The 72,089-nt window shown below is 36.3% G+C and overlaps 4 protein-coding genes and 1 long non-coding RNA gene across 7 annotated transcripts; 2 read left to right on the top strand and 3 right to left on the bottom strand.

Annotated features, from left to right (window-relative positions):
* Positions 1 to 1,745: 1,745 nt before the first annotated feature.
* Positions 1,746 to 8,835, bottom strand: LOC113077196 (uncharacterized). The gene is made up of 3 exons (XR_003281272.1): positions 8,699 to 8,835; positions 4,463 to 4,552; positions 1,746 to 1,841 (listed from the first exon to the last, which is right to left on the bottom strand). It is a non-coding gene; the product is annotated as an uncharacterized LOC113077196 (long non-coding RNA).
* On the top strand, positions 4,566 to 12,757 carry LOC113077194 (ADP-dependent glucokinase-like). 3 transcript variants are annotated; one of them, XM_026249651.1, is made up of 8 exons: positions 4,566 to 4,857; positions 6,237 to 6,472; positions 6,808 to 7,033; positions 7,721 to 7,783; positions 8,737 to 8,857; positions 9,004 to 9,200; positions 9,376 to 9,474; positions 10,033 to 12,757. In XM_026249651.1, exons 2-8 carry the CDS (start codon positions 6,240 to 6,242, stop codon positions 10,594 to 10,596), a joined length of 1,503 nt encoding a protein of 500 aa, XP_026105436.1. In that variant the 5' UTR covers positions 4,566 to 4,857; positions 6,237 to 6,239; the 3' UTR covers positions 10,597 to 12,757. The 3 variants fall into 3 exon arrangements, with proteins under 3 accessions (XP_026105436.1, XP_026105437.1, XP_026105435.1); XM_026249652.1 differs by having other exon boundaries at positions 4,570 to 4,857; positions 6,214 to 6,472; positions 10,036 to 12,757; XM_026249650.1 differs by having other exon boundaries at positions 4,570 to 4,857; positions 6,214 to 6,472.
* A 259-nt stretch (positions 12,758 to 13,016) lies between these two features.
* Positions 13,017 to 23,873, bottom strand: LOC113077193 (Bardet-Biedl syndrome 4 protein-like). Its single transcript, XM_026249649.1, has 16 exons — positions 23,792 to 23,873; positions 22,963 to 23,014; positions 22,138 to 22,217; positions 21,988 to 22,051; positions 20,953 to 21,064; positions 20,720 to 20,792; positions 19,055 to 19,108; positions 18,727 to 18,854; positions 16,146 to 16,200; positions 15,959 to 16,027; positions 15,715 to 15,867; positions 15,460 to 15,631; positions 14,485 to 14,554; positions 14,254 to 14,398; positions 13,462 to 13,669; positions 13,017 to 13,383 (listed from the first exon to the last, which is right to left on the bottom strand). Exons 1-16 carry the CDS (start codon positions 23,813 to 23,815, stop codon positions 13,238 to 13,240), a joined length of 1,605 nt encoding a protein of 534 aa, XP_026105434.1. The 5' UTR covers positions 23,816 to 23,873; the 3' UTR covers positions 13,017 to 13,237.
* A 4,291-nt stretch (positions 23,874 to 28,164) lies between these two features.
* On the bottom strand, positions 28,165 to 33,651 carry LOC113077192 (uncharacterized aarF domain-containing protein kinase 2-like). Its single transcript, XM_026249648.1, has 8 exons — positions 32,327 to 33,651; positions 31,704 to 31,850; positions 31,462 to 31,590; positions 31,276 to 31,371; positions 30,189 to 30,434; positions 29,819 to 29,947; positions 29,202 to 29,255; positions 28,165 to 28,782 (listed from the first exon to the last, which is right to left on the bottom strand). The coding sequence occupies exons 1-8, from the start codon at positions 33,161 to 33,163 to the stop codon at positions 28,651 to 28,653; spliced, it is 1,770 nt and encodes a 589-aa protein (XP_026105433.1). The 5' UTR covers positions 33,164 to 33,651; the 3' UTR covers positions 28,165 to 28,650.
* Positions 33,652 to 36,074: 2,423 nt separating this feature from the next.
* On the top strand, positions 36,075 to 71,337 carry LOC113077191 (DENN domain-containing protein 2A-like). The gene is made up of 20 exons (XM_026249647.1): positions 36,075 to 36,380; positions 49,576 to 49,662; positions 51,373 to 52,323; positions 53,249 to 53,376; positions 54,937 to 55,052; positions 57,006 to 57,203; positions 57,469 to 57,562; positions 58,277 to 58,327; positions 61,108 to 61,295; positions 62,261 to 62,370; positions 62,507 to 62,576; positions 62,898 to 62,975; positions 64,121 to 64,261; positions 64,360 to 64,508; positions 65,877 to 66,054; positions 67,461 to 67,502; positions 67,598 to 67,703; positions 68,733 to 69,008; positions 69,097 to 69,183; positions 70,654 to 71,337. Exons 2-20 carry the CDS (start codon positions 49,577 to 49,579, stop codon positions 70,689 to 70,691), a joined length of 3,087 nt encoding a protein of 1,028 aa, XP_026105432.1. The 5' UTR covers positions 36,075 to 36,380; position 49,576; the 3' UTR covers positions 70,692 to 71,337.
* Positions 71,338 to 72,089: the final 752 nt, after the last annotated feature.

The following is a 72,089-nucleotide window of genomic DNA, read 5'->3' as shown; positions in this document are numbered from 1 at the left end:
AAATGTATTATACTTTAAATGATCATTTAGTTCTGTGATGCAAAGCTGAATTTTTAGGATCATTATCACATGATCCTTTAGAAATCATTCTAATATGATGATTCATTATCAAAGTTGGAAAAAGTTCTGCTGCTTAATATTTTTTCAGAACATGTGATACTTTTTTAGGATACTTTGATCAATAAAAAAAAAAAAAAAAAAAAGAAGCTATGTCTTTAAAATATCAATATTTTGTAATAATAATATACACTACTAGTCAGTAATTTGGGGTCAGTAATTTTTTTTTATGTATAAAATCAATACTTTTATTCAGCAAGGGTGTGTTAAATTGATAAAAAGTGATAGTAAAGAAAATAAATTATTAGAATATATATTATTATAATTTCTTATTTATTTTGAATAAATGCAGTTCTTTTTAACCTTTTATTGATCAAATATATTCGACAGCAGAACTGTTTCCAACACTCATAATAAATCAGAATATTAGAATGATTTCTAAATGATCATGTGATCGACTGATGTAACATGTGACACTGAAGTCTAGAGTAATGATGCTGAAAATTCAGCTTTGCATCACAGGAATAAATTATTTTTTAAAGTATTTTCAAATAGAAAACTATTATTTTAAGTTGTAATAATATTTCACAATTTTACTGTTTTTTTTCTGTATTTTTGATCAAATAAATGCAGGCTTGATGAGCAGAAGAAACTTCTTTCAAAAACATTAAAAATAGTAATTTTTCCAAACTTTTGGTCTGTACTGTATACGCTGCAACAAAAATACAGTAAAAACAATAATATGACTATAAAAATATTTTAATATTCTTATTTTAAAATTCTGTGCTGCTTATTATTTTTGTGGAAACATAGATACAATAAAAAATAAAAAAATACTTTTATTAAGTAAGATGCATTCAATTGTTTAAAAGTGACAGTAAAGACATATATTTATTAAAACATATTATCTCAAGATAGAGCACCATTGTTGTTAGTTTTTTTTTTTTTCAATAAATTGTTTGCAATGAAGAAATAACTATTGAATGGTTCTATTTAAAATCCCTGTAAATCAGCATATTATTCTGATTTCTGCAGGATCACGTGACACTGAAGATTGGACTAATGATGCTGAAAATACAGCTTTGATCACAGGAATAAATTACATTTTACTTTATATTCAAACAGAAAATGGTTATTTTAAAATGGAAAATGATTTCACAATATTACTGTTTTTACTGCATTTAAGATCAAATAAATGCAGCAGACGAGACTCAAAACTCAGTAAATAAATAACGTATATGAATGTAAATGCAAAACACAGAAGTAGATGTATTTATTTTATAACAATCTTGACATGTTTTACTGTAGCTTGACATGGTAAACAGAAACTTTGAACAGTTTTCATTCATTTCTGTCTGAAACAATCCTTTAACGAGCCACTTATTTAGTGTGTTTAACACCACCAAACAGCAACTGACAGCATCTCTGTGATCATTATTTCCAGATTAATGGGCGTTTGAGCAGGTCCAGTGTTCGTAATCAAGGGCAAACACTGGAGGCCGATGATGAATTATTAATACGCTCATGCTGAGATGCCATCGTTTGTGTGTGTGAAAGAGTGAGTGAGTTTTAATCTCTGATTCTGTTCTAACTTGACTCCACTATGAAATCGGTTAAGCCGTCCATTTCCTCCCGCAGATTTGCTGCTAATCGTTTTCGCCAGGCCTCGTCCACTCTCTTTGATATACCTTTAATCTGCCGTAAGTTAAATTGTGAGGCAATTCTCACTCGTTCCCCCGCATTTTTCAGACCAGTATCAAAGGCATCCTACGACAGATCCAACCCTGAGAGAAAAATGTGTTGAGACGAAACTATTAGTGAGGAATATTTCAGGAAAGCACAGAGATCAAAGATGAGATGGTGAAAACACTTCTGCAGTAAAATACAAGCTCTTTGAGTCTCTGGGAAGTTGAAGTTCACTGAATTGGTGCTCTACGCTGGCGTCCCGTGTTTTAAGTGTTCAACTTTGATTGCCGAAGATTTAAAGGATTTCTAAGTTGTTAAACATCTAAGTGTAAACCTTGCTGTGATGTTTCTATTGAAGTTTCTCATCATGGGAAGTAAAAATAGACTGATAAGTCAGATGACAGTGAGAATATACAATTGTATTATACGAAAGGTTAAATTCATATTAAGATTAAAGTTGTGTTTGTTATTGAAGCTTGTTTCTGCCACAGGATTTAAATGAAAAAATAAAATAAAATAAAAAAAAACGGTCATTGCACCAATCTGACAATCTGGATATTTTTCCTTCCAAATTTGTTCATTAAAGTCAAAACTGAGATATTTAACTTGGAACTGCGAGAATGAAAGTCTGAATTTGTACAGTATCTTGCAATTTGTTTTAGACTAAACAGAATTGCGAGATATATACTTGGAATTGCGAGAAGAAGTTTTGAATTCTGAGTTTTTTTCTTGGAATTATTGCTACTGATTTTTCTCAGAATTAAAATAAAAAATCCAGAATTGTGAGATATAAGCTCGGCAGACAGAATTCTGACTTTATATCTTGTAATTCTGACTTTTTATCAGAATTGCGAGAAAAAGTCTAAATTGTGAAATATAAAATCAGAATTGCAAGGAATACAGTCAGAATTGCGAGATATAATCTCATATGAGAAAGTCAGAATTCTGAGTTTATATTTCGCAATCCTGACTTTTTTTAGCAGAATTGCGAGAAAAAGTCTAATTTGTGAGATATAATCTCATAGCTATGAAAAAAAAAAAGAATTTTGAGTTTATATTTCACAATCCTGACTTCTTAATCAGAATTGCAAGAAAAAGTCTAATTTGTGAGATATAATCTCATAGTTATGAAAAAAAAAAAGGAATTTTGAGTTTATATTTCGCAATCCTGAATTTTTCTTAGAATTGCGAGAAAAACAGTTCGGCCAAAACAGAATTGTGATAAATAAACTTGGAATCTTAAGGAAAAAATTTAGAATTGCAAGAAATTTTGAATCTGAGTTTATTTCTTAATTGGGACAAAAGAGGCTGTATTTTGAGATAAAAAGTCAAAATTATTTATTTTTTATTCCATTGCCAAATCCAAGCTTGGAATACTTGAAGGCCCATCATACCTGTGGGGCATTGACTAAGTTACTCCGATTTAGATAACTGCTTTGAAAATGCACAAGTATTCCACCACTAAACTGCTTGTTTACACGAGTTATTCTCAATGTCTTGCCTTCCCTGTTTGCAGAGAGCGCGAAGCCACTGTTAAAGGTGTTTTGCTCCATTGAGTCGCTTCATAAGTGCCTCTCAAATTCACTCCCTAAAGAGAACCTCTGACAAAATGTTTTAATCTAACTGTAGTCTAAACCAACAATCAGTTTATGACTTTTTACACCATTTTCTAAGGGATCATTTTCGTAGGAATTTTGTAGGTGAGTTTTGGCGCTCAATCTGTTCAAATTCACCTAACAAAACTGTCCGTAAAAATACTCGAGTCGACCTTGATTTTTTTTTTTTTTTATAAAACACTGTCGTTTTAATGATACACTTGTAATAAATAATATTTTGAGATGTGTACATTTATAAAAAAACGGTTCAAATTGTAGGAACCTTTGTTTTGTCAATGCAAAGATTTTATCGATCACTTGAATGATTTATTGGTAAAGATATTTATTACAACGCTGATATTATTATAGGAGGTCATCATACGTAGAGTTCTAGTTGTATAAATCTAATAATCCACTCCAAATGTATTTATGTCAGGAGCTGCTTTGATCTTTACTTCAATCACTAAAGGGAAAACACCGCCCCCTGCTGACCAACACGAGAACTCATTCCTGATGCTATTATCATATTTGTTGTTCAAACATTGTATAACCACAGTAAAATGTCCTGAAAATATGGCATTTCTGTAGTACTGTGTCTTAGGAAGAAATGCTGATGAACAGAATCCAGCACTAGTGAACTGCTCTGAGATAAACTGATGTAACACTGTTAGTATTTGCTGACTGTGTTCTTGTTTATTTTATAAACTGCTGCATTGCCATCCACACATCCAAAATCCATATCAAGTAAATGAGTTTGTGTCTCTGGGGTTCACAGTAAAATATATACATTTGGAAGCTGAAAAAAAAATAACCTGTCATGCTCTACTTGTAATTACGTATTGACAAAAGTTGCAGCAAGTTTAATTGCTACACAAACTCTGATTAGCCTCACTAAAGATAATGTTGTAAATCAGGTCAAGATGAAACAAACAATAAAAGCAGTTTATAGAGAGAGAGAGAGAGAGAGAGAGAGAGAGAGAGAGAGTTGCTTAAGCTGTATCCTTATATATATATATATATATATATATATATATATATATATATATATATATATATATATATATATATTAAAACTCGCTGTGCTCCAATAATTTAGACGTGGCGCCGGGTAAAGATGTTTTCACCTTGCGTCAGTGTATCCACTAAACGTAATGTTCCGGTTACGTCACTGATGCTCGGCGGAGCCTCTGATTGGTTCCTTTGGTTCGCTCTAGCTGCAGTTAGCCAAAAGCCAACAAACATTTACAACGTTAAACACTGACAATAGCAGGCATTTGGACTTTTTTTTGCATTTTGTAACATAAATTAGCTCTTCGTTTTAATTTAATTTGTAATTTTATCTCCGATCCCAATAAGATTTGTTTTGAACACTTACTAATCGATGGCGTGACATGTAAGAGTGGAGCGGCTAGTCACTAACTGAGAGACTTTCCTCAAGCGATATCTCAGAAGGGTGACACAACTCAACTTCACCACATACACACTCTCTTTCGTGTCGTCTGCGAGTATCTTTTGTCAGGTTAGTGATCTGCCCATCTGTTCGATGAGTGTTTCGATTATATTATCTTAAAGATAAAAGTGACTGTCCTGTTTATTGCTGTGTAAAGTGGTGGTTTATTGGCTATGGGGCTAGCTCATGTTAGCTCATTGATTTCACTCAAACCTGTAACTTACTAACCAGAAATGTTATTTTAGCTACTATACCATTTTGCACGAGGTAATCACGGTCTGATGTGTGAATTTATTTGTCGCGTTGATTTAAAGCCCCAAACATGAGCAGAAATGGGCTGTTAGCACTAGCCTGCTGCTGATGATACTGTGTTACGGATTTAAGTTGCATAATTATCAGCTTTCAGTCTAATGAACCTGTCAAACAGAGATGATATATATGGAGAGAGATCTGTGATCATGTACTGCTCACTCTAGTGTTATAAATAGATAAGCATTGATTTCAGTGGTACATATAAAGTCTACTTCCTGTGAAAGAGCACAACATAACATGGTATTACTATGGTACGTCCACTGTCATGAAAACACGATAGTGCCACAGTATGTCCAAAAAAAAAGTCTTATCATGATACATGTCCAGAAGTATGGTATTAATATTGTATCATGGAAATGTCATGTTTTTTGATTATGCATAAGTAAGGTGTCGGAAAACATGGTATGACCATGGTGTATGTCCAAAAACATACTACCATGATACATGTTGAAAAAACATGGTTTCACCATGTCACATGTCCACAAAACATGTTACATGCCCACAAAACATGTTACATGCCCACAAAAACATGATTTTACCATGCTGCATGTTCAAATACACGGGTTTACCATGTTACAGGTCCACAAAATCATGGGTTTACTATGTTATATGTCCTAAAAACATGGTTTTAGGATGTTATATGTCCAAAAAACATGGTTTTAGGATGTTAGATGTCCACAAAAACATGGTTTTATCATGTTGCAAAAACATGGCTTGACCATGATGCATGTTTACAAAAAACGTATTTACCATGATGCATGTTTAAAAACATGGGTTTACCATATTACATATAAAAAACATGGTTTTAGGATGTAACATGTCCACAAAACATGGTTTCACCATGTTACATGTCCACAAAAACATGATTTTACCATGCTACATGTTCAAATACATGGGTTTACCATGTTACATGTCCACAAAAGCATAAATTTATCATGGTACATGTCCAAAATAACATTGTATTGCAATGGTACATGCCAAAAAGTATGGAATAACCATGTTACATAAGTAAAAATAAGTTTTGCCACCATACATGTTACAATGCCGAAAAAGCCATTTAAATAGAGGCCCCAGTCAGAGCCCATGATGAAATGAGTGAGTGTGTGTTCACAGGCCGTGTGTGTGTGTGTGTCGAGGTCATGTGGAGGAAGGCCGTGCTGGTGGCGCTGCTGGCGTTGGGGATGGGGTATCTGTACCACACTGACCCGGAGCTGCCGGCCCGTGTGCTGAACTACGTCAGTGAATCTCTCCCGCAGATGGAGCCGAGTGACAGCTCCGAGCCCCGCCCCCCGACGCTGGAGGAGGCCATCGCACGCGCCTGGCAGACCCTCATCACGGCTCCGGCCCGACGCTGGGCGAGAGTGGCAGTGGGGTGAGTTACCCTGACAGAGCACACATTGTTCATTTGATCAGTCCTTTCCTTCGGATGATCGTTTGTTCATTTAGTATTATTTTTTTTACCCCATTCATTCTTCAGTTCCACTGTTGTTTCTGTCTGTCTGTTTGTGTTTTTATATTTTTTAGTTTTAGTAATTTCATATTAAGGCATTCATTTGTTTCTTCATTATGTTTTGATGCTTTCGTTAATTCATTCATCTGATCAGTGTTTTGTTCACATTCCGGTCACATATTACGCAGCAGGTCTGAACACGTGCGGGTGTGTTTGTTCTAGAGCCCTTCCCATCATGCCTTTGTTTCCTCTGTCAGGGTGAACGCTTGTGTGGATGTGGTGGTGTCCGGGGTGGGGCTCCTGCAGGCGCTCGCTCTCGAACCCGGATCCGGCAGAGACCACGGGGTGCTACACAGCAAAGAGGACCTGAAAGAGGCCTTCATCCACTACATGGGGAAGGGCGCTGCTGCAGAGCGCTTCTTCTCAGATAAGGAGGTTTTTCAAAGGATCGCACGGGCGGCTGCTGAATATCCCGGCGCTCAGGTGCGAGATGAAGTCTTTTATGACAGTAGGAGGGGGTTCTGTGGTCTGTACCACATTGTTTTCCCTCAGGGCATGAATAGAAGGTGACTGGACAGAGATTAGCTGGTCTCTGAGCAAACTAAATCCTGTCCAGCGAGTTTGACTGCTCTGATTCAGGCCTTAGTGTGGAGAAATCCAGACTCCCTCCATTCAGGCATCCATAGAGCACTGAGTCTGCATATGTCCTATAATATCTAGTTTAATTTTGGCATGTGCTGTAAATGGATCTGGCCCTTGAGATCCGACAGTTTCATCTGAATGCACACGAGAGGGTCCGGAGGGGAATTGAGTTTCTGTGTCAGATTTAATTTGGCATAATCAACGGTAATTAAAAGACAAAGTGGCTGGACCATGAGTCTTATGACAGGCTGTTTTCACGACAAATTATATGCATTATATCATACGCACGTTTTCATGAAAATGATATGCAATAATGTAACACAATTTTTTTTCTTATAACATTTTAGTAAATCTTTTTTTTTAAGTTCTTTCAATCGTAATTTGACAGAAAATCAGAAATTGAATTAAATCAGAAAAAGTCTTTTTAAAAATATAATGAGTCACATAACAGAATCGTTTGCTCCAAAATACACTTGTAATAAATCATTTTAATTTGAATAAAAACCGATTTTTTCTTGTCTCTTGCAGCTTTATGTTGGTGGAAATGCTGCTCTTATTGGCCAGAAACTGGCGTCTAACCCAGAACTTGTAGTAAGTATTTGTTACAAGCTTACATCTTGGCTTCACTAGACGCTTAAAAGAACAGTTCAGCCCAATGACAATTAAAATGTGCTGAACATGTACTCACCCTCAGGCCGTCCCATGTTGTAGATGAGTTTTTCTTCATCAAATTTGGAGAAATGTATCATTCCGTCACTTGCTCATTAATGGATGTGAATGGGTGCCGTCAGAATGAGAGTACAAACAGCTGATTAAAAACACCACAAGTAATCCATATGACTCCAGACCATCAATTAATGTACTTATGTGTGTGTGTTTGTAAGAAACAAATCCATCATTAAGGTGTTTTAACCTTAAACCATCACCAAACCATTGGCTTTTGGGCAAAATACGAGTCAACAATCCATAATAATGCTTCCTCCAGTGAAAATTTCCATCCCGTTGTCCTCTCACATCAAAAATCCACTTACAGATTTGTTTAGAGCTGTTTTGACTTGTAAACGGTGTTTGATCAGTGCATTTGTCTCTCTTACCAGATGACCTTTTCACTGGAAAAAGTAAAATTAGGATAGAGGTGGACTCATATTTTAGCAGGAAGCAATGGTTTGAAGTTAAAATGTCTTAATGATGGATTTGTTTCTTACAAACACACAGCTTTTTTCTTCTCAAGTCATTAATTGATGGACTGGAGTGTGGATTATTGTGATGTTCTTATCAGCTGTTTGGACTCTCTTTCTGATGGCACCCATTCACTTCCATTAGTAAGCAAATGATAGAATGCTACATATCTCCAAATCTGATGAAGAATCAAACTCCTCTACATCCTAGATCAGGGATGGGCAACTTCGGTCCTGGAAGGTCATGGTTTTATGTCAAAATGTCCGAAAATTCCTTCATATAAGAAGTTTGATCATTCTTTAGAAAGCAGAAGCAGCCCATTCATACCTGATTATAGTTTACTGAAGTGTGCTGTTTTCTCTCAGGTCCTCTTATGTGGTCCGGTGGGGCCGAAGCTTCATGAAATGCTGGATGAACAGATCATAGTGCCACCAGAATCTCTGCAGGAGATGGATGAGTTCCACCTGATCCTGGAGTACAAGTCAGGTGAGAGCGACCCACTCAAAACCACATCCACATATCACGTCATTTCTGTCACATGACACATTTGAAATGTGAGTATTATAAGATATACTCCATGGCACATTGGTACCGTTGGGTTTTTGTGTCTCTGAGCGGTTCCTCTCTGACAGGTGAACAGTGGGGTTCCTCGAGAGCTCCTCAGGCTAGCCGCTTCATCCTGTCCCATGACGTGTCCAACGGTGAAATGAGCACGCTGGAGACATTCGTGGCCAGTCTGGACGAGTTCCAGCCGGATCTGGTGGTTCTGTCCGGACTGCATATGATGGAAGGAATGGGCCGGGAACTTTGGGAGGAACGACTGAAAGAGGTGTGAGCCCAGACAACCCTTAAGTGCCTATCTGAGTCAGTGTAGTTACATATGAATTAAATGGATGGTTCTGAAACTTTTGACAGGTCGTATTATGCTGTTCTGACAGTGTAAAGGAGGTATTTTGAGGTTTGTTGGACACTGTTCTCAAGCACTGTGTTCTGACTTCCTGCAGGCGGTGGTGGCCATCTCAGACGTGAGGAACGAGGTGCCCATCCACCTGGAGCTGGCCAGTATGACGGACAGAGACTACATGAACCTGATCCTGCAGGAGGTAAATGTGTAGGTTTAATGAAGGAAGGATTGTTGTTGGTGGTATACAACAGTGTTGGCAAATGTTACTTATAAAAGTCACACCATATAGTTTTCCATTGCTAATGTTACTTTTATTTAAATGCTACTTTTTTTTAATACCAAGGTACTTTTTTGTGATCCTTTTACAATTACAGTTTTATTTGAGTGATTTGCAGTCCTGAAATATTATAGAATTGATTACATTCTTAAATAAATGAAGTATTTTTTTTATATAATTTAAGTTATAATACTATTTCACAATATTGCTGTTTTTACTGTATTTTTTAACCGTAAATGCAGCTTTGGTGAGCAGAACAGACTTGTTTCAAAATATTTAAAAGAATCTTAGACACAAAAATGTAACCTTTTGAGTGCCAGCTCTATAATCAAACAAATTACTTATTAATCCTTATCACAAACTACTGGAAAATTGCTCAAATCTTATGAGGTAGCCTTTGTATATATCAGTCAATTTAAGAAAATAAATTCTAGTGCAAATCAAAGCAGAACGACAAGGTATTCTGTGCTCTTCTGTTAGCAGGTCTTGCCCATCGTGAACTCCATCGGTCTGAACGAACAGGAGCTGCTGTTTTTGACTCAGTCCGGAGGTGGACCTCACGCTGACCTCACTTCCTGGGACGGCATCCCCGATGTGGGCCGCGTCAGTGACATCCTGCTCTGGGTCCTGGAGCAGCAGGGCCGGGCGGACCCAGAATCTGAAGCCGACCTGACTCGGATCCACTTCCACACGCTAGCGTACCACATCCTGGCTACGGTGGACGGCCACTGGGGAAACCAGGAGGCGGCGGTGGCCGCGGGCGCCCGTGTGGCCAGCAGTCAAGCCTGCGGTCTGCAAGCGGTAGATGTCACGAAGGTGGTCCTCAAGGCACCGCTGAGCTTCTACAGCTCCTTCTCAGAGCCGAGGAAGAGTCTAACGGTGGACCCGACCCGACCGGTCACCGTGTGGCGCAGAGGAAACGTTTCATTCCATCTCACACCGGTCCTGGTGTGCAAACAGCCTCTGAGGACTGTGGGATTGGGCGACGCCATTTCAGCTGAAGGCCTTCTGTTTTCAGAGGTCACGCCTCAGCCTGAGCTCTAAGAGACGCCTCTCATTCATCCTTTTGATGATATGTCCTCAACATTAGGTCTTAAAGCTGGGGAAACAGACTTAGGGGGAATCAAACGAAGGGATGTTTTTCAGAGCAAAACAAGTTTGAGGTGCAGGGCACTCTTTGTTTTTTTTTTTTGGTTGCTACTTTTGTCTAAAATCACATTGTGAAAGACGGCACTGAACGTGACGACGTGAGCCAGGTTCTTTAAACAAAGATGAACATTCTGTCATAATTTGCTCACCTTTAAACCTAAACGACCTTCTTTATTACATTAGAAATTGTCCAGAAGTCAAACTCCGTTTTCGGTGAGTAAATGATGACAGAACTTTTTTAAAACTATAATAAGAGGAGATCATACTCTGGTTAACAGGTGTACAAGACCTGCAGCTGCTATTGGGACGAATGAAAGCGAACGAGAGAATGATTTTAGAGTCTTAAACGTCCCAAATCTCCATTGTACTTCCAAACACTCCTTTATTTGGGTTATGAATGTTAATTAGTAGCAGAACCGGAAGCCCATCAGGTTTACCAGGTTTATCCAGTGATGCATTATTTTTCCCTTAAGCTAAGTAACATTAAGTTCTTATGGAAGCATATTACTGCCACTGAATAAAAACTAAAAAAGTAATTGCGACTTTTTTTCTCTGAATTGCGAGATAAAGACAGAATTTTGTGATATAAAATCGCAGTTTTGTGGAAAAAGTCAGGATTTGCAAGATATAAACTGCCAACTACGAAAAAAGTCAGAATTCCGAGATGTAAACACGGAATCGTGAAAAAAAAAAAGTCAGAATTCCGAGATGTAAACACGGAATCGTGAAAAAAAAAAGTCAGAATTCCGAGATGTAAACATGGAATTGTGAAAAAAGTCAAAATTCTGAGATGTAAACACTGAATTGTGAAAAAAAGTCAGAATTCCGAGATGTAAACACAGAATTTTGAAAAAAGTCAGAATTCCGAGATGTAAACACGGAATTTTGAAAAAAGTCAGAATTCCGAGATGTAAACACAGAATTTTGAAAAAAGTCAGAATTCCGAGATGTAAACACGGAATTTTGAAAAAAGTCAGAATTCCGAGATGTAAACACAGAATTGTGAAAAAAAGTCAGAATTCCGAGATGTAAACAGGCAATTACCTCTTTTCATTTTTTATTCACTGGCAGAAACACGCTTCCTTAAGTTCTCTTAACATAATGAAATTAAAAACAAATGATTCCTGGGTCAATCTAAAGTCAAAATAATTCCTTAATATTAGTTAATAGTTTAGATCATCAGTTTACCTCTCGGGATTGTGGCCATCATTTACTGCACATATGATTAAATACCATTCATTATTCTCGTCTTAATCTTAATGTTCTTCAAGATGGGAATCTAGCTGTAGGTTTTTGTAAATTGGAGCCAGCATTATTTGTATATAATAAGAGAAATGGTAAATATTTCCCATTCGTTCTGGTTTGGTCTGTATGTAGTGTAGGTGGCATTAATGACGACTGTTGTGATTTATGATGCTTCCTGTTTTTAAAGGTTACACATAATGAATCTGTCATTTATTCTTATGAGTCATGAAGTTACCATGTACCATCCAAACACTTCTGACGTATGATTTTTATTGTTTTATTTGAGATGTACTAATTAATCTCTGTGAATTATCATCTGTCTTAAACCAGCATTAAACCCATTTTGAGGCTTTTTAACTAATGCAGTTTTAGAAATGAGCCACGAATGGTTTTATGAACACTTTTCACACAATTGTGTTTGTGTTTCCTGAATGAGGCAATAACTGTGAGAAATGCCTCGGATCATGAACCTCATGGATCATGTTTTGTACTGTATTTCTGTAACACTACATTATTGATGCTGTTAGTTTCTCAAACCAACAAAAGAGGGGACTTGAAAGGTTTTCTTGTTCAGATGCTGCAAACGTTGAGTCGTGGTGTGAGAAACTAACAGAAAGTTCACATTCATGAAACTTATTTTGACTAGATCAAATGTTTTAGGGTTCTAGTTTGCACACGTGATTATGCAACAAAGTCTTTAAGAGTTACTGGGCAAAACGTCCTTCAATCATAAATGTTGAGACTAGAAATAATAGCTCTGTTAACTTGAGTATGGAATATTTTTATATAAATTAAACACTTCTGTACTGGATATAAAATGACTCAGTTTCTTTGTATTACAGACCCGAATCTTAAAAATAAATCCAAATATTACCCAATTTAATTTTATTACCCAGTTTTTCTGCCGGTTATGATATGATACAATAATTCTTCACCTTACAAATAGTTGTCAAAAGCCAGAATGCTCTTATTTTTTTGTGCGAAAATGTGATATGCTTGGCACTATTTCTGGAACCAGCATCTCAAAATGAGCAAAAATTAAATAAAAAATAGTATTGGATTTCATTCAGTTAAAAGACAAAACAAGGACATGCTTTTTATGCAACACTTCTTATGCAGTTCTATTTTTTCTAAAGGTGGAAAGACACAAATGAACTGTCTACATTAATATAATGCACCATTCAAACAGACATCTAAAGATCTGCCATTGCAACTCTAATTCCACTATATATAAACGCTGTGTACTGATAAGTTCTGATAAACCTCTTCAGCCTTGGATCTAGTTTGAGCTCTATTCAGCCACTGCTTTGGGTTTACTCTTCTCTTTGAGTTTGTCCGGTTCGGCTGTCTCCTCTACCTCGTCCTCGTCCTCGGGCTCAGGCTCTCCCGGATCGACTGTAGGGGGAGACGGGGCGCTGCTCACGTCCGCTTCGGGCTCTGGAGGGGAAGACGGAGCGTTAGGGTGCACTGATCTGTGTTAATGACGTGATGTTGATGGGCTGAGCGCTTCAGCACCTGCAGTGATCTGCATGCTCTTGCTGTAGCCTGCGGCTGAAGACATGGCCTGACCGAGGGCCTGGTTGGTGCCCAGGGGCTGCTGGGAGCTGCTGGGTTTGCCGGAGGATGACCGCTGGCTGGTCTTGCTGTCTTTGCCCGGTTTGCTCCAGTACAGGTTCTCACCCGCCTGCAGAGCGGCGCCCAGTTTCTGAGCCATTTCAACCAGCTGTGTGAGAAAGAGACGAGATCTCCTGTGATTCATGGCAATGTGTGTGTGTGTGTGTGTGTGTGAATCATCAGTAGTAAAAATCAGTTTGAAGACTTACATAATGAGGAAGAACAGATGAATTAATTAATAAAAAATTAAAAAATAATAATAATAATAATGTGGGCAAAAAAAAAAGTGTTTATATATATTTACATTTACATTAAGCAAAACTATAAATGATTATTATAAATGCAGAGATTTATATATTTTTTAAATGGTAAAGAAATCAAATATAATGGTATTTATTATATTGATTTTCATTTTAAATTGTTCGATTTGATATAGTTTGTGGGGATTATATATTTAATAATCTTATCAAAATAACAAAAACTGTTAAATCAAAAGTTTCATTTAAAAGTTTGAATTTTCTCACATCATGGCTATACTGTTTTTATTAATAATAATAATAATAATAATAATAAAAAGTTGTTTCCATTTTATCTGTCACTGTATTAAACAAATGAGCAGAAGGATTGTTTTGTAACATTAGGTGTTGGTCTTGATAGACAGATTTAGGTCAGAATAAGACTAGGATTCAGTACCTCTGGGTCAAACTCAGTGTTAATGTTACTGTCAACCTGAGAGTTGACTTTTCTCTCCATCTCTTGAAACTGCAGCAGGGCGGCCTTCTTATCGCCCTGATTATACAGGAACACCGCAAAGTTCAGGTTCACCAGCAGGTTCGATCTGCCAGACAGAATACACTCACTTTAACTCAACTAGTCCTGTGTGTTTCAGATCTACCAGCACAGATCAGTGTGTGAAGTACATACTCATCCAGCTGGACCGCCTGCTCGTAAGACCTGCGGGCGTTATCTGCGTCGTCCAGATTGGTCAGAGCAACTGAGGAGGGTCACAGCAGAAATAATCTAATTCAGTTCATCTGGACAGATACTGATTCTCACATTTACACTGTTCTTTAAAGGAACTGTTCTTTTACAAAAAAAATCATTACAATTATATATATATATATATATATATATATATATATATATATATATATATAAATTAACATGCATAATTGCATTATTTTTTTATGTGAAGAATTAAGTAAATAAAGTAAAAAGCAAAATTACAACATTTTACCTTTAAAAAAATCTATTTCAAACAGCAGCAGTTGTTATCGGATTATTATATTTAATGTAAAGTAACACCTTATTTATTTTTAATATTAATTTTAAAATATATTTAATAGCATAAAGGATTTTTATTTTTTAGAAGTAACAAATTATTTATTTTTAAATTAAATAAAAAAAATTAAGGATGCAAACTTGCTCATACATGGATGATTTCAATTTGTATATTTTTGTGTACAATATATATCTTTATTGTCTTAATACAATTTTTCTTTTACATTTTTAATTTTAAAATAAATTTAAATATCATAATACATTATTATTTTTTATGTAAAGTCACACATTAATTATTTATTTTAATTAGTTAAAAAGCTAATATTATATTTAAAATATGAGCTTTTTTAGTAAATGTTGAAGAAATATATTTATAAATATAATAATGTATTTTTTAATTAAATAAAAAGCGAAATTATCACATACTACCTTATTACTTTTTTACTGTCTTTTTTCAGTAAGTGTTTTTTAATTGTTTTTATTTTTAAAATGTATTTTTTTTTTTATGTAAAGTGACACTTTTGAATTTTTCTAAAAGTAAAAAAAAGAAAAAGCAGCATGTTGCATGTTTATAAAACTATGTCAGACTCCTTCAGCAGTAGTTTTTGATATATTTACCGGCCAGTAGCATGTAGAGTTCGCTCATGCGCGGCCGCAGGTTGACGGCGGCGCTCAGAAAGTGGAAAGCTGATGCGTACTGCTGCATGGTGAGATGAACCAAACCCAGATTATACAGGATCTTCCAATCAAACGGAGACAGATAGTTTGCCCTCTTCAGACAGCTGATGGCCTGCAGGAGAGAGACAGCGGGGAAGAAAGGTAAAACAGGTCAAAGAAAAGCACGAAATGTGCTGGTGACAGTCTCTAACTCACAGCCACGTATTTCTTTTTGCCAAAGAAGCACATCCCGATGTTATTCCAGAGCGGTGGGCTCTCAGGGACGGAGTACGCCGCCACACGGTACTTATTCATGGCCACGTCATAATCTCCATGAGTCTGCATCATACTGCCGGCCGCGAGGATGGCCTGAACACACACACACACACTCACAGTTAATGACACTTCAGAGACAGTTAGTAAAAGTTCAAAAGAACAAAACTCCTTGAAACTATCCCACCTTGAAGTTATTGGGGTCGTATGTTAAAGCGTTTCCGAGGTGCTCAAAAGCTTTCTGGTATTTCCCAAGCTAATGAGAAGACAACACAAGACAGAAGTAAACAAACACACTGCTAAAACATCTGCATCTGCGTGCTGCATCCTAAAACTGTATGTATGAGAGTCTAGATGGATGTTGTGATGAACACCTGCATGTACAGCAGTCCCAGTGTAGTCAACAGCTCCGTGTTCTCCGGAGAGAATCTGAGAAGGACACAGATAGACATAACAGGAAATATTTCAACCCAAAATCAAAAGGATGAACTTTATGTGAAGTGTTTTTAAGACAATCTGACATTACTCTCCTGACGAGGAAGCACATTTGGCTCCAGCTGGCATTACAAACATTCCCAAACATCGGATTTGAAGGATGACACAATGTTGATTGTTGGATTTGCATTCAAAGTATCACACTTCAATCGACCAATCAGATTTTAGTGGCTTTAGGTCTTTTAGATCCCATCTTACTATGAGCTGATTTGAGGGGGAGTTGAATGCACGATTATTGATTCAGATTGAGAGTGTGGCAGGAGACATGAGAATGATGAAAGCAGCGAAAGCTCCTCCATCACGTGTGTGTTTGAGCGGCTCATGTTATTAATTCAGTACTGTGAGGCACATCTTCCCGCTATCGCGAGGTGAAGCGGGTGGAAAAGTGGGAGCTCGGAAAGCTCCTCTCATTACGGCGCGTCCCACTGCTGCACGTTACTAATTCATCAGCTCGGTGGGAGGGCTGCGATAATGAGGAGGTCTCAAACACACACACACACGCCGGCTTAAAGCTCCCCGCGGGTCTCTGATGTCTGAGTGTGTGTGTGTGTGTGTGTGTGTGGACAAGGGGAGGAGAGTTTTTCAGAGTCATCTCCATTTCTGCTCTCCGGGAAGAGAGGAAAGTCAACAACAGTAATCAAGAGTCATCAAATCGTTGGATTCACGCTGAGAAAAGCAGATTAGTGATTCCTTTTGCACTTTCAGTTGTTGAACTTAAAAAAAAAAAGGTGTTTTTACAGAAGTAGCTGACCCCCCCAAAAAATCAAAAAAAGCTCCGGGAAATAAAGTATTATAAAACATAAGGACCTAAGAAATTTGCTTTTAGACAGAGAAGAGCTTTATTGATTGCTTTAGGATTTGGACAATATTCTGACTAATAGGATTAAGCGTTCTTATTATTTGCACCAAACTCCTATTACCATAATGTAAAAAAATAATTAAAATAAAAATCTCATTATCACAATGAAAATAATAATATTATTTAAAAATATATTGTCATAAAAACTGAAACGATACATTATTTATAGATAATCCACACATATTATATATTGACAAAATATCATCAAACTGTAATCTATTTGCGCAAGATGCACAGATTTTAAATTATATTACATTATATATATATATATATATATATATATATATATTATTAATATATATTATATGTATATATATATATATATATTCAAATTAATAATACATGTGATCTATTTTATATATATATATATATAAACTACTAATAATTGTAAAGATACAATATTGAATAATAAGAAAGTACTGTTTTTGTAATTATTATAATAAGTATACATTGCATTTATTGTTCTGAATTTATAGTTAATTTACAAATAAATTCGATTGATAAATCCCTTTGAATAAAATACATTCATTCATGAGTTAATTTATAAATAAATATAATATATTTATTAATTAACTTAGCAGAGTGGAATAAACGGTCAATTCAAAATTAAACTAACAAATAAATAAATAAATAATTCAAATAATTTGTCATCAACTACCCAGAAATAACCTACTTCGATTTTTGTCCATTCCACACAGAAGCTATGATTTGACTGCTCAAGTTATCTCGACTACTGTTATGATAGATTTATTTCTGCTTTTGCATCTTTTTTGGCGCTTTTTGACAGCACTACTCGTTGTATGCACAAAAGCAGCGAGAAGATTCAGCCTACTTTTCTTTCGCACTGAAGAAAGGAAGTGTTCTGGGTTTGAAACAACACGAGGGTGAGTAAATAATGACAGTTTTTGGGTGAACTGTCCCTTTAAGGAGGAAAACAGACTCCTTCAGCAAGTCCTCAGGGGCTTTTCTGAGAGCCTTTAAAAGACAAAGAGAAAAGAAAAAACACACAAGGTAGAAAGAGAGAAAAAGAAAAAAGAGAGAGGTTCGCGCGGTCACAGTGAGACAGTAAATGAGATTAATTACAGCTATGAGCGCCTCACTGATCCCAGCATGCTTTGCTGCCTTGGGCGTCTTATCTGCGCCGCGGCAGAGCGACACGCTGAGAGCATCTCCAGGCGTCTGAAGTTGCTCTCTGGCAACAAAACTGTCTCGTACATCTTTACTCACGTTGTGCGAAACATGACCGAAAATAAAAAATTGATGAAATGCATTCTGGGTAAGTCACCACAAACACAAGACTTCAGACACTTCAAGAGAAAGTGTGTTTGACTCTTTTAGTCAAATGTGACTGGTGACAAACATGATAAAACATGTCTGGAGGTCCCAGCAGCTTCAGATCCGAATGCTCACATGACTCGCAATAAAGCGGTTTTAAGAAGATAAAATAGCATAAAGTGTGTGTATTAAACATAAAACACACTTTAGAGCGAAAACTAATGAAGGTTCGCCAAACTTTACTGTCTCTGGATGCTCTTGATGAATGTAAAGTACCCTGTTGAATAAATGTGTGCTTAAAAGTGAGGTTGTGTATTGAGACGTACTCCACGGCGCTCTTGTAGACGTCAGTGGCTTTCTCTGTGTCGCCCTGCAGTAAGTGGATCTTTCCCAGCATCATGTAGGTCAGATCGTGTTTATTCAGCTGCAATGCCAAGTTTAACTGTTCTTCGGCCTGAAGACAGAGGGAGAACATGTTTAGCACAACATCAGATGAGGACATGTGAAACAAGATTCTCTCACATAGATCAAGACAATCCTCTGCCAAATCTGGATTCTTTCATACAGCCAATAAAAGAGAAGGAAGTGTGTTAAAAAACGTATATACTGCAGTAACATGGCAGATATTGAAAAAACACGACTAGCTGCACTTACACTCCTGAAGTCTTTGGTGTAGATGTAGCAAACGCCCAGATTATGGCTGATTTCCTGCAGGTCAAAACAATCACACTTTTATGTAGTATTTTACAGGCATCTCATTTGTTTATTGTCAAACTAAAGTACACACACACACACACACACAAATCCAGATCACACCAGATCTGTGGAATTAAACCCTGCAATCTAAAGAAAATGCTTTTTTTTCTCTGTATAATAAAAGTGAATGGAAATCGGCTGTTTAAATTTATATACATATAATAAAAATAGTAAATCAAAACAACTAAATAAAATACACACAAAAATATATAAACCCTAACTCCTAACCTAACAATTTAAATAAATAAATACCAAATAGACAAAAATATTAAATATAGGCTCTAACGCAAAATTTAACTATGAATAAATAAGAATAATTAAACAAATAAAATTTCCTGCAGGGCAAAATAATCACACTTTTATGTAGTATTTCACAGGCATCTCATTTGTTTATTGTCAAACTAAAGTACATGTGATTACAGGTAAATCACACACACACACACACACACACACACACACACACACACACACACACACACACACACACACACACACACACACACTCAAATCCAGATCACACCAGATCTGTGGAATTAAAACCCTGCAATCTAAAGAAAATGCTTTTTTTTTTCTCTGTATAATAAAAGTGAATGGAAATCGGCTGTTTATATTTAAATACATATAATAAAAATAGTAAATCAAAACAACTAAATAAAATACACACAAAAATATATAAACCCTAACTCCTAACCTAACAATTTAAATAAATAAAATAAATAAATATTAAATATATAAAAATAGACAAAAATATTAAATATAGGCTCTAATGCAAAATTTAACTATGAATAAATAAGAATAATTAAACAAATAAAATAAAATAAAACAATAAATCAATACAATAAAAAGACATATTAATAAACACAACTCATATAATATTAAATAAATAATATAAAGAGTAATTGAATAGAATAACTAATAATAAATAACTAAATAAATACATTAAAAAAAAAAATACAATAACTGCTTACTTGACAAATATAAATAAATGAACAAAATATAAACTATAAACCCTAACCCCTACTATTTAAATAAATAAATATAAACACTAACTTAACCAATTAATAAATATGTAAAAAAAAAAAAAAACTAGTAATGTCATTGCGATTAATGGCATCCAAAATAAAAGTTTTTGTTTATGTAATATATGTGTGTGTACTGTGAAAAATGTATTCTGTATACCTGTATATAAACACACACATATACAGTATATATATATATTTTTAAAAAATATTTACATGTATTTATATGTATATATGTACATTATACATAAATATTATTAATATCAAATAATATTATTAATATTAAACAAAACATATACCTACAAGCATGTGTATGTATTTATATATGTAATATTGTTTATTACATAAACAAAAACTTTTATTTCGGATGCGATTAATCTCATCACAAAAAATGTATGTAAAAGAGCGGTGTGAAGACATTTGCACATACAGGTCTGGAACAACATAAGAGTGCGTAAATAATTGGAGTTGATTCATTTTTGGGTGAACTAACCTTTTAAAATACACACTCATCAGACAGCACTCAGGACAGAAGTGTACTTACCCAGTCTTTCTGATTGAGACGTGCTGCTTCATTATAAACCTCGATAGCTGCTTTGTGCTTCCCTAACAGGAAACTAAACACAGAACAAACAGTTCATAAAATAACACATATCTTCATTTTCTATTCAGTTTACACAGATCCAGACCAGGTCAAACAGACACACCACATAAATACAGAGAGAGGTGTTTTAGTGATTTTAAACAATGGTTGTGTGTGTATGGGCTACAGCTTACAGGGATCGTGCCACTTGCTTGAGGTTGTCTGAGCTTTTGGGGTTGAGGATGGCACAACTCTGGAACAACTCCAGAGACTGCTGGATCTTCCCCTCTAACCGCATGATCAGAGCTGCACACACACACACACACACACACACACAGAGCAGGTATTCACCAGATAAACTGAGACACATCGACTGTGTTTGGAAAAAAGCAGTAGTGTACTGCTCACTGCTGAGTACCACATACCACTCTTTAAATCTACAGATGTGTGTGAAACAGTAGATATGTTTCCATCCACCTATTTCCATGTGCATTCTTTCTGGATGATCACATGAAAAGAAAAAAAAAATGCTGGATGGAAACATCAAGATGCACAAAAGTTCTAAAAATGTGCATTAAAAATGTATGCGCAAAACTGAGTCGGATAAACTTTTTATCCAATAAGAAAAAATGTGCTAAACTATGATGGAAACACATTTATTGAATACATTCCATCATTCGCATTGAAAAAGTCATATGACGAGATAACTTTACTAACTAGTGGAACGATTTCGTTCACAGCATCTATATGTTGTTTTGGTCGTTCTGAAATGCCTGGGGAAAGTCTGTCATCAAAGTATTTCTGTATAATTACTGTCCTACATGACTGCATTCTTAAACAGCAGGTACGCACCTCTAAAAGCAATGACAGCATTTATTGTGTTACATCTGCTCTCTCTGAAAAGCAAGTTCTTTATTCGATATGAAAATTGAAAAATGGAATGCTTTATTCGCAAATGTTTTATGCGATATTCCAGTTTTGCACACAAGTTAAATTTGCATCTTTGGATGGAAACATATCTAGTGTTGAGTATCATTGACAAACTATTTTAGTTTTTTTTTTAAAAGAATAATTTTTTGGTGCTTTTTTTGGATAATAAGGAAGCAAACTGGGGGAAAGGTGGGGGCGTGATCGGAAAGGGTCCACGAGTGTGAACTAGGCAACTAGCTGAAAATTACGTTTGTTTATATATATATATATATTTTTTTTACTGTGTACTTTACACTGACCTTGCACATACACAGCATATTCACACATGCCTTGAGTTTCATGCAGCTGTTCTTTAATAATGGCCTGAAAACAGAAGGAACATAAATCTTAAACATTATTAAGAGTATTCTACAGCAATTAAACGCTCTCTGTAGGTCTTCTGGCTTTACCTTGCAGGTCTCATAATCTTTGCGGATATAATGCAGATGTATAAGCCAGTTTCTCCTCTCCAGGATCGGAAGCTCAGGAGCTGCAGACAGAGATGAATGTATATACTGTATGTATGCAACAATGCACAAAAGAGCCTAGACACTTAAAACATGTCTGAATGTCACGGCAAATGCTGCGGGATGTAATAATGTTCAAAAAATGTTTTGCTTGTGAAGTTTTATTGTACAACATTCTTTACAATAAAAGACACTTGTTTTGATATTTCATATGTACCGGAAGGACATTAAAACATTTTAACGTTGACTCAACTGTTCAGAAACTTTTTTAGGCCAGAGAATAATGAGATGAGGCTTATTCCGGCTGTTTCATCTTGTGTAGGACATTAACTGCTCTAATCATGAAAATGCAAATATCAAAGGCAGCATTGAAAAATCTGCTTCTATTTTGGATATAGAGGGCAGACAGGCTTGCTGTGAGCCGCAGCGGACTCTTCTCGCAGTGGGGGGCCGCACAAGACTCGTCCCGAATCCAGCGGGCCCCAGAACAAAAGGAGCCAAACATCCTTCTCCTCTTGCTTACAAGCCCCCTGGTAAAATCTGATCTCAATCCATTCTATTCCTGGAAAGACTTTTCGCTCTGAGCCCTAATCCTCTTCACTGAAAAACTGGGCCGAAGGGGAAAACAAAGGCAAACAGCGCCACCCACAGGATGAGCAGATAAAGCAATGTGGTTTTGCAGTACTTCAGAAATCAAAACTGAATTTTTCAATAATTTATATTATTAATATATATATATATATATATATAGACTCCAGAGATTCTGACCTTTCTTTGGACGAGGTTTCTTCAGGTCTGTGGCCACAGGCAGCTGCACATCCTACACAAAGAACAAATGTAATATAATAATCAAATTCTGTGTTCTATAATGAACATTAACCCACATTTATATTTATATTTTCATATTCATATATCTTTCTCTCAGTAATTAATCCTTTTACATGGATTCTCGTTGTTTATTTAATTTAGTATGTATTTATTTAGGAGCAGAGATAACCTCACTGTTGTGCATTTGATAAATAAATGCTGACTGCTGACTAATATTATGCATTTTAATATTTAATATTATACAACAAGAAATCATAAGAAACTAATTATGAAAAGAAATTATTATAAGAAGCTAATTATGAATTAATATATGTTTTGACAATTTTTTTGCTACCATGATTTATAAATAATTTCTATTACATCAATTTACTTTTATTACAGTGATGACAATATTTGTGACTGACGTAATATGTGGTTAACGGTCATGAATATATATATATATATATATATATATATATGAAATCTTAATGGTCCTAATATAAACTTGATTTTCTTTATGTAACACTCATTTGAAATCTTTTTTGACAGTCTTTGCTGTTCAAGATTAAACGAAATATGAATAAAATATAACGGTTAACGTTACGTGTGTTATTTAAAACGTAAATCTGTCGGTTTGTTTACTCTTTGCAAATAACGTATATTTAATCTGACGAGCAACTAAATAACACAAATAAAGTAGAATGGCGGCTCCAGACTATCATGAACCATCACGAAGACGAGTAAATATCAGGAGTTGTTGTGTTTTGATGAAAAAAAGATAATTTCTCACCGTTTTCATCGCGTCGTCCGCCATCGCGCTCCGTTCCTCCTCACTTCCGGCGGACGCTTCTGTCGCTATGGCAACACCGCGATGTTCGTCATCACGTAAACTCTCTTCGACTCTCTCCAGCACAGAAATGATTTACAGTAAAAGCTTACATGATAATATAAAAATACCGTTATAAAGTCCATTATTTATTTACAGTCACTATATAGTAGATATAATGACTAATTCTGGTCGTTACTTTATTAGAATTACTAATGGTAAAGAATAAATCTTCATGCACATTATGAACATAAAAAACAAGTATTAATTTGATGCAAAAGTCTCTCTCAAACTATAGGTTGTTAGTTTAATTCAGACAAAGGTGGCAAAATACACAACAGAATCATTTCAAGCCATTTCTGATTAAATCATCTGCAGAGATTGAAAAGCACAGTCATAACACATGGAGGAGAAAAAGATCATCTGATGAGAGACACATCAGAAGCACATCTCAGCATGATCCGGTCCAGAAATTATAGCCTATGAGTGTCAAATAAAGACATGGATTGTTAGATACATATTTAATAACCTTGGGGCACAAACCCTTAAAGGGGGGGGGGGGGGGGGGGTGAAGTGCTATTTCATGCATACTGAGTTTTTTACACTGTTAAAGAGTTGGATTCCCATGCTAAACATGGACAAAGTTCCAAAAATACCTCTTCCGGTTTGTCACGAGAGACCGAATTGTCACAAAAGAAGTGTGTTTTTTGTTGCCAGGGCAAGACCACCCTGCACAGATTACCAAAAGAGAAACAGCATTAAGGGACCAGTGGATGGAGTTTATTTTTACAGAGCATCAACGGAGTTGTGCAAGTGTTTGTGTTTGTTCCCTGCATTTCGAAGATGCTTGTTTTACGTCACGCCTCCAGCCGGTCGTGTTTTTCCGGGAAAAATCGGTACAGACTATCTTTCTCTTATGAATATAATAAAACTAAAGACTTTTTGGAGTTATGAAGGATGCAGTACTACTCTATAGGTACTCAAGATTAACAGGAGATTGAGTGAAAACGCCCCCCTTTAAGTCTCTGGGGTAGGCTATATTTTTAGCAATAGCCAACAATACATTGCATGGGTCAAAAATCATTAAAATATAAAGTAAACATTAAGATGTTTTGTAAATGTTCTACCACAGATATATCAAAACTTAATTTAATATGTAATATGCATTGCTAAGAATTAATTTGGACAACTTTAAAGATGATTTTATCAATATTGTGAATTTTTTGCACCCTCATATTCCAGATTTTCAACCAAAATTGTATCTCAACCAAAATCATCCGATCCTAACAAACCACACATCAATGGAAATGTATTCACCTTTCAGATGATGCATAAATGGTCAGTTTAATAACATTGACCCTTATGACTGGTTTTGTGGACCAGGGTATTAAAACAAACTGTAAATATATACAGGGGCGAATCTAGAAAAATATTGATGGGGTGGCGAGAAGGGGGCATCTAACTCAACCAGTTAAGAGCTATATTTAACCTTAGATGTAATATGAATATGGTCCCTGAAGCATAGGTTTTATTAGCTGACAATAATAATAAATAAGCATTATAGGCACAAATACAAATGTACTTTTAGAAATAGTTTTTTGAAAAACATGGTGTTATTGTTTTGGCAAGTTTAAATTAAAACTATCTATGAAAACTTGTGTGATATTCCTTTAAAATAATGTTTTAGTATATCTTTTTTTAAGTATATTTTACTAAGCAATTTCTAACATAATTTCTTTGAGTTAGACCAAACTTTTATTTTGGTGGGTTGTAACCAGAGTTTCTGTGTTTTTTAAGTAACTATTATTATTAGCTATTAGGCCTACTAGAAGTATAGCATACTCTACTGTGCAATAGTACTATATTTCTGTTTGAATTTCTTCAAGTTATACCGAAATTTTATTTTGACAGGTGGTTATAAAGACATGGCCGTTACTGTCAGTCTGTGTATACGATACGAATGAATGACAATAGTTTTATCAAATTAAATGGTGAAATCCTCTCATAGCGCTGTGCACATGTGTAGCATACATCATGCGTCAATATAGTGAAGAGCTGAAAACACCACGCGTGCTTCAGTGTGTGTGTGTGTGTGTGTGTGTGTGTGTGTAGTAGAGACATGTATAACAACACCTTGAGGGCCGCTGCTGGCCAAATGTGTGCCCTAAGCAGGAATGTATTGTTGTGCCCCCTTCCTCAAATATGATGATGGAAAAAAAACCTATTTTAGAGGTGAAAATAGAACTTTAATCAAATAAAAAAACTTAATGAATAAATTGTATTATTTACAAATCACAATTGTAGCTCCGACATTTACCTGCGGCTAGAACTTTATTATGACTCTAATTTATTTTAAAGTCTCCAGCATTCAGAAATCATGCAAAAGGAAATTAAGCAGTTTTACTATGATAAAACCATGGTTTATTTTTGTAAGGGTTGTGAGATGCACGCTTTTTGTTGAAGAAATTATAAAACCTATGTCATCTATAGCAAAAAAGTGTGCAAAAATGAAAGATTTAGTGAATATTTGAATATTGTTTGGTCAGTAGCCTAAACAAGGATTTGATTGTTCTGTAAGTGTAACAGCAGCAATCACATGGCATTTGTAATAACATGTACATAAATTGTTTATTTTGTATTTGCCTACATTATGTATTAACAGTGTTATTATTAACCAATCATTATTGAATTATTATTTTTTATATAATGCATTTTAAGTCATTTTAAAGGCTATTGATGGCTTAGGTCTGTTTTTATAGCAAAAAACAAACAAACAAACAAACAAAAAAACAGTATAATAATACTTTGTAAATTATTATTTGAAGTAACAAAACCATGGTTAATTTGCAGTTACCCTGGCTACAAGAACGATGATTAGTGGTGTTATTCGTAAGGGAACCTAAAAAAAAAAAAAAAAAAAAACTTTCACAGGAATGTGCCTGAAAGTGATAAACGGGCCATTTTTACCTAAATGATTTATACTTTATTTTAATGTATATTAAAAATATATAAGGTGTGCATTGTAGCTGACACCTAGATGAAAACATTACAATTGTTTTATGACTGCAAGTCTTTCTCCTCAAATTTGCGTTTGAGCCCATGTGAAAGAGTAGCAAAATTTACATATGATTTACAGATTATTTTAATAAATATCAAACATTTAATTCTCTTTTCTCTAAGCTGGATTGGATTCATCAATCAATTATGAACATTCAGCCGCAAACATGAGGTGCGAGCGGTCGCAAGCGCGGATGGGAGAATGGCGGAAGTTTTTTTTTTTTTTTGGAGCAACTGGGATGGTGCCTCTGTGAGTTGGTGCCCTAGGCAGATTGATTCAGTTCGGGAGTTCGGAGCGCGATCGCGAATCATTTGAGTCAGTTCGGGAGTTCGTAGCGGGATCGCGAATCATTTGAGTCAGGTATTGGGATCGCGAATCATTTGAGTCAGTTTGGGAGTTCGGAGCGGGATCGCGAATCATTTGAGTCAGTTCGGGAGTTCGTAGCGGGATCGCGAATCATTTGAGTCAGGTATGGGGATCGCGAATCATTTGAGTCAGTTTGGGAGTTCGGAGCGGGATCGCGAATCATTTGAGTCAGTTATGGGGATCGCGAATCATTTAAGTCAGTTTGGGAGTTCGGAGCGGGTTCGCGAATCATTTGAGTCAGTTTGGGGATCGCAAATCATTTGAATCAGTTCGGGAGTTCGGAGCGGCTTCGCGGATCATTTGAATCAATTCGAGAGTTCAGGAGCGGCTTCGCGGATCATTTGAATCAATTCGAGAGTTCGGAGCGGGTTCGCGAATCATTTGAGTCAGTTCGGGAATTCGGAGCGGGATCGCGAATCATTTGAATCAGTTCAGGAGTTCGTAGCGGGTTCGCGAATCATTTGAATCAGTTCAGGAGTTCGTAGCGGGTTCGCGAATCATTTGAGTCAGTTCGGGAGTTCAAAGCGGGTTCGCGAATCATTTGAGTCAGTTTGGGGATCGCAAATCATTTGAATCAGTTCAGGAGTTCGGAGCGGGATCACAAGATTCGCTCTCGTAAATTTTCAAATTGGCCATAACCCTTTAATTCGTTGCTGCCAATTGGGGTGGCCGCATGGGTGGCAAGGCTTTCTTTTAGGGTGGCATTTGCCACCCCGGTAGAACCGCCCCTGTATATATATATATATATATATATATATAAAAACAAACATGAATGTATATATTTAAGAAAAAATGTATGTTTATATATTAAATATATTTATAATATAAATACAGATATGTAAATATTTTTTAAATATACAGTGTATTTGTGTGTATTTATATATACATAATAAATAGACACAGAACACACACATTATTATGCAAACAAAAACTTTTATTTTGGATGCGATTAATCATGGTTAATCGTTTGACAGTACCAATTTAAACATAGACAAACAAAGTCTGGTTAAAGTCTTGCTTGGTTCCCTTATAAATGTTAATGGATTGTAACCACTAACTCTAATGACAATATATGTATCTTTTCAGAGATTTTAAAAGCAGCCTTGGGTTTATGCACTTGGTAAAATGGATAAACACGCTCAAAGTGAACAGTGGCTTTAGTTGATGTATCGTACATAATAAGACACAAAAAGACTGTATCTGGTCCCATGTGTATAATCCAATCCCAATATCACAGGATATGTTATTAACCCAGAAACACCTTTAACTTTCCCTATATAACCATGCACATGTAAATTGATCCCAGAGTGATGGTACGTTCCCTGATCAGCACTCTTTATTAAAGCAGCAGGCTGGACCAGTGAGGTAAATGCTGACAGTGAAGTCACTGAAGAGCGTATCAGAGCAGGTTTCTCAGTAGGAGGGGTTTGGCGATCTCCAGGATGTCCAGGTTGGGATCCAGGGATCTACCCAAACCCTCCAGGACCATGATGGCAAACACCATAGATGCAAAATTACTCTCCAACTTCACCTGAAACACGAGGAGCAAAACATCTCTGACTGAAACACACAACAGCATCACAATACAGCGTAAAATCACTACATCACAATATGTCACATTAACTATTTGTGCATGCCAGATGTTTAATGCAGAAATGTCTGCTTCATATGTTAGTATTTATTGTGCATGCACAGTTCATGTTTATGCATTATTTTATTTCAGTTGTGTTACTCCTAAATTCAAGTATAACTTTAAAACGCAGAAAAAACAAGTCAAATATTCACATTAAAACAGAAATGCTTAGTTTTTTAGTACTACTTCCCGTTTATACATTTAAAAGCTGCTCTTTGAGTTATTGAGATGTAGATGTTAAGGCATTAAGCCAATTAGCATTATTTCACAGACATTTTCTGATGTGCTAAACTTGTGCTAAGACCAGCTGCTCTCACCTTGTGATGAATCAGTAAACCGAAGACTCGAGACAACAGCTCAGACACCTGAATCTATAAAACACCACATGTCGTGTAAACCAACATGAACAGTTCATGCAGTTTGATATTTGTTTATGGAAACCATAAGATTCAATGAACAGCATTTCCTTGAAATAGAAATCTTTATTAACATTCTACATGTCTTAACAGTCACTTTTGATCAATTTAACTCATTCTTGATTAATAAAAGTATTAATTTCCTTATTTATCTTCTCCAAACGTACATATCTCAAATGTTTCAATGGTAGCATATCATCGTTTCCACAAAAATACAAAGCAACTGTTTTTAACATTAAGAAATGTTTCTTGAACAGCATTTCAGAATGATTTCTGAAGACTGGAGTAATGATGCTGAAAATACAGCTTGCGCATCACAGAAATGAATCCCATTTTACAATATAAAATATTTATTTTTTAATTCTAATAACATTTAGCAATATTACTAGTTTTATTGTATTCTTAAATGCATCAATGCATCATTGGTTGAGCAGAAGAGACATCTTTCAAAAACTAAAATCTCAGTTAGTTCAAACTTGACTGGTGGTATATAGGTTTTTAACTAGTTAAACTCGTACCTTTCCCAGAGACAGTGTGTCACTGAGTGCATGATCCACTAGCTCAGCCATTTCCTTCTTGAAACGCGTCACATCCTGACACTCATTGGCGCGGGCGTGATGAAGGATTAGCTCTGCAACTCGCTCACCCTGGCAACAAGAGCACATGTTTGGACTCTCATTCTGACGGCACCCATTCACATCCATTGGTGAGCAAGTGATGCAATGCTACATTTTTGCAAATTTGATGAAGAAACAAACTCATCTAGATCTCGGATGGCCTGAATGTAAATAATACTAATGATGTGGATTTTTGAGTCTCGAACATTTCTATTCACTTCAAATTAGCATTCAGTAATGTGAATAGAATCCCCATCGAGTATGTTTTTACCTGTCTGAGAACGACAGCGGTAAACACGGCTCTGAAGTTGCGCTGGTCCGCCTCGCTGAGCTGCGCCACGATCCCTGCGTCCAGCAGCACCAGCTGAAGAGGCGGAGGACTCGGCCTCATGCTGACCACCACAGTGTCACACATGTCCGTCAGAGTCGCCCTGTCCTGGGGGCCCTCTCCTCGCCCACCCTGCACCAGGATGTTCCCGGGATGGAGGTCACCGTGGACGAAATTATCCACAAACACCTGCCAGAGAAAACGCATGAAACACACACAATTAATCTTACTATTGATTGTTTAAAAGGAGTAGTCTACACAAAATTTTACATCTGCTGGAAATGTTCTCACCCTCAGGTCATCCAAGATGTAGAGGAGTTTGTTTCTTCATCAGATTTGGAGAAATGTAGCATTACATCACTTGCTCACCAATGGAAGTGAATGGGTGCCGTCAGAATGAGAGTCCAAACAGCTGATAAAAACATCACAATAATTCACACCACTCCAGTCCATCAGTTAATGTCTTGTGAAGCAAAAAGCTGTGCGTTTGTAAGAAACAGATCCTTCATTAACATGTTTTTAACTTCTAACCAATGTTAGGGCTAAAATATGTGTGTAAACAATCCATAATATCAGTTCCTCCAGTTAAAAAGTCATCTCATCTGAACCAGGAGAGAAGAATGCACAGATTAAAGCACAATGTACAAATTTAATTAACAGATATGCGAGTGGATTTTGATGAGAGAAGATAACAAGGGATTGATGTTTTCACTGGAGGAAGTGTTATCAAAATATTTTGGCCAGAATCAACTAAAGTTAAAAACATCTTGATGGATTTTGTTCTTACAAACAGTTTTTCACTTCAAAGTTTCTTAAATGATGGACTTGAGTGGGGTGGGATGTTTTTATCAGCTGTTTAGACTCTCATTCTGATGGCACCCATTCACTTCCATTGGTGAGCAAGTGATGTAATGCTACAGTTCTCCAAATCTGAGGAAGAAACAAATTCCTCTACATCTTGGGTGGCATGAATTTGAGTACATTTTCATCCAAATTTCATCCTAGGTGAATGATTCCTGTACTAACGAACCATTTTCAGAAGAAGGTCGACACCCATCCGTGCGATTCTCTGCTTGATTCCTTCTGGCACGTCGGGGCTCAGGTACTTCGAGATGGGTTCACTTTTCTACAAGAGTGTAAATCAAAGCGTTAGTTCTTCTCAGTGGAACGAAGACAGATACACGATATTAAAATGATCAAGAACAGTCGTTTTGACCTCATATGTTTCCACCAACACAGTCCTTGTGACAAACGGTCTGAGAGGCGTCGGAAACTTCACATACTGCAGATCTTTGAAGTTCTTCTGGAACTTTTCGATGTTCTGCGCTTCAAACCGAAGATCGATCTGCATCAAAGACATATTAAAACACAGTGATATTCATCAAAGAGCTTTTTCATGGTTTTAGTTGACTATAATGACCCTGCATGAAGGAAGGTTATTCCTAAAAGTGACAGTACCTGTCTGGTCATGAGCTTCTCAAACTCATCTACGATCTCGGGCAAGCTGAGCCACTTGATGCCGGGCAAACAGTTGAGGATTAAACTTCCCGTTTTCATCAGGATCAGATCGATCTGCACCTGCTGCCTGATTCCTGGATGAAGAACCTGGTTCAAGGAAAAAGATTCCAGAGAATTCTGATGATAATTAAACACCTAATAACAACAGAGAAACTATCAGAGAAAGATGGTTTTTGAAACATTATAGCATTTATTTTTTACATCCCAAACCAGTTACCCAGCTGAACAAACCTAACTCCAAACCTAACTGAGTTCAAGCCCTAAAATTGCATCTTGCATCATTTGACTAGTTTAATTTGGTTTGATCTGGACTTAGTTATACAGTATTAGCTATATAGTATTTAGTTTACACTAAGATAAAATATGCTAACTTTATTTCACATGAAAATATATGATGTAATTGAGTACTTTGCTGCTAAATGAATACAAAATGAAATGCATGCTCAATGTTTTTATTTTATTACAGAAAATGATAAGAAATAAACATGATTGGATCATTTAAAAAAATTCTGGTTAGAAAGGGATGGATTCAAAAGCAAGTAGAGAGTAAATAGGATCTTAACCTTGATTGCTACAGGAATCAGACGCTCTTCCTCCAGCTGTGGGTCTGGACCAGGTCTCTCTCGGACATCCCTCGTCTCTTCCTCATCCGTCTCCCAGAAGTCGCTCAGAGCTCCTCCCAGACCAGGGATCTCCCAGGCCTCCAGGAGATCGTTCTTCTCCAGTTCCTCCACCAGCTTCTGGAAGCCCGGGTCTTCAACGCTCTTCACCTTGGCTTTGGCGCGGTACACCTGTGCAACACATCCCGAGCCCACAGGCTCCTTCCCGTCAAACACAAACATCTGCCTCCATCCGTCTCCAAACGCCCTCCTCAGACAGAGCTTGGTGTGGGACCAGGGATGCGGCTTCACACGCACATGAAGCCTTGAGAAGCGATCGCAGAAGTCCCGGGAGAAGATGTCCCGTCTAGTGCTGGCCCACTGGCCGAGCTTGATAAAAGTAGGACCAGAGGTTTCCGTGACCCAGAGGAGGGCATCCAACCAATGGGACGCCCAACGTTGTGATAGATAAGTCAGGGGATACAGAATCAGAAGAGGGCTGAATTTGACGGAAAGCACCAAGGCGCGGATCCCCAAACGCAGGGCGAATACAAACCTGTGGATCTGCACTCGGGCGACTGACTTCCTCTCCGTGGGCCTCTGCTGATGATGGATGGCTTCCTGCCCAGAGGCGGAAGTGATGCCGCATACACTCCAGCAGAGAAGACCCACTTTAGGAGCTTGGGATATAACATGGTTACGTTTAAAGATAAACAGTGCACGTGACGGGATCCGAATTGAAACCCTGTGCACCATGCACCTGAAGTTCTGGAGCAGGTGTTTTGCACACAAAGCAGACATTGTTGATACTCCAATTAATTATTTAGACATTTAACAGTTGTTTTAGGACTATTGTAGCGGATTTATAATCTGTGTTTTGCTATCGGTTTTGAAATCAGATGCATGGAAACATGAAGCTCGTGCATACAGTAACGTTAAAGAGTAGACTGATTAATAAAGATTCACTTACTAATGGGAAATTATGTAGCGGTTTGCTGCAAGATCTACTTGCAAGTTGTGCATGCGTCATGCATACATCCACAGCGATGTTAAATCGTTATGTCTATGATGTTAAATGTAATATCAGCCACGGAAACATTTAAAACACAGATGCAACTGCTGCAACGCGTTATCATATGCATGCTATTCTTTTTCTCTAACACTTTGTCGCTGCCAGATGTCCACAGTCGTGCTGTTTAGCCCTTATTTTCAATATATCTCCACATTTCTCCGCGAACCTTGTTTAATTCATTCAAATGTTTGTTATGAGTGTTGTTCCCCTCCTCGGGTCCGGCTGATTAATCCTTCCGGGTGAATCTCAACATTAGTTCCGCAGCTCAGAGGGACGTCAATAAAGCTAGACCCTTATTGAATAATTGATGCGTTGATTTTGCATTCAAAAAGCAATAAATCATCAGCCCAGAGATGATACATATAAGAAATGTAATCTGTAATTGAGTATTTACTCTGTATGCAATATCAGTTTGATTAGAAATGACTATTAAATTAAGAAAGTAATGAAAGAAAGAACCAAAACAGAATGCGTAAAATAAATGATGACCCTGGAGCTCAAAACCAGTCTTAAGTCTCTGGGGTATATTTTGTAGCAATAGCCAAAAATACATTGTATGGGTCAAAATTATAAATTTTTCTTTTATGCCAAAAATCATTAGGATGTTAAGTAAAGATCATGTTCCATTAAGATATTTTGTCAATTTCTTACCATAAATATATATGAAAAAATATTAGTAATATACATTGCATTGCTAAGAACTTTATTTTCAAAACTTTCAAGGTGATTTTCTCAATATTTTGAATTTTTTGCACCCTCAGATTCCAAATTTTCATATAAGTTGTACCTCAACCAAATATTGTCCTCCTAACAAACCATACATCAATGGAAAGATATATATATATATATATATATATATATATATATATATATATATATATATATATATATATATATATATATATATATATATATATAATATATATATATATATTAATGTATGATGTATTAATGTATATATATTGTATAATGTATAATGTATATATATACATTGGTGTGCAGTGGCTCATAGTCACATTTTCCCTCTAGAACCAGCAGAAAGCTAAAAAATAAAGAGTCCACTTAATTTCTCTCTCTGTTTTTAAGGCAAGATCCTTTCTGGTTTAAATTAATAATCCTCATAAATACTCCACCTCTCTCTCACCATTAACCGATATATTAAGATTTTTATAGAATTCTCTGTTAACAATGTTTCAGATAAAGAAATAGTAGAAAACAGATGTTTAAAGTAAAAAAATAATAATGCATGTAAGGAATCCCAGAGAGTCTTCTTATGTAAAAATGACAAACTTTGGAAAGCAGATATCTACATAAATCATTAAACTGAGTTTCATTTAAAAAACTACAATCATCTGAAGCATATAACATTAAAATGAAGTTAAGATCATATATATATATAACATCAAGATCCGGGTCTTAACTTCTTTTTAATGTTATATATATAAGATATTTGAACAAAGACTCGATTATTATTTGTGTGTTTCTGCTCACAGTCCTGCAGGTGTCGCTGTGTGTCTGTGTGCTTCATTATGTGCCAATGGACTCATCTTCATTTCTCTTTCATACATGAAAAAACACACATAAAGACTTCATTCTCTTCTGCATATTAAAATGCCGTGTGTGTGTGGTGATTATTTATTTAGAAATTTCATATTTGATCATAAATGCATGTGTTTCTTGTGCATTTCTCATTCATGTGATGCAAAACTTTGAAATCCGTCGTAGTTAACCTATGCTTGGGTTTTCAAAATGACTTTTACAGAGTTAATCGAGCACAAAAGCTTCACAACAGCAACAAAAGACACTGATTCCATTAAGAGCGCAAACTCTCTGTGCGTAACTCGATCCCTGGAGTCGGTCTCCTCCACCCCTCTTGAAGTCGAGCCAGGACTGTCCTTCACATGGGATCTTTAGACACAGAGACCCTCAGACCCCCTGCAGGCAGGAAAACACCGCTCCGGGGGGCTCAACCCTAAACCCTGCTGTAAACAAGTCACTTCCAATCATGCGTGTGCATGCCTGATTTTAATAAGCTCTCACAAAACATCCTTGAGATGAATCTGAAGGGAGTCCGGTTGATCATATTTCTGGTTTGTTGTCTAAAGCTTCAGCTGCATTTATATGATCAGAAATTAATTGGAAATGAACCCTCATCAAATGACCGATTGTTGATTGAGTCACAAGTATCAAACCGTGGACATTTCTCTTAAAAACTGAACCATTTAGTGAACTGGATGAGAAATGTTTGAGTTCATATTCAAATCTTTGACTTTTCATTTCAGTCTTGATTATTTAAGACTTGATTTATAACTCTGGAGGAGACATGCTTCGGAAAAGCAAGCATATACTTTTCCACTTGATTTCTATTTAATCTCAAAGAGATCTTCTTCTGTGATTTTTAAAAGCGTCTGAAGGATCCACATGCTTCTTGATTCCAGCGTTCGTGCGGATGGATGGAATTTGTCCTGCGCTCTGTTTGGCTCCAGTCAGCTTTTAAAGCAGGACACTCCGTCTCCACAGCTACCAGGCGTCCAATCGCTCGCCCAGCTGCAGATCAGTTCAGCAGTGGGGGGTTTGGAGGAGGAGAAACACTCGGATGGGAAAGAGGAGAGGGAGGGGGGTCCTGGCTTCAGGAGGGAGGGGTGGGAAAAGAGAATGAGAGCGGAGGAAGGCAGAAACACTGGAGAGAGATAAAGTTTGAGTCTATCTGAGCGACTGCTGCTTCTCTTCTGCTTGCAGGCCGTCTGCAGGATACACAGGGATCGGCTGGGAAAGAGAGGATTTAATCAGCCAGAGAGAGTGCTGGAGAAGGAAAAGAGAGGGAAGAGGGAGGAGAAGAAGGGAATAGCTGCTCAGATCATGAGAGTGGATGCCGTCTTTCCTGAGGTCAGATTTCACAAAATGAGAGACCACTGCACTCCTACAGGGCGCAAGCAACAGAGCAAGGTATGTGTGTGTGTGTGTGTGTGTGTGGGTTTACTTAACTATACTTTGGGGGGAAAATTGCTTCTGACTAAACCAAAATTACATTTGACAAAACCTCCCTCAGTGGTAAAAATTAAAAAGAGTAAATAATGCTTTTTTTTAATAAAAAAACAGAACAAATACAATTAAAATACAAAAATAGTTTGTAAAAATATTATAAGATGAAAACAACAACAACATGAACTTTTTAGGGGTAGTCTGTAGTTATTGTGTGACGAAACCCCAAATTATGTTTGACAAAACCTCCTTCAATGCTCAAAAAAAAAATAAAAAAAAAATTTAATCCTAAAAATAAAAAGATAAATGAAACAGACATATGTAAAAAATAAATAATGCATTAAAAAAAAAGTACAAAATAAATTCAAAAGAACTTTTTAGGGGTGGTCTGTAGTTATTTTCTGACAAAACCCAAAATTATGTTCGACAAAACCTCCTTCAATGGTAAAAATTACCAATATAATGTCTTTTTTTTTTTTTTAATAAAAAAGATAAATAAAACAAATACAATGAAATACACATTGTTTTTGAATATTATAAAATGTAAATAAATAAATAAAAACTTTTAGGCACAATCTGTAGTTATTGTCTGACAAAACCAAAATTATATTTGACAAAACCTCCTTTAAAAGTAAAAATGATTCAAAAATAAGTAAGTAATGTAAGTAATGTTTTTTTTATTATTCTAAAAATAAAAATATTAATAAATGTATTAAAAATACACAAAAATTATATACAACAGCTAAAACTCATTTTGTCTTAGTCTTTATCCATTAGAATTAACTATATATAAACAGTTTATTCTATTGTCATTTAAAAAGCTAAATAAATGTGTATAATATGTGTATTGTTTGCACTGATCTAATAGATGAAGTTTGAAGCAGTGCACAGTAGTTTTGTAGTAATTGTAGTTAGAGTTAAACTAGTAGTGAGAAATGTGTGTTCATTGGTGCATTCTTGTCTAAAGAAGCGAGAGAGCTGATAGATAGAGAGAGAGCGTGATTGAATAAGTGCTGCAAGTCATTTCAGCTCTGCTTCTCTGGACGGCTGAAAGTAGAGAGATAAACTAAAGCAATTCAGCCAAGCTCTATATGAAATATCCAAATGCGTTTGGCATCTTTAATAACAGTCAGACTGAGAGTTTCGGTGTCCTCTCAAGGCATGACTTCATAATTCACAAACTATGGAGTGCTGGACCTCTGGATTCATTTTACAAAGCGATTTTATATCTATATTTGGTATTTCATATCAGAGAACACATTGTGAGTGGGATATTCCCGTCTCTGCTGGTTCATGTGACTCACCCTCATGTTTTTATTTGTAACTGCTGTTTAGGACTAAAATGTTGTTGTTTTTTCCTAAAAGGGATAAGGAATACCCATAATCCCATAGTCTTTCCAATACGACGCATCAGAAGCAAACTTCTGTTGGAGTTAATGTGACAGACTGCAGAGATATTGAGGCCCGAACAGAATCATCGTACTTTATAAACAGGGTTTTTGAGCTGATTTCGGTTCAGTTTAAACATGATTAGATGAACTACTTCCTGTGGAACTTTATCAAAATAAACAATCACAAAGTAGGCCTCATTCACACAAATAAATAGTAATTTCTGTGTAATTCATGAATATAATTCAAACTATTTTTATGTACATTTTCAGATGCAGTTTACATTAAAAATGGTTATTTTATGAATGAAGCCCAATTTGTGAATGCTGAGGTTTTTTTTCAGTTCTGAGTGGTTGCCAGAGCAGAGAGTGTGTGTAGCAAAGGATTCTGGGTAAGGAGTGTTTGATGGGGTGGGTTGTTTGGCTCTGGTCTGTGACTAATGGCTCGCTCTAAATGACTCTAATAAAGGATGAGTTCAGAAAGAAAGACTGCAACTGAGTGAGCCGACAGGAGGACATTTTTCCTCTGCGTTGTTTATTGGAAACCTTTGGAACTGAATGCAGAACTTGGTTTTTGGTGGCGCTTACCTTTAGAAAACACTTCTGGAGTTGTTTTTAGGATGTTGTAGGGCCCTATGAAATCTTAAATTTTTTTCCAAATTCATTTTTTTCCATTATTTTTTTCTGGATTACCTTTTTCCCCATTTAAATAGTTAAATTCAATTTTAATAACCAAAAAGCATGTCTAATTAATTGAAATCATGAAACTTAAAATATTAAACAGCGGTTTATAAAAGTTTAACAAAAAAATAAATTCTTAAGGCCCTATGAAAAGTTTTTTTTTTCTCTTAAATTCAGCTCTCCACCAAATATATATATATATATATATATATATATATATATATATATATATATATATATATATATATATATATATATATATATATATATATATATATTTACTAAATATTAATAATCAAAAGCAATAATAAATGTTTTTCATTCTTTTTCATTTTTTTGTCTAGAAATACTGTATTGTGTATTTACATATTTTTTGCTAAATAAATTCTGGTAAATATTCTTACAAAAAAAAATATATATATATATATATAATAAAGATTTTATCAGTAGTAGTATAATTATGTAGTATACTACAGTATTAGTATTAGTAGTATAATCAATAAATGATATGTAATCCGTAAAAAAGTCTGAATATGAGTATTTTTTTATGTAATCTAATGGCAAATTCTTAATTTTTGGAATCTGATTACATAATCCAGATTACATGATATCAGTTATTACCTAGTTGTGCTTATGGGGCAATCACACTAGACTTTAAATATGTAAATTTTTCCAGACGCCGCTGCGAATAGGGTCAAGATATAATGGGTATCACAACATGGATTAATTTGCTTGTACTGTCTTTTGCGACTGCGTTGAAAGCGTCTTATATTGTACTCTCTCTGTCTGTCTCTCTCTATATAAATATATAAACTAAGCAATAAAAAATTATAAAACATGTCCTCATTCAAATTTACCATCTGTTCCTGTTTCCATTGACACTGCGAACCATAGCAGCTTCTTTTTTATATATATATTTATAATCTTTCAAATATGTAACGCAAAATAGGATGCTACGGCTAAAATTAGCACTTCCTTCATTTTTTAATATCTGTACAGAGAGGTCATGCAGTGACGTATTGATCTTCTACTGGTCACACGTCTTCACGTGATGTGAATTCACAGGTCAGAGTTCACCAAACTTGAACTTTGGAACGCAGCAAAAAGCTACATTTTTCGCATGAGCTTGCGTTTCCGGTCTGATGCATTCGCATGCGTATGAATGGAAGTCAATGGAATGAAAAGTGCAGTGTGACCGTCTCTTTACAGGAAGGTCTCCTCACTGCTGTAATGACCTGAGCTCACTGTCTCCAGGGCAACAGCTGTAGAATGCTCCCTGCGGTGCTTCTGAGGGAATTCTGGCTGCTCAGGATCCCGTGAGCTCGCGGGCTTTGTGTTCGAGTTTAAGGGAACGCACCACAGATGCTGTGATTACTGACCTCCAGCCCTTTCTTCTCCTTCCCGTCTTTCTCCTCTGTAACCCTCCTTCTTTTATAACTCTTGGGATTCCAGCCCCCACTCCTTAAGGAGCCGTGCCTGCAAGCTGTCGCTCCGATGCCGTCTCTGTCAAGGTTCAGTGGTTTCTGTAGCACTACAAGAGAAGGGAAAGACAGAGCATACTTCAAGGTTGTAACAGCCAACGAAGGCTTTCAGGAGCTTTAGGTTTCAGGAGAAGGGAATAAAGTGTTAACCTAAATGCACTAGCAGTTTGAAGGAAGAGTTCACCTAAAACACGAAGTTGTGTCGTTGTTTACTCATAATGCAATTCCAATTTTTTCAAGAATTTCAAAATCTGTCAAGCTCCAAGATGACAAAGATAGTCCCCTGTATTCCAAGCCTTCTGAAGTCGTACAATAACCTTTTGTGTAAAATAGTTCAAAGTTAAAGTTGTTATCCATCGTAGGTCTCAAATCTCACTTATGAATAAACCTACTTTGCCGTAATCCCACATGAGAAGCAACCACCAATGGCATTTAATATGGTGCAACACTTGAAAAACACATTTTAAATATTTCGATGTAAGTTGGCTATGTCAGTCTGTTCCTCACAGAAAGTTATGATTTTACTTTGGAAAGCTTGGATATATAGTGCACAGTTTGCATGGACTTTTTAGAGGTTGACTCGCCATGTTCACGGCACATTTAATATAACATCCTAGTAAACATTCTGTACAATATCCCCTTTCGTGTTTGACAGAAGAGAGAACTGGGTTTGGTAAGACATGCGGGTGAGTAATTAGTGACAGAATTAAAATTATGGGGTGGACAATCATAAAAAGAGGAAATGTAGTCAAAAGATGCACTTCATTTCATCCATCAACCGCTAAAAAGTTCAATTTGCATTCCTCAGGTAACGTTGTTTTTAAGTCTTAATGGCAAACCTACAGATTAGGACGTGTGATTTGTTCAAAGACAAGGGGCCATGTGATGTGGAAGTGTCGTGGCGTTTGTGAAGATGACAGGAAGGAACGAGAAGGAAATAAAAAAGAGAATGTGGGCGAGGCCGAGTAAAACAATCCATTCTTCTCCATCTGGAACGTGGGATGTTTCTTCTTCCTCTCCTAGCGTGGGAAGTTTAAAATACCTCTTTACCTTCTAAAACTCTTTAATAAAGCCTTCTTTCCTTCTCTCTTTCGCTGATTTAAACACATCCAATCTGCAACCAATTACAGCGCTTTGGAACCAGCAAACCATCCAAGATGTGCAGCCTAAAGCTACTTTCATATGACTTCAATGAGGCATCATGCTCCTTGTTACTGCATTTCTTACTAGACTTTCAACTTCGCACAATGTTTGCATATCAGCTTTAGGAAAAGAGGACTGGTTGCGTAACATCCCTTCATTCTTAAAATGAATGAACAAGCTACTCAAAGTACAAGAAAATAAGACCCAGACTTACGAATTGGATTTGCTTAATGTCTAATGAAAATTGTGGTTCCTAATGAAACCCCAGTTGAGATCCTGGCAGGGATAATGTCATAATGAAACTAATGGCTTATAATGTGAGTATGTAAAGACCTACGGTAAATACAATCTGTCTAGCACACCGGACCTGCCATGTTCACTCTTTAATGGAAGGGTATCATTAAGTCATTCATTTTAAATTCAGCACGACTGACAGGTTCATGATTTTCCTTCACTCATTGCCTGAGCATCAAAGCTCTTCGTACCTGTCAGAGATGTTTAAGGTAATGTGAGTTACACGTTTCGTCCGTCTGTGCAGGTGGAGACACACCTGACGGAGATTTCACACAATGCTTTAGTTGTTACAGTCGTCCTCAAACACACTGCCTGGTATGTACATGTACAGCCTTGATAACTAATCCTGTATCAGGTTCCCACTTCAGAAGAATACCCTTTCTGCATTACTATTATTATGAAAGCATCTTGTTTGAATAACAGGGTCATGTTTAGTTGTGCAGAAAGTCTTGGGAGATTCATGTGCATATTCTTAACATTGTCTGACTATGAGCCTTGTTGCAGAAAGAGTTTCACAACAAGGTTTCCCTTCTAGACACTACTCATTTCAGGACCTTGAAGAGTGTAAGATGTTTGTGTTGGGAAAGTTGCAACGGAACATTATCAAATTGTAACTGAGGGCAGAAGATGTGGAATAAAATTGGTAGGAGTGGTTTGGATAACTGATCTCATACTAACCAACTTGGCTCTCAAAGAGCGTTCTATGAAATGCGCACAATGCCACAATCGTCTATGCCAGGGAACAATCCTACCCTGACAATCATGGAAATATCTGTGCTCTAACACCCGGAGATGCATTAAAGATCAGGTTTGCAGAGGAACACACAGTTTCCCAGTTTCTGGCTCTTCTTGTATTACGAGGGAAAACCACAGAATTTCCAAAGACCGTTATTTTTTCTGGGAGTCATGTGGCCGAGCTTCTGTTTTCATCCCTGTCAGCTGAAAGACTTGTAACTTTGAACTTTGGAAAATTTCATAGGAAGGATGAGATCGTTGAGAGGTCACCGTGTTTGGTCCGATCGTGATAAGACGATGCATTTGAACAGAATCCTGAGGATGCAGAATGAAGAAAGAGATGACGTTTGGAGGTCGTGGTTTTTGGAAGATTTACAATCTTTACCCTGAATCCACTTGACATGGATATCCTCAGCTGTAAAATGCTTTGGCAACTGATTTGAGTGCAGTTGTCTTGGTCTCCTGTAGGAATTACAATACTAATCTTTGATCAGGGTGGTAGTCCTCGATCGGTGCAACTCATGGTGGAACTTTGGCTGCAACTTTTACTCCGCTCTTGGTTTGACTCGAAGCCAGATCTCCAGTTACACTTCCTGTTTTCCCTCACGCTTCTGTGGTTCCGCCTGCTCATTCCCACAGGCTCTACGCGCCTCAGTGCAGACAGATTCCTACAATTCCCTGCGCTATTCCCATTGGAGCACTGCGTGGCGAGAGCTTGGGAAAGTCCTCTTCCGGAGTCAATGATCCACCAAGCAACAGAGCCTCTCTCCTCCTCTCTATTTCCCTTCTTTTTTGCCCTCCGCTCGCTCTCAAAATCAACATTTCCAGAGTGAATGTAAACCAAACCGCCAGAGTGATGGAGTCTAAACGAAGGTCTGAAAGTTTTCACGACCTTCAGTAACATTTGGAAACGCATACATTGGTTTTCGTCTTCAGATCAAAATCAGATGGGCTCCTTTATGATTTGAGGCATGGATATTTATTGAGACTTCTTTAATAGCTGATTTTTCTTCTTCTAGAGAGGTATACGATGACATGAAGCAACAATGGGGGCTTTTGTTGACTTTCCGCCCCCTCTGGTTTTTAGAGTCTCAAACGCTTCTCAGCTTTGCCAAAATACTAAAACCTGTAACCTAAACACTGAAGCATAGCATAACTCAAATCCTCTGGCCTTAAGTCATATCCAGATCTCTCACGTTGCATTGCAGGTTTCTTGGCAGTCCTGACCACAGTATGAGACGTGGAGATCTCTCTCGGGGAGACACGTGTGAGATTATTGGGATCTTTTCTAAGAGAAACAGAAAAGTAAAAGTCTCCAGTTACGCTTTGCTGACTATAGGAAAAAGAGTTGAGACATGAACAAGATCTCATTGGTGATTTTTCTTTCCTGAATTTCCTGAATATCTTTGATTGCAGAACAGAATATCTTAGCACATTGTGAGACATTGTCGAGATCTGTTTTAAAACCCCCAGAGGAGACACGTGTGACTTTACTGGGGTCTCGTTCTCCACAGATTCCACTTCCTGTTATCTCCCATCCTGTGTGGCTATCTGTCCACGATGTCGCCCCTTAGCTAACACTTGCATAAACAAGAAAACAACAGTTTGTCATGCCGTTTTCTCCCTTGAGGTCTACAGTGTCACGCGGTTGGTCATGTGGTTCTGTCCTAAAACCATAATTACAACTTCCACGGTCTCACTGTGCTCGTTTGACCCAAGCAAATGTAAACAATCATCATCATCATCCTCCGTGTCTTGGAACAGTATCATTAACAAGCTATTTGATGTTATTGTAATGCTTCTCAATCCCAACACCGCAAAAACAGGGAACATAGTTGCGATTCCAACGCACAAAAAATCACAGTGCGATTCTATTTGGAAGGCACTGATAGGGGAACGCAAACATACATGAAGGCATTGTTTACTATATCCTTAACACATCCTGTCTCAGTCTGAAGTTGGCCTAGAACTGTTCCCGTCTGAAGCTTGTCCTCTCCCACAGAGGATAACAATGGCTAAGCAGTAAGTGTAGCATGTAGTGCCCAAGTCTACTGTGTGTGTGTGTGTGTGTGTGTGTTTATAGACATTTATACAGTGGCCCAGTAGTGAACAACACAATGGAAACAAGCCTTAACACAACAAATTTTGCACAACACAATGGAAACAAGCCACGACACAACATCGTAACACAATGAAATTAGTCCTATGCATTGCATTTTGGAGAACTTTTGTTGTGCACAACTGGGCCTTATGGGTGGGTGCCAAGGCATTGCTATTGGTTATTCAAAATTGGGAAAAGTTGATGATTTACATCAGGAAACATCACTGCCATAATACAAATTTTTTTGCAGTTTTTACCAGTTTGTTTTGGATGGATGCTGCTGATTGGTTGCCAGAGTGTTAATTGGGTTTAATGGATTGTTGCCATGGTGTTGCTAGGGTGTTGTGAGTGTTTTCTACGGTGATGCTAAGGTTTTTCAATGCAGTGATATTATGTTATGCTGTTACTGTATGTTTGCTTATATGTAAAGGTGATTCCCAGGGTATTGTTGGGGTTTAATGGGCTATTACCATAGTGTTTCTGGGGTTTTATGGGTAGTTGAAGTTTTTCAAAGTAATGCTGTGTGGTTTCTTGTGTGTTTTGGATGGTTGCTATTCAATCCCATAGGAATCTCAGCAGATTCTCCTCAGAATTCTGCAGGTTTTTACCCCAAAATCAATGCAAAGAATGCAGACAGTGTAGCAGTTTCATGCTCATTCTGTTTCATTTAAGTTCCCGAAGGTGGTTGTTGTTTTTTTGCTTCCTTAATTAGTGATCCCCAGAGTGATTTGGCAGACTTCCTGAGTCTGTTCCGGTTGGTGTCAGCAGAATCTAAACCCACAAACAGGAGAGACAGAATGAAGCGTAAACGTGCTCTGGCTTCAGACTCTCAGTATCGGCGACGGCCAAGCTGTCCTCTCTCTGTGGAAATCACACATCTATCTCTCGGTTTCTGAGAAGTGCAGGGAGCATGATGTCATCAGTTTGAGGGCCCTCAGGGCCACAGCCGAGCGAAGGCTTTATGAGAAGCAGCTGTGAGGAGGAGGAGAAACCCAGAGTTAAAGCTGGCTCTCAGGTCATGAGTGCTGAACACCAGCGTTCGTGACACATCACAGACTGAAAAACATTCCATTGAGAGCCATTTCATCACTGCGCTACATTCAAAACATAAAACCATCAAAATAAGTCATTATTTCTTCACCCTCATGTTGTTCCAAATGACATTCAATAAAGATAGACTAAAGCTCTCAATCTTTCAAAAGAAAGCTTTTCATTTACCTCAAGCAAGTCAAGAGTGTCCACAGCTCGTTAGTTCACTAGAGAAACAAAGTCTAGAGAAGAGCATTCCCCGAAATATTATACTATGCACTCATTGTATTTTACTTTACCTGTTACTGATTTCTTAATTAATGCATGTTTAATACATGTTTAAAAGGTATGACCACCACGGTGTAAATGAATATATTTAAACAACAAATAGACATTTTATCATTCATAATTTAATTTAAAAACGACATTGTGTTGCATGCAATGTTTGCACACAATATTTCAAGTGGAGTGTTGATTATTAAATTTAAAAATAAACAGTAATTGAATTGAAGTGAATTGGTTAGTTGTAACCTTAGAGTAATGTAGAAGGGCTGCCTATAGTTTAGAGCAGAAGATTTTATTAGAATTGAAAATGTTATCATAATTTAATTTATTTAAAGAAAGAGCAATTTAGCACTGCTTATTATGATACTAAACTGTGACGTCAAAACTGAGGTACGTTGCAAACCATCATGTTTGTGTCCTATTACACCCCTAATGTTTATTATGCTTTTTTGTCTATTGTAGCTTTATAAATCACCATGCACTCATGAAAAACAGCTTCTCAAACATTCACCCTAACATTTCCTTTAGTCTTCTTCTGAAGAAAGCAAGGGTTTGGAACAACATGAGTGTGAGTGAATGAAGACAAAAGTGTATTTTGGAACACTATTCCTTTCATTGAGCACTCAGACCTGTGTTTGTAAGTCACCATGCGAGATTCTGGAACGCTCCCGCTGACGTCATGTAGGAAAACTGTGGATTTGACCTGCCCCTTGTGAATCTGACCCATTGTTTGCATGTGTGTGTTCATGAATACGTGCTGCATGTCCCATATGAGCCCCTCTAACAGTCCGGCTCCGCTGCAGGGTTTGGCTCACTTGGCTTGATGAGAGCAACAGAGGAAAAAAAGATACGATTTATAGCTAAACGCAGATGGTCTTCGATTTCCACTAGGTCACCTCACACACATCGTTCCACTAATATAATGCTGATTTGCACAATAAATGAAACTAATCTGGATTCTGGGAACAACTCAACACAAAACCACTTATGTCGACTACCCATTAGCTTCTATAGATCTGAATTCAAGTTATTATTAGTGCTTTAAACAATGACGCATTTCTTTTTACAGTTATCTAAATGTCCAGCTTTGCAGTCTTTTGCAGCATTTTATTTGTTGCAGCTAAATGCATCATCATTTTGACTAACACATTTCAGAATGCATTGATGCACAAAAACATTTACATAGTTAGAAGTGTTACAGAATCATAATCTTAATGGTTTCGCAAGAGGAAAGATTCATTTAAAAGAGTGGTCTTATAAATGTAATCAGGTTTACATTTTATAATGATAATAATAATTATTATTACTTATTATAATAATTAAAAGAAAATAATTTTTAGATAATTTATTTTATTTGCACATTTTAATTATTAGTTTTTAATTGCATTTACTATTTATTTTATTTTATTATATTTTACTTTATTTTACACATTTTAATCATTTCTTTTAAATTAAAAATATATTGTATTTTTTTTACATTCAATTTAATTTGTGTATTTAATTTCATTTGTATATTTATAAACGTTTGAGTTGGTTTGAGAGTTTGTGAGTATAACAAAATAAGCACGCAAACCATCTGTAACTGACATGTTTACTCTGCGGCAGTTATCGCACAAACTAAAAGCTTTTCTGGTCCGCGGGAAGGAACCTTTTTGTGCATTCTTAAAGTTAATAAGCGCAGATCGTGTCCACTCTTCCTCAGTATCTGCTTTGTGTGTCTGTGGGATGATAAAGATCTGCTGTTCAGGGCACCGTCCTTCACTTATAAGATCTAATAATAGCGTTGCATTAGAATCTAAAAGCATTAAGGAATCTTGGGCTTCAGGAATCTTGCATGAGTCTCCTCTAGTTTGATCCAATCATCTTTCTGTTCAGAACAATGAGCCTCTTGTCATCCAATCGGCTGATGGGCATCAGGTCAGGGGGCGGGACAGGTAAAGGTCCTTCGGGTCATATGGAGTTTTTTATTGGCCGGAACAGATGGCTCACTTTCTGCATGTCATGCTTTATCACACAGAGGTCACGTTTAACAATAGTGAAGAGAACAAAGACACTGAAAAGACCCTAAAATAACAGTTGTAAACACAGCTACTGCTAGATTCACTGTTTGTGGCTGTACGGATGAGTTGGCTGTTAGTGGTGTTTACTAAGCTTCTGTTTGCTCATACTTAAGGTCCGTTATCTGAACAAAGTCTTAACAGTATGTATGAATCTATTCAAATCATATAGCTAGTTCATACAGTTGTTAAATGATGTTTAGGTGCTATTTAACACCTGCTCTTGTCCTGCTATAGATTATTGATCTACACTTTATCCCATGCTAAAACTTTGGCTATTCACTTTCATTTCTCTTGATCTTTGCATTTTCAGAAAGAGAAAGAGAAAGAGAGGGGGAGGGAGGAGGGGAATGCTGATGTTGCTCTGCAAAAGCATGTGACTCGACACACACACACACGCGCACACACACACGCACACACACAGCTGAAAATCATTTAGGATTGCAGGTCCGCTGAGAGAGAGAAAAGATAGAAAGAAGGAGAAAAAGAGAGCAAACAAAAGAATAAAGATAGATAGAAAAAAAATAGATGGACTGATGAATAGTTTATAATAACATGATAATAGCATTACATGATTTTTATTTAAATAATTAAATTTCAATAATTTTGTTTTAATAAGAATAATGATAGTAATATTACATACAATTTACATAACAATTTGAATTTTTAATAGTTTATTTATTTGTTTTTATTTAATGTACAATTTCAGTTATTTTATCCTATGTGGGAAATACTTGGTAATACTTAGTTTTATAAATAAAATCTTAAGTCAGAGTACTATTAATATTTAATGATGTATTAGTATTAAATATAATTTAATGTCAATTATTTTATTTTATTTTTTCTCTGGCAGTTTTTCTGCAGTTTAGTACCAGCAGTTTTGGATGGTTTACATGAATTGCTAATCAAAATAAGATGACTCACCACACCAAAGTGTGAAACTCCACAGCACAACAATGCTCTCATTATTGCTCTTGGCCGATGCTCAGAAAAACACTCATCCACAGATAGATCAACACATTGAGTACCACTGGTGACCAACGAAGCACCAGAGGCCTAATCGCCATGGAAGTCTTGAAATAGCACAGTTTGGTGACCTTCACATTATCTGAGCTAGAGAGGAAGGTTTTTACGGCCAGCTCCAGTGGTGGCAGAATGCTGGGAATGTGGGTTAATCGTTGAGCTCTTGCACATGTGGAATGGCACTCGCCGAACATGGAAACAGATGGGGTTCGTTTATGTTGCACCCCCACTTGTGTCCCATGGACATTGTCATACTTCTGTTTGGCAGAACAAAAGAACAGACGCACACGTACATGCTTGACAGTCCTCTCCAAATGTGCTGGTTAAGTGGTAACACCTGTGGCGAGGGTCCAGATCCCTTGAAAACAGACCTGACTGCTTAGCACGTTCTTTATTGGGTGGTTGATAATTACTGGCTCATTTAAAACACAGAGAAAAGAAATAAAAGGTCACAGGTCACATCAAGTCAAGAATCCTTGTTTTTACCCATTTTTCTTGTTTGTTTGGTCTCCCTCTTTCGATATTTCAAACATTCTCCCATTAGTTCAGTTCACTAAATTGACGATTTCCTAAATGAAGCAAAATAAGCACTGTTTGCTTCAGATGGATATTTTTTTGTAACTTCAGGAACCAGTCTGGTGTAACTCTCTGACTATAGTCTTTTGTATTTGGGTTGTGAGTCATTCAGCTTCCAGGACTGAGTCAGCTGTTTGAGAAATGGATGACTGTTGTAAATGTACAATATTTCTTAACCACATAGAAAGTGAAAGGTATCAGATGCTGATACCATGCTGCTTTGATATTTACTATGGTGTTATATGAATACCATATTCAGATAGCATAATATGTGCATGGTAAAACTAAAGCGTATATCCATTAAACCATGATATAACCACAATAATTGTCCAAAATAACTATATTTATGTCTGTTTGTGTGTGTAGGATGCCGGCTGCTAGCACCATGACTGGCGGGAGAGCACTACTGCTCTGTACAAACACAGAGGACTGCATCTACCAATCAGCAAACGGGTGAGTACAACTAAGTGACCGAGTCTCTTTCTATTTCCTGCTAATTTGTTGTTTTACACAGTAATTTCTAGTGTTTCAACAAATGACAAGGTGTATGTCATACTATAGGTGGTATTACCTAATATAAGTCTAATATAGATGTTGCTCCAGCAATTTCTATACAGTTTCCATAGGATGACTTGTAGCACTTCTATTTGTGAGTTGCTTTGAATAAAAGTATCTGGTGAATAAATAGCCTAGATGTTATTCATAAGACATTTTAGTCCATGGTTAAGAAGTTTCCCAGCAAACAGACTGTGCCACATCCCTTATACACTAAACATGTCCGCTAACGTTAACACTGAAATACTTTATAAACATCCCCAGGTGGGATATTAAGGGTGGTTTTGGGACAAGCCTAACTGTGAAAGTTATTTTTACTGAGAGCTAATTAAACTCCTTTGGCACTGCCAACCCTTGGTGGTTTGGAATGCCACAGTGTGTTAGCACAAGCTTTAAAACCTGCAGAAAAATGAGTAAGCTCATTTTAATGAAGCCTTGTCGGTAAAGTGAGTATCTTCAGCCAGATCCTGAGCAAACATGGTCACAGTAGAGAAAACTCTGCTATCATCAAATGCTATTTCCTCTGGCTTACAATGTCCCCATCCCCAACCCCGTTAGATCATCTTGATGAGGAGACTTTGGCTTCTATCCTGGGTGATGATGGATGATGTACTATCCAAGAGTTTCAGCAGGCCTATTCCTGAAAGAGACAATCACATATTTTGTCCTACACACTCCTTGTTTTTCTCTTTCTAGTCTCACCCCCCTGTCTCTCCCTCTTCCCTCTTTCTCTTGCTTCTTCAGGGTTTTGGAGCTTGACCTACTTTTTCCTCTTGGCTGCGTTGAGCTTCATGAAATGAGATACATTAGCCAAAAAGAAAGAATAATAATAATAATAATCACAAGCCAAAAGAAAGCTGCTTAAAGTTTATTAGAATTTTCTGAGAAACAACACTTTGTATTTGAAAAGGGGAATCAGTGTTTGGAGGCATACTGGACAAGATATTCTCCTTTGAAATTCTGTGACGTTTAGCATACACACAGTTTGTAGATTCATATTTCCTCTGTTTGTTTGTTGGAGCAGTGTCATTGGATGGAGTCCAAGGATGTGTTTATGAGCCAGTTAAAGAAAGAGAAAGATGCATGACTGTCCCTTGAACTTTGCCCTGTTGGTGGAAGCTTGTTTGGTCAAACGTGCACAGAGGAGTTTTGTTTTCAGATGGACTTGAGGCAAAACCATAACCTTAAATTCATTGCACTGATGGTGATTCATTTGTGTTGTGAAAGGCTTGTGTTTTCTGTCCACAGAGGAAAGAAGACACACTGACTGCAAGTCCATCTGCATCTCATTTGAACTTTTTTTGAATTTTAAAAACGTATTTTAATTCATTGTACAATTAAATGTCTAGACAACGCAATTAATACCAAATTGGAAACTTTGAACATTTATGGTTCATGCTGAATACTGTCTAAATAAGTAGACTGGTTCACATATAATTTAGTGGTTGCGAGAGATTTTGGTAATTGGTAATGTAATAATGTAATTTTGAATGAATGATGCTGTGAAACGTGACCTTTAAATGCACAGACTCTATAATTTCTATCTAATCACTTAATGACTGTCAGACTCTCTTGATGTCTCTAGCATTTTTCCTGTGGTCTCTTCAGGCTCCACTGCTGTGGATTGAAGCTTGACCAGGCCCAATCTGTGGTGCTTCAGCGGCCAGACCTGTGTGGGGTCGGGGACAGTGTATCTTCTCTGAGCAACATCAGCCGAAGCCCAGGAGACACCATCATGCTCGCCCATAAGAGTCCCTCCAGTCCTCAGTCCATTGAAAATGGTCTGGGTGGTTGCAGCAAGTCCCCCAAGAGTCCCTTAGGACTTAAAAGCACTGCCAGCATTCGAGACAAGATATCCCGGTGGGAGGGTAAAACAGAGACCACTGGGTCAAACACCCAATCAGTGGGACTGAAGGAGATGGAAGTTGGAAAGAAGAAGGTACAACCGGAAGTACAAAGAAAAGACAGTAAGCGACTTTCAAACTGGGAGAGACAGAACTGTGGCAAAGAGAATGGGAGTAAGTTTGGAGAACCTTTGAACACCTCGGAGGGACCTGTGAAGGAAAAGGAATGGATTTTGGACAAAGCCCCATTGGGGAAAACAACAGAAACTGGTCAGGACAAAAAGTTGGTGTTGACACACATTAAAAAACTTGAGCAAGCGATGAAGGAGACTCCTTCCAAATCGTCCTTGTCTATGCCCGGCAATTATTTCTGCCCAGCTTCAAAAGAGGAGCAGGAAGAAGCAGAGAAGAGGCCCGCAGAGCCAATCTTTGGGACTCTGGATGTTGGGAGATCCGGCAGCCGAATTCGAAGTCGGGACTCTGAGAACGTCTACAGTGAACCTGGATCTCCTTCCATTAACCCTTTGCCAAAACCCCAAAGAACCTTTCAACACCACACACAGACAAATAACCCTGCGGCCATCCACTGTTTTGTCAAGGGTAAACGAAATCTCCCCCCTTTACCTTCCATCCCTCCCCCACCCCTTCCATCCTGTCCTCCACCTCAAGGGATCTGCAGAAGACTATCCGGACGAGCTCGAGACACTAATAACAGGTAAGAAGACTGATGTTTGTTGGCAGTGTCACTTTAAGAATGAGCTGAAGAACTGGATTGCATCTGGTGCATTTGTACTTCACTTGTATATCTAACAAATAACAAAGTCCTCTTAGTATGCCAGCCAATCTATTTGGTGCCCATCTTTATGTTGTCTCTGGGCATCTACTTCCAATCTTGCACAACTCCTTGCAATTCCTATCTGAAATGACTGTATATTCCAGAAGTGTCGGCCAAGTCACCAATACAGTCTGACTAAAATTGTATCATAAATATAGCTTCTTTAGCTCAAATTTAAATCAATCATGTGCATAAAGACCAAGTAATTCTTTTCTAGTACCTTGTCTATGCCTTATAATATCTCAGCCTTATGCGAGGACTGTTTAATGAATCATCAGTAGCGCCTTTCTTCAATCCACCTTTCATAGTTTTTTGATGCATTACTTTGAAAGCTTAATAGATCCATACAGTGAATTTGTCAAGATTTAAAAACCCATAATTGTAGTGCAGCTATTCCATGCATAGACATGCTAGCTGGAAAACGGCACGTGGGTTGAAGAAAAAACCTCACAAAATTAGTAGCCTGCTGTCTGATTTTTATGTCACACTAATAAATCTTTTGAAACCAAGACTCCCCTAAAGGATTACCATCAGTCTTTATGGGGATGCTGTTTTAATAGTAGCATTTATCAGTCTAGTCCTTCTATGAAAAAACTTTTGGTATTGTGATGCAATCTTAATCTTGAGGCTTGGGGGTTGAGGGGGTCTGTTTTAATCCAAGATTATGCCAAAATCCAATCATTTAAGGAGTGTTGTTCCAGTGGACCTTCAGTCCTTCAATTTCCTGTGGACTTAATTGGTTCCTTCTTGATCGTTCTCATTCTCTTAATGAAGTTTTTTTCTGTTGTTGCTGTTGAACCTGCAGGAAGTCCTACGAGTTTGAAGATCTTCTACAGTCGACATCAGAAGGTTGTCGAGCAGATCTCTATGAGCTATCTAAGCTAGGCCTCACTCGCACTTTATCAGAGGAGAATGTCTATGAGGATATCCTAGGTAACACAATGCATTGCACCACAATGGTACCAAGTAACCTGGCTGACTGCACCTGACAGAGCAATTACCCAGAAGCCTAGGAGCTTGAAACGTTAATAAGGACCAAACTGAGACAATGCCATTGCAAACATTGGTGTTTCTTTACTCAACCTCACCAGTGGTACTCTATGTTTGGGTTACCCCACATTAGTCTTCTCCACAGCAAAATCTGAGGTCTTATCCGTGGCAAGAAAAAAATTGAAATCGATTGGACGCAGGGCCTTGACATCAACAACAAAAGATTTGGGAGGCCTTTTTCTTGACCCAGTTTGTTATGTTGTCCTAACTATGTTTGGTTAGTTTAAAAGCGTGTTATTAGCATCTTCATTAGCATAGCATACCATCCTTGCTCTCTGCAATCCTATCAGACTTGTAACCTTTTTTTTTTTTTTGGTCATCATATCCCAAAAAGATGGAAAACCACAAAGCTGTAAATTATAGCTTTCTTATTGAACTTTGATTATCTGTGATTATATACATCTCTAGTCTTACTATCCAGACCAAGGTAAATTTGTCTGCGCAATCATCCTTCTTTCTGGTAATGATTAATGTTGTGTCTAATTATATTATAACAACTTTTCCAATAATGGAAGGTTCACTATTGATCTTGAATTTCTCTGGCCAGTAGCAGTTTTTTTAATGGCTTTGAACGTGGAGCCTAGCGCATGTTCTCTTATGTTCTAGAACTGGATGTCCCAACATCATAAACTGTCTTCCCACCAGACACATCTGGTGGATGAATCGACATAACAGAGGCTTTCTGCATCTGTACAAAAACACCCTTCTTCCGCTCAAACATTTTTCTCATCCCCGTCTCTTTCTCTCTACCTCATTAGTTCTTCGCACAAACCAAGACCGAATTCGCTATTAGTTTGTCTTCTTTTAGTACTGCTGGTGATGCCACACACAGCTAATGAGGCTTGCATGGATTCCCTGGAAAACTTTCAAACATCTGGAAAGGAATACAAAAGCAAGCAAACACATGACGTCAGTATGAAATCTCTTCGCAGAAAAGCAGGACTAAGTCAGGCAGTGTTGACAAGGCGAAATTAACAAAAATATGCCCACGTTAGCTAGCACCACTGACTATCAACAAACCTGATTTATGACTTGTCATTATGGAAGAAATAAAATGTGCTTTTATTTAATTGAAATCTAAACCAATTCTGTTTTGTTTGGTAGGAAACTAAATCTAAATCTATCTATCTATCTTTTTATTAAATCATGTTAGCAATATGCTACATCATGCTATTAAGAAGCTATCATATCCATCTAGTCTTCTTATGGCCGTAATTTGGTTTTCAATCACTCAGTATGGTTAAGACTCCTTTTTATGTAAATCAGAGATAGTTTTTCTTGTTTTATTGTCCGCCATCTATAAATCATCTCTCCTTAACGAAACACTGAATTGAGGCTTAACTGAAACAAAATGCTTAAATGCTAATCAACATCTAGCATTAGGGTTTTAAGCAATGACTGAGCAAGCAGCTAATATTCTTGTATGTATTTTCCCTCCCTAAGACCCACCATCGAAGGAGAACCCATATGAAGACATAGAGTTGGAAAGTCACTGTCTTAGGAGCAAGTATCCCGTTTCTTCTTCCCCTTCCTCTCCTATTCCAGATACCCCATCCAAGGTATTCATACTGCTTTCCTGATTAATTGTTTCCACTCTAGAGTGAGTTCTCCATACATATCAGCATTCGGTACTGACATTTAAAGCTTTTTTAATCCCCAAAATTAAATGTGTCACGCACCTGTACTTAAGGCCTGTTTACACCAAGGATGATAACTACAATGATAGGTATAAAGATTTAATAATCAGTGAAGTTCTAGGTGAATAATGAAGTTTGAAGTCCACAACTATAATGATAACAACACAGAGGAATTATGTCATTGGAATCAGTTTCAGAATGGTTTTTTATTTTATTTTTTTGATGATGGATGATAAAAACATTGACACGCCAATTAGAATCCATACTGCTTTAAAGGGCATATGCATTTAAATCGGTAGCTGACAAAGCTGTAACACTTACAATAAACAACATTATCGTGAGTTGATGTGGATGCTAATATAGTCATCATTCTAACTGTATATCGTTCTTGGTTAGGGTTACGGTTAGCCTTTATAAATGAAAAAAAAAAATCTACTTTTCAGCCTCATATGGAAGCCCGTTTCTGCCACCGAATAAAAACATAAAAAAGGTAATTGTGTTTTGTATCGCAATTCTGACTTTTTTTTCCTCACAATTGCAAGTTATAAAGTTATAATTGCGTGATATAAATTCATAATTGCTTGATATAAAGTTAGAATTGTGTGATATCAAGTCATAATTGCGTGATATAAAGTCATAATTATGTGATATAAAGTCATAATTGCATGATATAAAGTCATAATTGTGTGATTGTGTGATATAAAGTCATAATTGTGTGATATAAAGTCATAATTGTGTGATTGTGTGATATAAAGTCATAATTGTGTGATATAAAGTCATAATTGCGTGATATAAAGTCATAATTGCGTGACATAAAGTCATAATTGCATGATATAAAGTCAGAATTGCTTGATATAAAGTCATAATTGCTTGATATAAAGTCATAATTGTGTGATATAAAGTCATAATTGCTTGATATAAAGTCATAATTGTGTGATATAAAGTCATAATTGCATGATATAAAGTCATAATTGCGTGATATAAAGTCATAGTTGCTTGATATAAAGTCATAATTGTGTGATATAAAGTCATAATTGCTTGATATAAAGTCATAATTGCATGATATAAAGTCATAATTGTGTGATATAAAGTCATAATTGCGTGATATAAAGTCATAATTGCATGATATAAAGTCATAATTGTGTGATTGTGTGATATAAAGTCATAATTGTGTGATATAAAGTCATAATTGCGTGATATAAAGTCATAATTGCGTGACATAAAGTCATAATTGCATGATATAAAGTCAGAATTGCTTGATATAAAGTCATAATTGCTTGATATAAAGTCATAATTGTGTGATATAAAGTCATAATTGCTTGATATAAAGTCATAATTGTGTGATATAAAGTCATAATTGCGTGATATAAAGTCATAATTGCATGATATAAAGTCATAATTGTGTGATTGTGTGATATAAAGTCATAATTGTGTGATATAAAGTCATAATTGCGTGATATAAAGTCATAATTGTGTGATATAAAGTCATAATTGCGTGATATAAAGTCATAATTGCTTTATATAAAGTCATAATTGTGTGATATAAAGTCATAATTGCGTGATATAAAGTCATAATTGCGTGACATAAAGTCATAATTGCATGATATAAAGTCAGAATTGCTTGATATAAAGTCATAATTGCTTGATATAAAGTCATAATTGTGTGATATAAAGTCATAATTGCGTGATATAAAGTCATAATTGCATGATATAAAGTCAGAATTGTGTGATATAAACATGCAAACTGCGAGTTATAAAGTCAGAGCTGCGAGAAATAAAATTATAAAAGAAATAAAAATTTCTCAGATTTGCAAGTTTATATCCCACAATGCTGACTTTATAAATCAAATTGACTGAAATCCATTTATTCCACAGCTTTCCTCCAAGCCTGGTTTCTTCAGGCAGAATTCAGAGCGACGTAGTTTCAAGCTATTGGAACTGCGAAAGACCGGCAGAGATGGCGGCATTGCGTCCCCGTCACGGGTCAGCCCTCCATCAACACCCAGCAGCCCGGATGACACCCCGTGTCTGTCGGGGGATCCTTACAACCGACGGCGACGGAAAATTCCAAAGGTACGTCCAAAAAAGAGCCCAGTCAGTGTAATCCTTAACTTATCAGTGATTTATGGTTCTGGTCCACCCCTGACTGAGATGCTGGCCTATCGACATCCTTCCACTGCTAATAAAAATACAAGAAAAATGTGACAGGAGGATGAGACACCTAAGAATAATCTGGAAAATGAAGGAAAACGATATTTCCTTCAGAAATCCTTTGCGAAAGATTTAGAAGGCCTGTCTCTGATAAAGCAACAGCCATGAATGTTTTCTTTTTCAACAGATGGTGCAGAAAATCAACGGCATCTTTGAGGCCCGTAGGGGAAAGAAGAAGATGAAAAGGGTCTCACAGTCAACCGAATCCAGTTCGGGAAGAGGTTTGTGAAGGGAACATTATATATTAGATAAATTTAGACCTACTTTTTTCTGTTTAAAGGAACAATACATCCAGTTTGCTCACATTTGTCATTTTCTTTTACATTTAGTTGTTTATATATATATATATATATATATATATATATATATATATATATATAATTCTTATATTTATCTATATAAATTATATTCTGCTAATTAATTTGAGATCCTTTTCATTGTGCAACCCAGAAAATTGGGTTATACACTTTTTTCCCCCTTTGTTTCAATCTTTTTTTTTTTGAAATTAAATGTATTTGTTTACATTTTTTATATTTTATGTAATTTTTATATTTATTTATTTTTACTGTATTCTTTATAATTTATTCTTTAAAAAAATTATATATGTTTATATATAGAATTGTAAGAATGATAGTTTGTATGCATTGCATGAACCGTGAATAATAGTGTGATGACCGTATTTGTTGCACCTAGAGAGTTACAGTCTAATCCACATGCTTTGCATTGTGGGACAGTTCGGGCCCCAGCCACATGTGCGTCCAGTTAGCTTTATGGACACGTTTACAGTTTTGGGTCAGTTGTGTTTGACCCATTTTTCCAGAGATGATAGAATTATGTTACGGTATAGGATACACATGTGCATGAAATATGTCTCTGCGAATACCTGAATACTGATTTTCTAGTGACCTTTGACCTCTCTCTCTTCTCTGGTATAGTGACGGATGAAAACAGTGAGTCTGAAAGTGACACAGAGGAGAAAATAAAAGGTATGAGGTCCTGCAGACCTACAGTATGTCTTCATGTCAGTTAAGAATTTCAAGTTAACATTAAAGGAGTAGTTAAACCAAAAATTTGCTGAAAATATACTGACCCTTAGGCCAGCCAAGATGTAGATGAGTTTGAGCATTACATCACTTGCTCACCAATGGATCCTTTGAAGTGAATGGGTGCCGTCAGAATTAGAGTCCAAACAGCTGATAAAAACATGACGATAATCCACAAGTAATTCCCACAGCTGCAGTCTATCTGTTAACACACTGAGAAGTGAAAATCTGCACTCTTAGAAGAAAAGGTTCTGTATAGAACCGTAAAAGGTTCTATCAGGCGCTACGTATTTGGAACCCCTAAAAGGTTCTATATAGAACCCCTTTTAAGGGTTCAATCAAAGTTTTTATATGGAAACTTTTAGGGGTTCATTCATGATTATTTATTTTGTCCTTTCCGCATTAAATATTTCATATAATTGACAAACATCAAGACCTTTAAATGTAAAAATGTAACCCACATAAAAAAAGTCACCCATGAATACTGAAAAAAGCACACCCAAAGTGCATAGAACTAGTCATTTATTTATATTAAAAAAATTAATTACTTTTACTGAAAGAATGCTACTGTAATTTCAAATATTCAAGGCTTTAAATGTACACATCAACCTTAAAACACCAACCATTTAAAAAATCTCATAAATAATGAAAATAGAGTTTCATCTACATCTACATATTACAAAATAAGTCCATTCTAAAATTACATTAATTTATCAATAATAAATAATGCAAATATGCAGATTTACAGACACAGAATCGCGAATCATTTGAATCAGTTCGGGAGTTCGTAGCGGGTTCGCGAATCATTTGAGTCAGTTGGGGGATCGCAAATCATTTGAATCAGTTCGGGAGTTCGTAGCGGGCTCGCGAATCATTTGAGTCAATTTGGGAATCACGAATCATTTGAATCACTTCGGGAGTTCGTAGCGGGTTCGCGAATCATTTGAATCAGTTTGGGAATCGCGAATCATTTGCATCAGTTCGGGAGTTCGTAGCGGGTTCGCGAATCATTTGAGTCAGTTCAGGAGTTCAAAGCGGGTTCGCGAATCATTTGAGTCAGTTTGGGAGTTCGGAGCGTGAATCATTTGAGGCAGTTCATGAGTTAGGAGCGGGATCTCGATTCATTTGAGTTAGTTTGGGAGTTCAAAGCGGATTCGCGAATCATTTGAGTCAGTTTGGGGATCGCGAATCATTTGCATCAGTTTGGGAGTTCGTAGCGGGTCCACGAATCATTTGAGTCAGTTCGGGGATCGCGAATCATTTGAACCAGTTCGGGAATTCGTAGTGGATTCGCGAATCATTTGAGTCAGTTTGGGGATCGCAAATCATTTGAATCAGTTCGGGAGGTCGTAGCGGGTTCGCGAATCATTTGAGTCAGTTCGGGAGTTCAAAGCGGGTTCGCGAATCATTTGAGTTAGTTTGGGAGTTCGGAGCGTGAATCATTTGAGGCAGTTCGAGAGTTAGGAGCGGGATCGCGATTCATTTGAGTTATTTTGGGAGTTCAAAACGGGTTCGCGAATCATTTGAGTCAGTTTGGGGATAGCGAATCATTTGCATCATTTCGGGAGTTCGTAGCGGGTTCGCGAATCATTTGAGTCAGTTTGGGGATCGCAAATCATTTGAATCAGTTCGGGAGTTTGTAGCGGGTTCGCGAATCATTTGAGTCATTTTGGGGATCGCGAATCATTTGAATCAGTTCGGGAGTTCGGAGCTGGTTCGCGAATCATTTTTGTCAGTTTGGGGTTCGTGAATCATTGCTGTATATGGATAGGCATTTTTAACTAATTTAATAGCTAGTTCTAATTTCGATTTCCAAGCATAATATGTGAATTTGTATTTTTTGTTTTAATGATGTGCCTTTTAACAGTATCAATTATATTCAAAAACTAAACAAATTTTGCTTAAAAAGTGCAGGCATCTAGACAAATGTAAAGTTACTTGATGAAGTCATACTAGTGTGCGTGTGCATTTTGAGTGCGTTCTATCACTGCATTATTCGGTGTATTCAAATGCATTTATGAATGCATGTGAATGATCACAAAATTCAAGATATGGGTGTTAGAAAATGTATATATTTATATCATTTTATGTAGTCAATCACACGAAGAGTGATAAAATGTGATATTAAGTTACTACAAACAATAATTTAATTACAAATACAAAAATGTTACAGAATAATGTAATATATGAATGAATAATAGCCTAAAGAACATTTGTCCCAAAAGCTTTCTTTCTTGTCTAAGAGTGTGTGTTTGTAAAAAAACAAATCCATCATTAAAGTGTTTTAAATTTAAATAGTTGCTTCTATTTAAAATAGCATACTAATGCTTCCTCCAGTGAAAAAGTCCATCTCCTGTTGTCTCTCACATCAAATCCTCCCACATTTCTGCTTAAAGAAGTTTTTGCTTTGCAAACTGTGCTTGATCTGAGGATAATTTTCTCCTGATTCAAGATGAGAGGACGTTTTCACTGAAGAAATCAGCATTATTGATGGAGGACTCAAATGTTTGTTGAAAGTTTGTGAGTTAATTTGTGACGTGTTTGTGAAGTAATACTACATTTCTCCAAATCTGATGAAGAAACAAACTCACCGTAGTCTTGGATGGTCTGAGGGTGAGAACATTTTCAGCAAATTTAACATTTGAGTGAACTATTCCTTTTAATTGAGTGGGGAAAAACATCATCATTGTCTGTTTATCCTTCCTCTTCCTGTTCTGTTTTAGCTCACAGTCAGAGATTAGTGTCGGTCCAGTCTATGTTGAGGCAAACCGGTCGATATCGCACTCTGGAGCGAGACCTGATGGAACTTCAGGAGCGGAAATTGTTTGAGTACTTTCTGGTTGTGGCTCTTCATAAGACCAAAGCAGGCGTGCCGTATTTACCAGAAGTCACACAGCAGTTCCCTCTCAAGGTATAAACATTTTCCTTCCAAAAACATGAAGGGTACAATGGGGCTAAAGGTGCAGTTGATATTTTTTTTCTCTAAAAAATGTGGTGTAGCACTTTCTAATACACTCACTTTTCAAGATGCACCTGCAAATTTGTCTGAACCTTGAGTTGATTCTGTGCTCACTTTTTCTATTATTTTATGTTTTTTTTAAATGTTGTAAATATAAATAGCAATTGAGAATATCTAACATCAATGCATATATTTTGGGACAGAGGTCTTTTTAATGATTTCAGCTTTGCTTAAGATAATTAAAGCAACAGTTTTTAAATAACGAAAGAATTTATAATATGAGTATGGTATTTGGGGTAAAAAGCACAGCTGCTATTTGGGCTAAAGGCAAAGTAATTAACATGATAATTAGGCTAATAGATGGCTGGCTTGACATTACATGGTTAGATTCAGATGGTAAATATCATATATGATGTTGAGATATATGCATAATAAATAATCCTTCATTAGATGTCTGGTTTGTTAGGAGGACAATAATTTGAACTATTTGAATATTGAGAAAATCAACTTTAAATGAATGCATATTGTGAATCAAAAATGAAGTTTTGATATATTTACAGTAGGAAATTTACAAAATATCATAATTGGAACATGATCTTTACTTTATATCTTTATGATTTTTTGACATAAAAGAAAAATTCATAATTTTGACCCATTCAGTGTATTGTTGGCTATTGCTACAAATAAAAAAATTGTGCTCCAGAGTCACAGAATGTATTTTTATACTAACATATTTTAATGACAGTATATTTATTGAACAAAAACTGCAATTATAAATTGCAAAGTGAAAAGCACATTTTTTCTTAAGGTTTTAGCCCCTTTGTAGCCTACTACAGAACAAATATGATCTATTTAGGCTTAAAAGATCAGCATGAGACGTTCATCGATCTGTGTTCCTGATTCTTTTTCCTCACTAGTTTGAACGAAGCTTCAAGTTTATGCGAGAGGCTGAAGACCAGCTGAAAGTCATTCCTCTGTTCTGTTTCCCTGACGCTAAAGACTGGGCACCTGTGGACAGTTTCCCCAGGTATCGAATCCACAGCCTTACAAAAGCAACCTCATTCATTATTTGAAGCACATTTGTTGTTATTTGCTGAAATATATGCTTTTTTTGTGCTGGTCGGGAATCATTTGCTCATTGGAAATGAATCTGTTCTTCATAGTGAAACGTTTTCGTTCGTCTTAACCGGAGAAGATGGGAGCCGGAGATTTGGCTACTGTCGACGTTTACTGGTGAACTGCTCTTTGTTTTTCATTTGAAGGGTACCATTAATACTAAATAACGTAGAGTACAGTTACCACAAGCTAGACATTTAGTATTACAAAATATGAATTGAGGTATTAATGGGCTTCAGGATTAAATAACTTTTTACTCAATACTGCACAATATATGCTGCCTATTGTTGTTGTTTTTTAAATACCAAATTGTCATTGTGAACTCATTAGGTTACATTTAAGTGACTTCTCGCTAGCAGTTAGAAATAAATGTTATTTTGTATTTTAAATTCATTTTTTGGGCGTTTCATCAGTGGTTTGTGTGTTTTGTGTTTATAGCCCAGCGGTAAAGGGAGGCGTCTACCTGAAGTGTACTGCATTGTGAGCAGACTGGGCTGTTTTGATCTCTTCTCCAAGGTATTTAATTTGACCTTTAGCATTTAACTTCAGTGTGCCATCTATTATCTTGTGCTTCTTTTTTGGTGCTTTATTTTAATAATTGTATTTAATAATTATTATTTATTTTATTATATTTATATTTATATTGATTTATAACTATTATTATTAAATATATATATATATATATATATATATATATATATATATATATATATATATATACATATATATATATATATATATATATACATATATATATATATATATATATATATATATATATATATATATATATATATATATATATATATATATTAAATCAATCTTACCCTAAAGACATGCTTATGCATTTTTATTTTATATTATTTTATAATTTTTTTTATAAACCATAGGGGTTTCAGCCTGTAAGGCATCTTACCCTACAGACATTTTATTTATTTTAATTTAAAATTTTTTTTTTTATAAGCCATAGGGGTTTCAGCCTGTAAGGCATCTTACCATACAGACATTTTATTTTATTTTATTTTTTTTATTTTTATTTTTTTTATAAGCCATAGGGGTTTCAGCTTGTAAGGCATCTTACCCTACAGACATTTTATTTAATTTAATTTAATTAAAAAAAAAAAAAAAATTTATAAGCCATAGGGGTTTCAGCCTGTAAGGCATCTTACCCTACATTTTATTTTATTTTATTTTGTTTTGTTTTGTTTGTTTATTTATTTATTTTTTTAAGCCATAGGGGTTTAGGCATCTTACCCTAAATTCATTTATTTTATTTTATTTTCCCTAAGCGTCACAGCCTGTATCTTACACTAAAGACATGCTTATGTATTTGATTTGATTTGATTTTAACCACAGACATCTCACCCTAAATACATATTTTGTTTTGTTTATTAATTTGGTTTTCAGTTTGTTTTTGTTTTATTATAATTTATTAGTTTTTTTTTATGACAATATATGACAATTTAATTATTACTTCATTTATTTAGAATAATTTAGAATAATGTATGAGTGGTATGCAAAAAAATAACGATAAACTCACAATAACTACTGGTATTGTCACTGGTATTATTATATTTATTTGTTTTGAACAAAAAAAAGCGATCTGTGGTGACATGAAAGCGATCATACATGAGGTGTGTGCTGATGTCTGTCTGATGCAGATCCTGGATGAGGTAGAGAAGCGACGAGCCATTTCTCCTGCGCTGGTCCAGCCGTTTATGAGAGGAATTATGGAGGCTCCGTTCCCAGCGCCGGGAAGAACCATCAGCATTAAGAACTTTCTGCCGGGTTCAGGGACCGAGGTCAGTGTAAAAGTATATGAAAACATCTTCTGGAATTCTACAGGCAGTTAATTCTCAAAGTTAATTCCACTTCTCTCTCTCTCTGACTCTTTCCGTAGGTGATAGAATTATGTCGTCCTTCAGATTCCCGTCTGGAGCACGTGGATTTCGAGTGTTTGTTTTCCTCTCTGAGCTTGCGTCTGCTTCTGCGGGTGTTTGCTTCTCTTCTGCTGGAGCGGAGGGTCATCTTCACCGCAGATAAACTCAGGTACGACCCATTCACGCCTGTCCGAGGCATCTGATCCAGCAACAAAGCCAAGTTCAGAAGCCTTGTTTTAATGCAGAGCTTGATTGACAGGTGAGTAGGCGGAGCTTGTTCTGGATGCTCACTTGTGTAAATGGTGTCTTTCAGCATTCATAAGGTAAAACTATACATGATCAATTTATGGACGTATGTTGCATTAAGAACGGCACACGTGTGTTTGTGCGTGAACCCTAAAGAGGACAAGGGAGGAATGAAAAGATATGGCACGGCAAGCATGGAAAAGAGTGTGGCTTGTGGAACTGTTTTTCACAGCTCAAGACAGATATGGAAAAAATGCTGTCGTGTTATATAGTCGCCTTGGGAACAAATTTCAACCCCGATGTTATTTTCTACGGAAAAAGAGAGAGACCAGCGCTCACATGACGTTCTGCGTCTGTAATGAGAGCCGGGTCCCTTCTTAGGGATCATCAAACCAGCATCCTCCCTAAAAAGATGATTTGAGACCGTGATGAGCTGGCCAAATGGATCTGGAAGGACCTGGAATTGTGTTAAGTGTGTCGACTCGCAAATAAGAGGAGAAATCTGCGTCCTAATGAGTAAAGACTGCACTTTTAGTGGATGAAATGGCTCTTCTAGAGAACAAAAAAGGCTGTTAGAAAATCAATCAATCAATCACACTGCACTAAAAATATTAAACATACTTATATTTTGATAACATTGATAAACTGATAATTATGATTGATGTCATTGCTACTATTATTGTTATTATTTATTTTGAACAATGTTTAATAATAACATTGGATTTTTTTTTTTGTGAATAAAAATATATTTTTTTAAACAATTATATACTGTAATAATTGTTGATTTGTTCTTGCTGTTATCATTTACAATCTGCTAATGGAAAAATACAAAATTGATTTATATTTATAAGGGGTGAGTCATTTTTCACACCCACATCAAGAGAAAAATAAGAAATATTTTCTTATTAATTTTGCCAGTGTTTGCCAATATCCTCTCAATTTTATAATTGATAACTTCACAGTTTTATATATATATATAAAAAAACATTTCAATGTAGTTATTATTGGTATAATTATTTATTTTATTAAAATATTAAATTATGCTAATGACAATTTGGAATGAAATGCACAATGCAAAAATCATAATTGTCCTAAAATAGCTTTTTATACAAAACATCCTGCTATTTCTTGCATTATTGAATTTCTTCAGCATTTAGAAGGTATTGAAAGTATGAGCAATACTGATGCCTGCTTTAGTGAACGGCACTGATTGTTGTTTCTTTGCTGCCATCTGCTGGTGTGAATGTGTCAGCACAGTCATGTTGATCCGTGTCTCTCTCTCTCTCTCTAGCACCCTCTCTAAATGTTGTCATGCCATGGTGGCTCTGCTGTACCCCTTCACCTGGCAGCACACATACATCCCGGTCCTGCCGCCGTCCATGATGGACATCGTCTGTACACCGACTCCTTTCATAGTCGGGCTGCTCTCCAGCTCTCTGGCCCGTCTCAAAGAGCTGCCGCTAGAGGAGGTCAGACACCAGCAGTGTACACAATAATACACTTTCTGCAGTATGTGGGACATAGATGTCTGCATCAAAATACATTTTCTAAAGTGATTTTATGCCTATAGAAAACACATTTAATTTAAGTAAAGTTTCTACTTTTATGGTTTCAAATAAGTTTTTGTAGAATAAAATTTCAAAATTTGGTTGAAATAATGTTACATTGTCATTCAGTGTAACAATATTTATGTTAAACATGCTTATTCTGATTTGTACATTAAAATATTGTAAGAATAAGAGAGCATATGGAAATTTAATTGTTTTATATTAGTAAAAAAAAATCTTACTGACAATTGGGCGAAACCTAAGACTGTGGCAGATTAAAAAATAAAATAAAATTACTGATTAGTATTTGGGGTGAAAGTAATTAGTCTTTTAATATGTCATAAATCGATTTTTGTTGTAAGTACGCCTGACAAGATTGTCACACTGAATGACATTTTAGTGGTGTCTTCTGTAAATCAGGGAAACAATTATATTTATTTTTTGCTTGGAAAAACAAAAACATTTTTTTTTAATTATTGGGTAAAAAAACAACAATTTAATACACATATTGTTTTATGCTTAAACCCTTTTTCGTCTTTGACTCATGTAAAAGTGATGTTTAAAATGTTCAGATTCATTAACATGTATATGTTTATATTACAAAATGTGTTTTCTGTGCAGTATGTACAGTATACTGCATACTTTCTTAATAGTAAGCGCGACAGTATGCAGCAAGGTTGTAATACTTTTGATTTTTATATGAAGTATTTTATTTCCATTTAATTTTCAATTTCTCTATTTTAGTTTCATTTTGTTGGTCAGTTCTTTTGCATTGTGTACAGTTCTGTTTCTTTTGGTCAGAGTTTGCATTTTCTAGCAGTTTTTTTTGTTGTTTGATAGGTTTGTTTGATAGTTTTTTGATAGGAATTGCATTGCATTGTGGGTTGTTCAGTGCAGTTCTCTGTCTGTATGCTGCACATTTCGGCAGATGCACAGGCGGCACACTGCATGCTGCTAAAGCAAAACATGGATACGGTCGGAACAGAGCCAGAGGAGATCTCCAAAGTTATTTTCAGCTGTTTGACCTGTGACCTCTTGGATGTTACACCTCATTATGACTAATGTGGGAAGGAAACGAGGCCAATAAAGCCTAGGATGTGGTGTTAATATTCTATGTATACATTTATGGATGAACAAAAGAACCGGATTGGGCTCTTCTCAGAGAAGATCAGAGGCCAGACACGTTTCTGATATTTCTCTCTGAGAACTTCCCGTGCGGCTGGGCGGCCCTGACCTCTGACCTCGTCACAATAGCTGCGATAGGGGAAAAGGCTGAGATCGCCAGTGCAGGAGGAAATGACATCACTGTGTCCTCTGTTCTCTTTCAGGTCCTGGTGGTCGACCTCGGCAACAGTCGTTTCCTGCGACAGGTACTGTACTCGAGTAGTTTTGGTCTTTAATTTAGGCTGGATTTGCATTTCGATGATGAAGCCAAAGAAATCTACGTCTGTGTTTCCTGTTTCAGATGGATGATGAGGATTCGATTCTGCCTCGTAAACTCCAGGCCGCTCTGGAACACGTTCTAGAGCGGAGGAAGGAGCTGGCGTGTGACGTGGCAGATAATCCTGGCGGTACATTACTGTCCGATCTCTTACACTCAGGGGTTAGAAAGATAACAGCCATGCATCTTGGACAAAAAAATATCTGCTGATTTGCAAAAAAGGCTTCACTTATTTGATGACAACAAAATGACATTGTGAACATGGCTTCATCCACTCTAAGAAAAAAAGGTACAAAAGCTGTCACTGGGCCGGTACCTTTTCAAAAGGTCCACTTTTGTACCTTTTAGGGACTAATATGTCTTTTTAAGGTACAACGGTGTGCCTTTTGGAAAAAGTAACGCCCAAGTGTCAGCTTTTGTATCTTTTTTTTCTCACAGTGTCCAATGTTCTAGAATTCCTTGTTCTAGAAATGTATGCAAAATAGCACAAAGTTAATTGGATAACACATCATTGGCATATTAAAACATAACATTTTAGAAAATATTTAATACAAAAATATGTTTGTAATTCTTGATGTAATCAATCAACTGTATAAGTATGGTTATTTTTTAGTTTTTTGTTTTTAATGTTGGTTACTAATATGAAAATATATAATGCATTACAGTGTGCATAATGAATACCTTTATATACATGTATCAGGTTTAATGCACTTGATAACAACATTACTTTAATATCATTTAGATACTATTATAGTTTGAAACGGCATTAATTGAATCAGTTTTTTCAAAATCTGATTTTTAGATCCTTTTTAATTTTAAATCTTATTAATTTTGTTGTGGGTCTTTATCAGTTTTGGTGTTTTTTTGTTTATTCTATACATGAACTTTAAATATTGCCTTAGCATCTAGGTGAAAGAAAATATGATTTCATTTTTTCATTTATTTTATTTCAGGTAACATTTATTTGATTTAACTTTCATTTAATTTTTTTGGTTTTAGTTTCAATTATAGTCTAGATAACTATAAAGGCAAAACAACAAAAGCAGTCAAACGTAATAATAATAAGTTTTTTTTTCCGTATTTCTTTTAACACGTTAGTCACTTTTTGGACGAATAATCAAGCATCCTAATTTTTTTTTTTCTAATTTGTCCTCATTAGAGCCCAGTTCTCTGAGCTGTGTGGTGTCAGAGGTGTTTGTGCGGTTCTTCGTGGAGATCGTGGGTCATTACTCACTCTTTATGGGCGGCAGTGACCGTGATGAAGAATCCTCTGCCTCGTCTTCCTCCTCTCCGACTCCCTCGTCCTTCCAGCGTGAGGCTTTTCGTAAAGCCGTGTCCTCCAAGAGCCTGCGGAGATTCCTGGAGGTCTTCATGGAGACGCAGATGTTCGCGGGATTCGTGCAGGAAAGAGACTTTCGGAGGCAGGGCCTGAAAGGTTCGAATGGTTATGAATCTTGGGAAATACAAATTATATTTGAGGATTGATTTTGTTTTGAAACTGTTTTGATGTTTGTTTTGAACAGGTTTGTTTGAGATGAGGGCTCAGGATTACCTCGATTCTCTGCCAGGCAGCGAGAACAGAGGCGTCAACAAGTTCCTCAAAGGTTTAGGTAATGTTTCACCTGCAGATCTAACTAAAGACAAAGAATTAGGGCATGTTTGGAATGACATGGTGTTTCTGCTGTATATGCATATCTTCTGTATATATAGAATATCCTGATCACTCTGGGTGGGTCTTTAAATATAATTTTTTAAGTATAATTACATTAATAAAAATTTATATTATGTATATTTTATTATTGGAAAATTATATTTTGATTATGTAATAGCGTATGTTAAATAAGCATATGGAATAAGCATATATTTTATATAATTATTATATATCGTTTAATGCCAGTTATTTAATGCTTTGTATTTTGGGATACAGCATTCCACACTTTGCTTTATGCAAAATACATATAATATAAATATTAAAATACACATGAATATGGAAAGCCAAAATTAGTCAAAATTAAGCCATTAAATGAATATTGAAATAAATTGGTTAAATACTAAATTTTATGAATAAATGCATGAATTAAAACGAAATATTAAATTTCCTCCACATGTTGTAAGCAAACAAACAAATACATATTTATGCATGCATTTAATTATTTGTGTTTAAAGAACATTTAAAAACAACCCAAAGGTTGACCAAAGTGCTGTACAGAACATTAGAAACAATACATATAATATAGTTGGGTTATGAGGGAGTATAAATGGAAAAAGAGTGATTTGATGACAGAATTAATCTGTTTATCGAACCGAAGTCCTGAGTCAAATAAAACACCATGGTTTTTCACGCACAGAGTAACATAAGAACTTAAAGCCTAGATCCAGATCACCACTATCATAAAAATCACTTGGTCCAAACAATACAACTTCAGTTTTTTTCTCATTTAAGGCCAAATATTTTTTTTATTTTAGATCCCGTGAGCATGCTATTGCAAAACCTCAATATAACATGAATCTTTACGTTAAAGTGCGAGGTACAACTAGAGTCTTCAGTATATAAATGAAACGATATTCCATGTTTGGAAAACAAGGATTTCAGTGGCAGCATGTGTAAAGAGAAAAGTGTTAGGAGCAAGGATCGATCCCTGTGGAACACCACAGGAGAGGCGTGCTACTTTCCAATACATACAGGGAACTTCCTATTGGTCAAATATGACCAAAACCATTTTAAATCGGTACCCTGAATGCCTACATACTTTTCCAATAGAGAAATATAAATTTTATGATCAACCATATCAAATGCTGAACTGAGATCTAAAAGGACCACAGCAAAAGCATTACCATTACCAGTAGACAACATAACATACTTTGTAACATTCAGTAAAGCAGATTCAGTACAGTGTAATTTTCTATAACCTGATTAATAAAAATTGATTACCACAATGCAAAACGGTATACAGTATACACTTTACAGTAAGCTGCTATTCCATTCTGAACAGTCTGATGAACCAATATTTGTAAAGGAAACTAAGATTTCTGTTTGAATGGATTTTGAGCATTTCTCTTTCCTCTCTCTTTTCTCTCAGGACACAAGATGAAATTCCTGTCCAAAAATGAAAACTAGCCATGTAGGATCTGTATGTTAGACTTGCTCTCACCAGATCGTTTGACCCAAACAGACCAGAAGCATGGGATACGGCAACCCTAAGGACCAAATGCGATGGAAAACACTGTACAGTCCATTCTAGCTCCCCAAACCATACCTTAAAGGACTTTATTGAAACCCAGAACAGAAGCGTCCATGTACAGTTCTTTCTCTCGTTTCTACATGTATAAGAGATAGAGTACAACTTCTTCAGAAACAGGAGGCTATAAATTAATTTATATTCTTTCTAGAAATAAGAAGACCTTTATGAAATCCTCTGTAAAACTTTATATGTTTCCTCTTAAAGTCGAAATTGTGTTGTTAGTTTGTCATAGTATATTTATCGTACGTTACAGACTCGAGATCGTCAACTGGGTTTCCGTGAAAACACCGCCACTGTGATTGAATGAAGTGTTGTTCTGTGTTTAAAAACGGGGGGAAATCTAGAATCTTGGAACTGCAGGATCGGGAACTGTTCTAGAATTATTAGTTCAGAAAGGTTCTCGACCGAAACCAGAACAAAGTTGGAGTTTTTCTTTTCTCTGTCTTACGTGCGTTACAGAAACACCACTAAAGTTACTTTTAACTTGTTTTTTTTTTTTTTTTTAATAAACAGTGTTTAATATACTTTACCTGGATTGTTTTCTTCTGAGTTGCCAGATCACCTGAAATTCATGTGTTATGTTCTAGTTCTTGGATGTGGCGCGCATCGCCATCATTGTACTTTGTTTGCTAGATGTTACAGCATCTTTCTGCACACAATGTCCCATGAACATTGGATTCAGATGTTTCTCAAAGCCCTCTAACCTTTGGACATTAGTGCAGGTTGTTTGTGGCCTGCAGATGGCCCCAAAATCTGATCTGAGAAACTTGAGTGTGGGAAAGCAAAAAAAGGTCTCCCGTCCCCATTACTTTAACACCAGGAAATATGGATGCTTTCCAAACAAAAACAGCTTCTTTTTTTCCTAGGAGTAGTTTGTAAATATCTTAATGAATGGATTTTGCATAACTGAGTACCATCTGATATCATGAGTGTGCTTTTCTGCAATTCTCTAAATGAGTGTTTACCCCAAATAAGACAAGCAGTGTTAGTAATAATTAGTAATTAAGTTTCTACAAGTGAAACGAGTAACTTTATAAACAAGTGATTATATATATAATATAATATATATAATATATATATATATATATATATATATATATATATATATAATATATATATATATATATATATATACACCACAAGTCTCACTTTTTTAAAAACATAATAAACTCATTCACATGAAGATAACACAACACACTACCATATAATACAACATATACATTTAAACAGACACACACCATATATTTTTTTACACACATTTAGTAGATATAAGT

This window comes from Carassius auratus, unplaced genomic scaffold, assembly GCF_003368295.1.
Source record: "Carassius auratus strain Wakin unplaced genomic scaffold, ASM336829v1 scaf_tig00021934, whole genome shotgun sequence".
Classification (NCBI taxonomy): domain Eukaryota; kingdom Metazoa; phylum Chordata; class Actinopteri; order Cypriniformes; family Cyprinidae; genus Carassius; species Carassius auratus.
The sequence above is the reverse complement of the archived record's forward strand: the minus strand, read 5'-3'. Positions and strand labels throughout refer to the sequence as shown.

Coding starts and splice junctions, on each gene's coding strand:
- LOC113077194 (XM_026249651.1), top strand. CDS start 6,240: ATGTGGAGGAAGGCCGTGCTGGTGGCGCTGCTGGCGTTGGGGATGGGG. Junction 7,784..8,736: donor CGTCTAACCCAGAACTTGTA/GTAAGTATTTGT, acceptor GTTTTCTCTCAG/GTCCTCTTATGTGGTCCGGT. Junction 9,475..10,032: donor TGAACCTGATCCTGCAGGAG/GTAAATGTGTAG, acceptor CTCTTCTGTTAG/CAGGTCTTGCCCATCGTGAA.
- LOC113077193 (XM_026249649.1), bottom strand. CDS start 23,815: ATGGCGGACGACGCGATGAAAACG. Junction 22,218..22,962: donor GAAACCTCGTCCAAAGAAAG/GTCAGAATCTCT, acceptor CTCTGTCTGCAG/CTCCTGAGCTTCCGATCCTG. Junction 21,065..21,987: donor ATATGCTGTGTATGTGCAAG/GTCAGTGTAAAG, acceptor GTGTGTGTGCAG/CTCTGATCATGCGGTTAGAG.
- LOC113077192 (XM_026249648.1), bottom strand. CDS start 33,163: ATGTCTGCTTTGTGTGCAAAACACCTGCTCCAGAACTTCAGGTGCATG. Junction 29,256..29,818: donor ACACACTGTCTCTGGGAAAG/GTACGAGTTTAA, acceptor GGTGTTTTATAG/ATTCAGGTGTCTGAGCTGTT. Junction 28,783..29,201: donor GTTTACTGATTCATCACAAG/GTGAGAGCAGCT, acceptor CTCGTGTTTCAG/GTGAAGTTGGAGAGTAATTT.
- LOC113077191 (XM_026249647.1), top strand. CDS start 49,577: ATGCCGGCTGCTAGCACCATGACTGGCGGGAGAGCACTACTGCTCTGT. Junction 62,577..62,897: donor GCTACTGTCGACGTTTACTG/GTGAACTGCTCT, acceptor TTGTGTTTATAG/CCCAGCGGTAAAGGGAGGCG. Junction 66,055..67,460: donor AAGAGCTGCCGCTAGAGGAG/GTCAGACACCAG, acceptor GTTCTCTTTCAG/GTCCTGGTGGTCGACCTCGG.